Source organism: Pseudoliparis swirei, chromosome 6, assembly GCF_029220125.1.
Source record: "Pseudoliparis swirei isolate HS2019 ecotype Mariana Trench chromosome 6, NWPU_hadal_v1, whole genome shotgun sequence".
NCBI lineage: Eukaryota > Metazoa > Chordata > Actinopteri > Perciformes > Liparidae > Pseudoliparis > Pseudoliparis swirei.
The window spans coordinates 22,396,542-22,457,489 of NC_079393.1; the positions used below are offsets into that span (position 1 = coordinate 22,396,542).

Genomic DNA, 60,948 nt, shown 5'->3' on the forward strand with positions numbered 1-60,948 from the left:
GAAAAGAGGTGAAAGAAGTCAGGTTGACAAGGGAGGGGGATGAGGAGGTGTTTAAAATCCCTCAGCTGAAGAGAAAAACAAGGAGTGAGGAAAACTCACAGGCCATAAAAAGTGTCATTAAGTATAGGAAGCCGACGAGCAACAGAGGATGAGTCCTGTATGGAGGAAGACTTTACTGACGCGCAGTTTGCTGATAGACGTAAGAGAACCAATGGATTCAGTGTGGGGAAAATAACGTTTTTAACAGAAAACGAAAGGTGAACGGGGAGTCGCGTTAGGAGACTACCTTTCTGACGAAGAGAAGCTCTCCAACGTGTTAACGGAGGAGGAATATAGGAGGAATAATGAAAATCATTTTTAAAGATAAACAACGAAATTGACAATAATGGGATGGGATGACGAACATTAAGATCTCACGGGTCTTTTTCCAAGTCAAAGATGACGTTTTGTTTGTTGGGTTTAATTTATTTTATTTTATTCATAATTTAAGCAGGAGTACCACCAATAGGGGGGATGGGGATCCTGTTCTCTAAAAGGTTTCCCCCGGAGACTCTGGAAGTGGAGCAGGTGGTGGAGGGCAAGCTGCTGAAGGAGCCAGGTTGGACATCCAAGACGGCAAATCACCAGGTCTGACCAGCATGCCGTGCTCCTCTGGAACCACCACCCAGAGGAGACGGGTGTAGGCAGCCAGTCCTGCACTGGGAGACGCGTCTGCAGTGGCTTCTCTGCTCGGGCTGGAATCCATCCGCCAGAGCACAAGGTTCCTGTGTAGATGGGCGGGGAAACTGACGGAGGACGAGGGCGAGATGCTGCAGGAGTACGAAAAAGCAGAGCAAGCTTCCGACAATCCTTTTCCGGATCTAGGATATTTTCCAAAGCTGAATGGGGTCTCAGGACCACTGTTCAGGGAAACAGAGCGCAGACTCTTGGACCTCCACAGGTTGATCGACACCAAATGTGTAAAAGGACTCAACAAAAAAAACTGGACCAGAGAGCGGACAATATGTGGAGACAAAAGCCTTTATGTCTTATTTTTGTGTTTTTCTTTGTTTGTTGATTTGTTTAAGCTTTACATTGTTTTAAGTGAAATAAAGGTTTTCGAAAAAATCTCTCTCTCTCTTCATTTCTAATTATGTCTTCTTCTTCTTCACTCCTCTCCTCCCTTTACTTTTCAATGTGCAATTAACTGTGAATTACAAAGCACACCGATGCACCCTTCCTTCCTCCCTCCCCACTGACTGATTTCTACAATGAAACCCAAGACCGGAGCATTATTCACCACGCTGTACCTTTTAAAATCAAAGGGCGAAGCTTGTTGAAAGTGCATCCCCTCTGCAGATACTCCCATTAGAAATCAATACTTGGTAATCATGAGTTTAAGTATTCTTGTTAGCAGGCTATGATGATACAGCTGCTGACCATATGTTGAACTATACGTTGAAACTGTATTATTGACCCATCGGCTCATCCCATCACACCACTATGCTTTAACAGTCGGTGTGTACACTTTCAGGTCTTTGGCTGCCTAAACTCAGCAATAACAATCATTAAATCCTCTCAGACGAAGATAAGCCAACTCCGAAAAACATTTGTTTCCCTCTAACTAGCTACCGTTAAGCATACTTGTTTTCTTGGTCTGTGTTCTGGGGATTTGGTCTTTTTATTGAACTGCTACAATGCAGGGTTTGTATTTAGTTCTTGATATTTATTAATACTTTTCTGAAATCCAGGCCACACTTGTTGTAGTCTCTGCTGCCAGCAGACTTTAAGAGGATAGGAATAGATACATAGATCACATGTAACAAGCACTAGTTATTTAATTTGACACAGAAAAGTAATTATTCGTAAAATGACGTCAAAGACAGAGCAGCGACTCTTGTTTTGCATGTCCAGTGGACGTGATACTAATAGGAAGTGGTTGCTCCAGAAGCAGTTGATAACATCTCTGGTTAAGCCAGTATACGTCAACATGGGCTCTGTTCCAGGCAATTTGAGTCTTTGTTGAATTGTTGGATCCTCCAGACTGTTGAAGCATCGTGACGGACAGAGAGGAGTGGGACCACAGGTTTCATCAGGTCATCCCAGATATAAGGTTGAAATGTAATTATTCAGTTCTCCTGTCTTCCCCTGTTTCAATATGAATCACTTACTTTGAGCGGATTCAAGTAGAGTCCGGTCATGTAGGGGAGACAGACCAATGAAAACGTTCTGAATTCCAACAGCCTATCAGATAAAAAGGCTGTGGTCCGGCTGAGACACAGCAAAGCACGCTTTGTTTGTCAAAATATTCAATCTTTCATAAAGTCTCATTAAAAGTGTTCACATATTGAGAGGTATCCTAACATTTGGTCCGGACGTCCAGGGTTCCTCGACACACACGGTTCCCTGAAGGATCCCCTGACGCTTCGTTTGGCGCAACAATTTGTCGACATTTGTGGTGTGTCTGTCTCTTGACAACTACTTGATGGATAGCTGTGAAATGTTTAACACATTCTGAGCAACATTTATTGTTTTGCCAACTCAAGCATGTTAACGAACTAAACTGAGACGGTGAACATGGTAAACATGTTACCTGCTAAACATCAGCATTCTAGCATTAATAGATCTATTCTATTTAGTGGGTGAGAACAAAAGATTAAAGACATTAATCAACACAATTACTTTACTGAATTCACAAAATGCCAGAAGGAATCAAAGAATCCATTTGAATAAGACAGTTTTCTGGATATAGAGTGGTCAGAAAAATACAAACACCTGTATTGTGTAATGCTAAGCAATGCTTTACTTTCTTAAAATTTTTAGTTTCTGTCCAACTATAATTTCAGCTGCTTGTGTGTGGACTCAATCTTGAGACTGTACCTGTGGAGATGTTGTACATGTGGACAACATTACGCTAAAATTAGTTTATTTCTAATACATTGTATGCCTAATGTACATACTGGAGGGGGGAAGCTAAGCAAACCCTGACATCCAATATGATGCAATCCAACACAACGTTACAAATGCAGCTAAAGGCGGCACAAAAAATCACAAGTATGTATTACTGCACATGTCTACGACTGCACATACTGTTTGCACTTGAGTGTGATACAAACACAGAAATAACGCACATTCAGACATAGACTGCCAGCTGCAAACTCAGTCACCATCAGCTGACATTAAGTCAGCTGATGTGGTCACTGCAACAAGACGCCTTTGTCTCGCAGCGATCTGAACTCATTTTAAATCTGCCAAATAGGCCTAACACAAAAAAACACATCAACTTAATAAACAAACAGCATACAAACACAAACACAGACACTACAACCTGCTAACCGGACACACAAAACCCCATGAACCCGACACTCCGCTAACGACTCTCATACTCATTATTCATACATGTCTGTTATATTCATTGAATGTGTTGTAACCCTGTAATACTGTTCATTCTGTAAACACGACATCTATTACTTCTGTCCATCCGGGGAGAGGGATCCTGCCCTGTTGCAGCATATACAGAAAAAAACATTCAATTGCACATACGTGTACACACAAAAACACACACACACACATTTCTCCCACAAAAGAGCTTTGTTTTTTGTGCGAAGCCCTGATTAGCACGCGGACCACACACACACAGTCACATTGAACTGACCGGATTCAACTATGCAGACCAGGAAAGAGAGCAGACGTGGCTGAGAGCAGCGGCTTCCAAACCTTTTAGGCCACACACACACACACACACCTCTCTCCACCCTACCAGGTTAGGGCACCAGCAATCCCCCACGCCTTCAAAAAACAAACAAACCGCAAAGTAGCCCATTTATAGCCGCATTAAAGGCATTAAGTTTAATCATGCACAGATTTTCAGAAGAACACGTGTGATAACCATTCCTGCTTCAGCTTTAAGGCTAAAACAAGTATGCTACTTGTGATGGAGTCCTATTTCTCTTCTTTCACATGACATTACATCACATGTCATTTAGCTGACGCTTTTATCCAAAGTGACTTACAATAAGTGGATTCAACCATGAGTACGAACTCAGAACAACAAGAATCAAGAAAGTAACATTTCTTCAAGAAAACCAAACTACAAAAATGCTTCTTACCGAACAAAGAAGAAGAAAAAAATACATTTGACACATTTAGAAAATCTGCAGGTAAGAAAGTAAAGTGTATCAAACCATCTAGTTAGCAGCTAGCAACACGTTCAACTAACGTCAAGGTCAAGAAACGGTATGGTCCACTTTTGGGGTGTCTAATGACAAGATTCATCTCGGCATGACTGTGGGAAATGTGTTGTAATATCACAAGGATATACAAATTTAGATTAAGAAGAGAAGAGTTTCCTTTAGTTTGGATCTAGTATACGTGTCTAATGCTGCGTTCGCACTGCGAACGCATCAGAAAAAAGGAGAAAACAACACGGTCGGCGTCCTCAAACTTTCGTTGTCGATAAAAGGCACTGGGCATCCGCTTCAGATAGACCAGAAGAGGGTGAAACCAAAGCATATGATTGGATGGCAGTTCACCAGCTTGACTCTAATGTGCAGCACCGCGCGGCAACAAGTGTCGTCCATCAGCTCGTAGCTTATGTCACCGGCTTCCATCACAAATGGCTTGTAGAACGTTGCTGTGCCGCTTGTGGCGTGAACCGGCATAAGTGTGTCTGATGTGATTAAACCGGGCTGCCTATTTATAAAATACAAACGTTATTCAAACGCTTAATACACAAAGACTTATCAAAGACTGACACGCGCTGGCGCACACACACAAGAGCTATCATAATAATGTTGCGTCACTGTTATCTCACAACTCACTGAGGCAGCCAATCAATTCATTCCGGCATGAACACGCCCACGGCGATATTTAACCAATGGAGGGTGACTATCTGGCTGACGGACTGTTTCAGATGACCAGTTACAGACTATCTCCTCACGCAACACCGAGTTGGTGCCCCCCCCCCCCCTCTCTTTTTTTCTCTCCTTGTGTCTAACCATCCCAGAAAAGGAGGGTAATAATTATCGAGGATAACAGAGTCCAGAAGAGGAGCACCCTTTGCACCCTAACAACCATGTCCTCGACACCCTTGTCACTTCCTCTAGCTTAAATAAGTGAGAATATGTCCTTTCACTTGACAATCTCTCTTCTTTAGCACAAAATGGCTTCACTTCCCTCACGTCCCCAACCTCATTCACACATCCTCCCTTCACACATTTTTCTTTTCACACTTCAACATCACTTTACCCTTTTGAAAAAAAGGTTATAATGTTCTTTCCCAGTTGCCTCTGCCTGGTGTCCCTGTAATTCTCGTCACTTTTTTTTTCTTCACCTCATCTACTTTATTCAAAATTCCCATATTCTTCGGTTCAGTCCATTCAATGTCCCTTTACAAACTGCTTCTCTCTTGTGCTGGGCCTTTTCCTTAATTTAAACTCCCTGTTCGTGTTCCTCCATCTATAACCCCCCTTTCCCTTTGCCTCTCTGCACAAAACCCCACCACCTTTTTTCCCCTCCATCATCCTCCCCTTCCCCTTTTATTCTCCTCTTCCGAGGCTTAAACCTAATTATCTCCTATTCTAGAGAAACCACTCTCTCTCTCTCTCACACCCACATACACACACACACACACACACACGTGGGAAACAGCCTGTGGGAAGTGGTGCAGCCGTGAGGGAGGGAGAGCGTTTGTTCTCCCTTCGGCCAGTCGCCTCAGATCATGTCAGCACGGCCCAACACACACACACACACACATGTACATTGTGAGCGAAGCCCGAGATAAAGAAAAGGAGTAAGACCAAGTGTGTAAACCGACTGAATGATTGGCTAAAAAAATGTTTTTAAATAGTCTGGCACAGTGCCGTAGCCTTGTTATATGAAGAAAGAAGGAGTTCCTGTCTTTGAAAAACAGATGTGCCTTGAGAGCCGACGAGGATGATTTGTGTTGTTCAATCAAACTTTGTCGTGTGAGCAACAGAGGCCACCTCTATCACTGCTATTGAGCCCCTGTGAACATAACAGGTATGATGAAAGCAGTTTACAGTGTCTATACTTCTACATGGGTTGTAAACTGTTAATGATTGAACAAATTATTTACCTGGAGATTTAATCAGGTAAAACAAGATGTTCTTCTGTCTATCAGGCGGCCTGGAGATGTCAGGAAGATTCACCGTGCTCTCTGCAGGCAGATGGCTCAATACGTGCGGTAGTTTAAACTCATATTCAGAGCAAATACGACTGATTAGGAATATTAGTTGATGTGATTTTAAGTTGTACAAATTTAAAACAAAATTAAAGCAACTCTATAGCATCTTTCATGAGACGTGTTCTGTTTGGTAATTACCAATGTCTGTCACACATAATCGCCCAAGTTTGTAACAGACACACATATTATAAATGTGATTTCTCCAAGCCCAAGTAATCAGGATCAAGTTTCCTTGTTGGTGTATGGTTGTTGTTTTTTTAAATTACAGCTGCTACTTTTAAACCCATATCCTTACAGAACAAGCCCTAAAGCCTTTCAGGGAAACTTACACAGAATAAAACATTTTTAAAACGAAAGGGGAGGGTTCTGTACTCGGAGCTCCAATCTTTCTTCCCCATCACCCACAAGTTGTACAGGGGCTTTGACAAGCAGTGGCCTCTCTGGTTCTGCTTAATAATAGGAAAATACTACAAAATGACATTGTGTTTCTCACACACAGTGAGCACTGCTCGAGAGGTCAGTTTGCCGGCTAGGCAACGAGAGAACCTTTGCACACATAGGCACCATAAACAGATGGTGTCACACACACACACACCTATGTACAAGCTAGAGATACGTTGTTCACACAAGTCCCTTGGGTTGCTGGCCTAAATAGGACACTCACTGACTGGCGATCATATACACAAACAAACACAGTATTCCAGTCAGTCACACGATTTTAAAACAATCGTTTTCCTTTAAATTCTTATTTTCTGCAAACATACGTTGTCTTCTTCGCCTCATCACTCCTTTCCCCTCCTTGTCTTACAAAGTTAGTTTTACAATAGACTGGGCCGTTGCCTCACACCTTGATAACTAATGTGCCCAAACATAATGATAATACACTATCAGTTCTCTTTCACACACACTTATAATAAAAGTTCCTGTGCTCACCTCAGAGATGTTATCAGTGCTTAGTCATGAGTTATTGTCTCTCAGAGATTGCATCATCTGAGAAAGCAATAATAGGTGCTTCAAAGGAGAATTTTGTAAAACATACTGTATTTTTTGTAAAGTGTAATGCGTGGTAAATTTCATCCAAAACACATTTCAAAAATACTTTCTATAAGTCGACTTAAAGAATAGACTCAAAAAGACTGGTAGTCTTTAAAAGGTGGACACAGCTGTGGTATTTTTTCCACTGTTTTGTGCATGTGGTAATAAACTTATTTTCACTTGTTCCATTGAAGATCTTTACAGTTATAAAAAAAATCACATTAATGGATGAAGACGATACAGCTTTCATTTTACAGCTTCGCAAAATCCATTTTCTGATATAACAGTATCACACACACACACACACACACACACACACACACACACACACACACACACACACACACACACACACACACACACACACACACACACACACACACACACACACACACACACACACACACACACACACACACACACACACACACACACACACTTACTTGAGCAGAGCCCAGATGTTCAAAGAAAAAACATGCAATGAAGGCTTTCTGTTTCTCTGATGCGGTTCCGGAAAGAGCAGAGCGTCTCTGAACATGAACGTGGAGGCTTCCCTCACAGGGCGCTGCCCACCACTTATAAAGTAGCTTCTCGCTGTAATATCAGAGCCCCTTTCCATGGAAATCAGGGTTTCGAGGAAAATGAGGGGATAAGCATGGCTGCCAAGTGTTATTTTATTTAGATTTTCATTTTGGGGAGAGGGCACCTGTCCACCTTAAGCAGGTCCGAGCCAGAGTTAGTTAGTAGCTTAACCTCCTTCACTTTGATTGGCAGGTGACAAGACCCAAGTCACGTTTTCGTGTCTTGCTTGAGGAGTTAGGATAAGAGCCTAAACTGTACACACGGCTCCAATGTTACGGTCATTTTAAAGGGCTTTCAATAAGTTGCATAGATTTTAGTTTAAAAACATCTGAAACATGCATAATTCCATGATGCTCAGCCCGGCAGGTGAGGGTTAGTTACTCTAATTCCAACACACATTCTAGTATGGGAGAAATTTGGAAGACGGAAACAACAGAAAAAACACGGAATATGGTACGACTGTTACATGTTATGTTTTAATAATGTTATACACCTGTATGATGTGCATTTATTGTAATAACAGGTGTACAGCAACAATAACCTCATGATTCGCCTCCTATTTTCTTTTTATATGCCTTTATTCAACCAGGTTTGCCCCATTGAGATCAAAAGACCTCTTTCACAACAACAAAAACTGGCAAAGAATAGCATCCTGTAATATCGGCAACAATTACATAATAGGCGTCCGCCAATATGGACTAAAGCAGCCGCCCATTAATATGCGTTTACGTCAAACCAAGTGACATAAATGTGTGATTTCCAGCAGTCACACAAAACCAATGATTTCAGTTGCTCCAAAAGGTTTGGACCTCCTACGTATTCAATCTGGAGCCTCTGAATCATGTCCTCATGTGAGATGTCTCAGTACGATCATTATCAGCTAAGACGGACTCGGCTGTCTGTAAAATTACGCAGTACAGGATATTGAAGCGAATCCATATGTCACGACAGGATTACAAATGAAATGACGGAGAGGGGCGTAATAAAAAGAACGACAGTAAATCCTGTTGATATACTATAGGATTACTGCAGTGATATATTAAACAGAAAAGTACAGCTCTAATGAAGTCACTTAGCTCCGTGCTAAGTGCCACAGGTATACATTGAGACCCGACAGGGGTTGAACCGGTGCACAGCGGTGGTATTTTATGAGCGCTGCATGGGACTGACCCCTCAGTCGGCCGTGACAGAAACTGACACAGCCAACGGCGTTGTATGCTCCAGCAGCCAGTGGCAACTGATGGTGTCATAACACAGAAGCCTATTCATATCTTGGGTTAGAAATATTAATGCTGCAAATAGTTTTTTTAAATCCAAATCAATTGATTTAGCAGTTAATGATCTATAAAGTGTTAAGTCATGCTAATATTTACTAAAGCCTGAGCTGACATCGAGAAAAACATCATGTGAGAATTTTTTTTAATTTTTAAAAAACCAATTATTCATTATCCGAACCGCTTATTCTATTTGGGGCGCTGGAGCCGATCCCAGCTGACATTGGGCGAAGGCCACCATAGACAGGTGACCAGTTTATCCCAGGGCCCATATAGAGATACACAACCATTCATACTCACATTCACACCTACGGGCAATTTAACCTGAGCTGCATGTCTTTGGGCTGTGGGAGGAAGCCGGAGAACCCGGAGGGAACCCACACTGACACAGGGAGAACATGCAAACTATAAGATATACAGTTGCCAATTATATGAAATAGAGAAACATAAAAAAGCCTCACATTTTAGAAGCTGATTATTTTTGGCATTTTAGCAAGAATAAAAAATGACTTAATGCACAAGTGTGTATGATATAACGACATCAAACAGTGAGGTTGGAGACAAAACAAATAAATGCCTCTCACTCCGTTTCAAAGCGTTGCGGAAAACGACGGCCTTCAGATAAACAGAGCCAGTGTTTGGTTTGTCCGTTCTGGGCTACTGTAGAAACACGGCGGTGCAACATCGGGGACGACGTCGAGGAGGACCAGCTCCCTAAGTAGATTTGAAGGGCTCGTTCTAAACTAATATATACGCAAAACTATTTTTAATTATTTAGAAAATAAATTGTTGTGATTGTTTCATTCCCACTCTGCCAATAGATCCCCCGAAATTATAGACTGTTTCTCTTGATGAATAATTGAATCTATAAATAGCTGCAAATAAGGATTTAAATCAATCAATTGATTGATCGATGTTTTCAGCACTATGAATATACTACACAGTAATGTTATTCGCAGAACTATGACTTGGTCATTCAAACTAACTGTTAGTTCTCTCTCGCAGTAGTCACTCAATTGGGAATATTATCCTAAATTTAGGCCAGGTGAACAATATCGTCGACATATTCTAGCCTCCAATACTGAATAAATATTACTAATAACAATAATACGCAAACAAATAGAGTGCAAGTACAACTGAAAAGTGAGAATACATCAAAAAGTGACAACTTAAATTTGCCACACCTCAAATCTGAACCTTAAAGCAACCAAATGCTACTTCTGATATCAGGGTGAAGATGAGTTTATAGACAGTGGCATGAGAGAGTGTATCTGCATGAACGTGTGTTAGAACAGGCCGTGAACACAGCTCCCCTCTGCATACAAGCAGTCCAGTAAATCACTGCACCTTTCACACAATCTTCCCACCCACACAGAGCAACAATCATGTGCGTGACCCAAAGAGTGAAGCTCGGGCAGATGTTTGACCGAGCTTCAGTGAGAGGCACTGTGTGTGTGCGTGTGTATGTGTTTGTGTGTGTGTGTGTGTGTGTGTGTGAGCGAGAGAGAGACAGAAAGAAAGAGTGAGAGAGGGACACCAGTCGACTCTATCGCCATTAGACCGTGCTTATTAGAGACTTACTTCATCTGTTTGACGATGGTGCTTTTCCCTGACTCTCCAGCCCCTGAGGGATAAGATACAAGAAGACAATGTTAACAGGGTGTGTGTGTGTGTGTGTGAGAGAGAGAGAGCAAAAGAAAGAAGAAAAGAAAGGAAGAATATGTCTCTTAAAACAAACCTAAGTGAATAAAGACAGCAGCTTGGTGGAGATAATTAAAAAAAGATGGAGAAAGTGGCTGCACCCTTTCTTCCCGAACATCCTATTTTTAAATTCCCACCCATTTTGTTTCAATTTAGTCAGTCAAATAGATGACACAGAATAAAGCTTACAGCTTTTACCCACATATTGACTGCATGGTTCTGCAGAGAGACATTTCCCCACCTAGCATATCTTTGATGATAAACCCCTAGTGTAGCAGGTGGCTTCAAAGTGATGTAATGAGAGGGTTATTAGAGTGTGCTTGGAAATGGAAGAAAATCAATGCCATTTGTTTGATTTTTGTTCATATCGTTGTTTTTTATGACGGACGTTATGTTTTTTTTAAATAATTATATTCTGTATTCTCCATTTCCACCATTCTGGTCATCCTTTCCCAAACGCCCACCCCCTCGCACCACACCTTTCCGCCCTCCCTTACCGAGCAGCAGCAGCTTCACGTCTTTGGCCATGGTGACTCCGTCCTCCTTGAGGTTCTTCTCGATGGCTTTGCTCCGATCCAGAGCCGCCCTCTCCTCTGCGCTCAGAGTACATCCCATGGTTAGAGAACACAGCTTGATAGCTTAACCGATACCGGGACCCACGGAAAAAGAAGAAGAAGGAAAAGACAAAACAATAAAAAGGTGTATTCAATGACACTTGTGCGTGGAAACCAAAAAAGCTGGTTGCCAATCTCTTCTTCTTTTTTTTCTGTCTTTCCTCCTTTTCCTTTGATCCCTCTTCCTCTGGCTCTCTGGGCTGCTCCCTTTCTCGCGCTCTCAAGTGCCGTTAACGCATTAAATTAGGGATCCTGTCGGTTTGATCCACAGACGCAACTCGACGCAAACCACCGCAGTCGGTCCGTTTCTCAAGAAGTGGCCTCGGTGGTGTTCCGCCCGTCCGTCCTTCGTCTCCCTTCTCGCGTGTTTCCGTTGGTAAATCACGGTAACGGTTCTCTTCCTCTCGGCTCGTCGACAGTTGGCTGTGTGTTACTTGGCGGCGGGGAGCAGCGCTCGCATCGTCTGGTTCCAGCACCGGGTTCACGGCGGATCTTCCTCCGTGTTGGGCTCCTCCGAGGCGGCAGCGGGGACTCGCTCTGTGACTCTCTACTGCCTCCCGGTAGCTCCGGTAGGGGCTCGGTCGACCGTTAGTTCATTCGTTCGGTTGCAGGTTGCTGACGTCAGAAGAGTAAAAGCAGAAGTGTGTGGGGGGGAGAGAGAGAGAGAGAGAATCCTCCCAGTGGCTCTGCCTGGCGGTGCACTGTATTGTCCAATATTAGGTTTTAAAGAAAATATACAAATAGAGTTTATGTAATTGTTAACTCACCTAACCAATGAAGTCCAGGCGAAACTCCGACCACGTGTTTTTTTCTGGGCTTCGGCTCATGTTTAGTCAAGCCACGAGTACTGACCTAATGTCACGTATATCGACTGTAGCCTACACTGAGTGGTGTGCGGTCACAGGTGTGTAAATTACTCGGGCAATCAAGAGTTGAATAGAAGGTAATCTTTCATGGGACAGTTCAGCCTCAAATCTAAAATGCATGATGTGTTCTTCACATTTGGTTTTAACCAGCAAGCGGACAGATGTTTGATATTCAGCCAACAGATGTCCACACATGATCTCAGCTGTCATCTCAAAAAAATAATACCAATCATTTTATTTAATGGAATATGTTGAATTCTCTTATATCAAAAATACTTGTTTACACTTATTTTCTTTCTTTTTTACTGAAAACCATATTTTAAATATCTATTTTGATCAAATAATGTGAACATATTGCAAATAAAATGCCTTGGTTGAGCGATGTGCCCCAATTCTTTCATACATTTCACGTCAAAGAAATGCTTTTTATTGTTTTTGTGCAGCTTTAAGCTACAATTAGTTTAATATTTTGGGTTTCTGTTGGGTTGAGTGTCAGGCCTCACCTCTGCCCCACATATGGAACCCAGAACAGCTGTTTCCTGTAAACACACTCACACAAGCTTGAGCGTATACGCTGCCCTGCCTGGAGGACCTGCAAGAAGTGGCAGTGAGCCAAAGGGAACAAGTGACTGGTGCAGGAAGTCGAGCATCAAGCGTTTGCTAACGAGTACGGTCGCCACATCCTGGCGGGTTTTAACGGAAGTCTATTTAGAAACGCAGGCAGATTGTCAATGGGAACATTTTCACACAAACATGTTTAGATCCTGGGCCATTGTGTGCATCCAAGCACATTGGAGGAAACACTCGTTACCTGTGTGTGAAGTTCATACAACATGTGAATGGCAGAGGTATGGATGTTATTGTCTTACTGAAACCACCTTCATCATCATCATCATCATCCACCCAGACTGCAATGAACCCCCAATCCTCCGTCATAATGTTACTGTTAGGTTTATTCAAACTGCATGAAAACAGAACTTTTCAGAATAGTTTGTCTTTACTTAACAAGCATACTTGTCCTGTTCAATGTGGGGCCCTCGTTAACAATGGACACAATAACAGGAACTGGACATTGACCCCTCAATATTCTCATGTATTTATTATTGTTATTGATTGTTATTTGTTTCCTTTATTCACCTGGCATGTGTGTGTCTGCAATGTTATTGATTGTTATTTGTTTCCTTTATTCACCTGGCATGTGTGTGTCTGCAATGAAGGCTTGAATTGAGTGAGAGGTTAAAGCTGGTTACGATGAGTAAAGCTCATGCAGGCAGTTGGGTCAGCTCAAGGGGAAGAGAGAGATTGAAAATGCTACACTAGTCTTATTAGTAATAGACTAAAACAGCCTATAGTATACAGTTGCGATGCTGATCTTAAAGTATTTCTGGGCTTTCAGTAAAAAAACTTTCTTAAAGCCATGTACGCCTGGATGTTCTATGTGTCCAAGTGTTCAACATCAATCATATTTCATTCATGAACCACCATTGTGGAGACCTGTATTGTTCATAAGCACTATTGTTAATTCACAAGTCTGATGTTTAATACTCGACTGATTTTGAGGAATTTGGTGGTTAAATGGTCACATCTGCATTATAACATACTCCTGATGTTTAGCAGTTATAACTAAGTATAAGCATGCTAACAATTAATACTACTCATTGAACTGATTGTGACTCTTAAACAAAAGGATCAACGTAATCACAATTGATCATCCGGGGGGGAATATGTGTGACAAATTATATAGAGAAGTATGAAGAGGCAGATTTAGAGGACCACTACATCCTTATGAATGTATCCACACAGGGCTTTGAATATTTCAAGTAAATTTCATAGAAATCGATGAAATATCTTTCAAAAATATCTCCATTTAAACCACAAGTGTCAACCCCATGGTGGTGGTCAGTCAGTAGGTTTTATCCATGAATGTCGATACAAATTGTACGACAATCCAATTCTGTGCTATTGTTTTTGCGCAGCATGCAACATAAATTCACTGATATGAGAGAGACTTAGATGCAGCTGAAGGGCACCTTCTGTTTCTCTTGCCTTCCTTTGTCACATCTGGTCAGTCCGTGAACAAACACAGACTGTGGTTACTGTTACACAAGCAGAGCACACACACACACACACACACACACACACACACACACACACACACACACACACACACACAAACCATCAACAGCTATGTGATGCAAGTCTGAGGAGAGAGTGTGAGCTGATTGAGGACACACAATGTAAGAAACTGAAACCGTGTTCTGCAACACATTAAATGAGAAAACTGCTGGCAGCAGTCAGTATTTAAAATATACTCAAACCTGTTTAGCCCTTCTTTGGGAAAGGGAATTTAAAAATAGCACAGCATGGTGTGCAGCACAACCACTCTGAATTACCTACGTCCATAGAGTGTCACTGACGATTATACCTGCAAAAGTAGGGAATGGATTAAACAGTGTGTTTATAATTTACAATCATCAGCTGTGGTTGCTTACATCTGTCGAGCTACGCTGTGACACAAAGGACAACACAGCCTCTTTATTTCCACGTGGACCATTATTCTTGCCCTCGGACTTTTAGCGTGATATCTGTATGCTATGTGTTCACCAAGTTCATCCTGAAAACAAGATTATTTAACTCAACAAGCTCACTAGCCATCGTCTTCAGACTGTGGATTCCTTTTGTTTACCTCAGTCTGAAATCAAGGACCAATCATCACAAATAATCTGAAGAGTGGTTAGACTCCGCCCCCCATTAGCATTGTGAACTTCGTGTGTACCATGCAAGACAGAAACAGTAAGGTAAGCAGGGCTGGGGAAACCCTCATTTAAGTGTGTACTTTTACTGCGATTACCGGGAGTACGACATAACAGCCCCTCTGAACAAAGCAAACAGCCACGGCTTGTTTCTAATAAAAAGTGCATAGATGCTCATTCAACACCGTCATCTTCTTTTCTATAAGATGCTGGGTCAAAAATCAGAGAGTGGGATCGAGGCTAACTGGATGTGTCAGGATATAATTTGCACTCTTCTGTCTGCAGTTTTCAAAGAAACGTGGTTGGAGCTGAATAAGGTCAGAGTGATATGAGGGAGGGAAAAAAAGACAGGCTTGGTGTGGAGCAGTGCGGCAGCAGAAGGAGACATCCTAATGCTCTTAATGATGACATCTCAAACACCGAGAGCACTGCTCAGTAAATAAACAGCACTCAAAGGGCAGAAGAGAAGTGAGAGACTTGTACTGAAAGATTCCCCACAACATGAAGCAAAGGTTATTTTGACACAACAAAGCAGAGGGAACTGCTTTGAGATTTTAGCGCCAAATACTTTAAGATCTTCAGCACTCAATGTATTTGCAGAACATGTGATACAGGCCAAGAAGGTCTGTATCAAATTTCCTGCCAATCGTTGTCAAGTGCTGGACCGACCGACAGCTTCCAACTCGATCAGCGGATGGTGGCGATCACACTTTTCCCCTCAGCCAATCAGACGTTGCCACAACCTCATGTTCTCAGATGAAGTTCCTGATCTTCCTGATCAACATAGGCATCAGTGACCATCATCCCCAACGTTGGTAGCAATTTGGCTTTGAAGTGACCAGGTGCTGAGCATGAACCCCACACACATTTCCATTTTAGAGTCTCAGTTATTTTAGTTGGAAACAATCAAACGAAGCACCAGAGCACTGACTGATGTGGGGCCACTGCGCTGTGTGGGCCTTCAAAAACAACACGCCTACTCCTGCTTCCTAAGAGCAGTTTGGAAAGTTTGGGGCGATTAGAGATGTTTGTGTGCCCACCACACAACCTCTATTTCTGTGTGCTGGCTTTGTTTGGGGTTGCATAAGAAGCATATTGATTTTTCAATATTTATTCATTCTGCAGCTGTTTTGTTGTTGTTGTTTTTAAATTTATATAATTAATCCTTGCCTTTTTTTGTTTTTTGGGTGTGTGGGTTTGAAAATTATTGTTTATTTCGTCTCCAGTGCATCTTGTCAAAACGAACCCACCTGGGTTATGCCATTTTGAGAAAAAGAAACATGTTTCTCTCTTACAGTAGTTGCAAATAGATTTTAATTGCAGCATCATGATTTCACAAGAGCGTGGAAAGCAACGCGTATGACTAAACCTTCTGAGTCGTAAATATTTGGAGAGAATATAAACACAGCTTGGACCACTACAGAAAGGATTGTCACATTTTGTGTGTAGAAATCACACTATTACCCAAAACCAACAACATGGGGTCTGTTTGTCTGGTCCACAATAATACAAGACAATGATCTCAATCTGCTGTGCAGTGTTGTAGTCAAGAGTAAGACCACCCAAACCGAGACCAGACCATGACCAAGACCAGACCAGAGCGAGTTCTAAACTGCATGACACCCTTACAATAAATCTGAAACATTCAAGTTACAGCCACCATGAAAACACTAACAGCAAACAAATGACGGTTGCTCATCAGTCACCTCTATGACTGTATGTCATGTCATCACCCAGGCCGTCCAGTAGTTTCCCTGTTTCCTCAGTTTCCCTCTCCTTTTGTCTCCTGTGTGTCAGTCTGGTCTGCCGGCAAGGAGGCATGGCCATCTCCTCCTCCCTCTCCTCCTCCCTCTCCTGGGCTGGAGCAGCTGGCACCAATCTTCTACCAAGATTGTGCAGTATATCAACCCTGGTCTTCCTGCCATACATCACCAGATCGTTTCGTCGCCACAGTGGCATTCAGGCTATTGTCATGCTGGTTAGCTGTTGACTCTGTACCTGCTCACCTTGTACCCTCTTGTCCTAGTTTTGGATCACCTACCCGCCTACCTGCCTGCTCACTCTCCGACATCATGCCCACTCTCCACGCTCCCTCGAAGACTTCCAGTGGCAATCCCAGCCAGGTTTGAGGCTGAGCAACCCTGCCCTGTCCACCAGTGTTTGTGATTTTAATATTATTAATAAATCCTTTTTTGTTACAAGCTTTCACCGTGATAAGTGTCTGCTACTTCTGGGTCCACATTTTGTTTACCTGAACATATCAATGTATACTTTACTTCATAAATGGGAATGTTTGTTTACTGTATTCACCAATTCACCCCCAGTGGTACACTTGTTTGTAGCAGCAAGCAAAGTTACAATATATACAATAAAATACCTGAGCAGGGCATTTTAAATTGACGATAATATAATAAACCCCAAACAATATATGACCTTGGAAAAAGTGTCCTTATAGGGATATTGTGGTATTTTTTTCAACTTGTCTTTCACCCATCGATTACCCATAATCACCTCTCCTGTTCAGCGATGTGGGGGCGCTGGAGCCAATCCCGGCTGACATTAGGCGAAGGCATATAGTCGCCAGACTATCGCAGGGCTGGCATCTATAGACAGACACACTCACACATATAGGCAATTCAGAGTCCTGCATGGACTGTGGGGGGAAGCCGGTAAACCCGGAGGGAACCCTACCTTGGTCTTAATCTCGTACTGGTACTCGTTCTGACAAAGGCTTATGTGGCTTACACTTTGCCACCTCTATTGTAGAGATTTGGGAAACCAGTTAAACTCAGAACATCAGAGCAAGCAGCTGAAGCTTTGAACCAGCAATTGATGATAACAGCAGTAATAGTGCAGACTAGTATTGTTACGAGATGTGCCGACGCTTCGAAGCGTGTGTCGAGTAATGGAGGGGGCGTTTCCTCGAAGCGCGTATCGACTTTAGAGTAGAGACTGTGTCTGTCTGTCCCACGGCCACTTCAATTAAATAAATCAAAAGTAAGCAGAAGAGGAGTGATGCTACACAATAACCTTATACAGAAGTTAGCCACCATTATTTCAGCAGTGCAACAAAATGGGTCTATAATGTAATGTCTCCTAAATATTCTGATCTCTGTCATCTAAGCTGTATGTTACTAAATGATTTATCAGATAATCACATTGATTTATGTTGCTAACTGAAACACTAGCTGAGCCATGAAGAATATGTCTGCCTGAATAGGTCGACTCCTCAAGTCATAATGGCCTCCACATTCCTCGAGGCACCGGTCGAGGGGGTGGAGTAAGCAACCATCTTTGAATCGAGCCTGGTAATTAATCCTCAACCAAAATGCCTACACTACAACACATTTTGAAAGCCTTGTTCTTAGTCTTTCACATCCAACCTGGAAAAACACTACAGCCAATATTCGATTTGTGATTCTGTACCGCCACCAGGTCCATATTCAGAGTTTATATCACAATTCTCAGAATTTATATCAAGTTTGGTTCTTAAAACCGATAAAAGTTATTATTGTTGGAGAGATTTTAATATCCATGTGGATGTTGATAATGATTGCCTAGGTGCTGCGATTCATCTCGTGTTGGACTCGATTGGCTTCTGTCAGAAGTACAGAAACCACTTACAGCTTTATTACACGGCTTGATCTTGTTCTTACTTATAAGGCGTTGACGCATTGGCGTTGACATTGAGCATTTGAGCGTCTTCCCACAGAATCCTCTTCTGTCAGACCACACAACCTCATAACTTTTGAATTTATACTGCGGAGTGTACTCCGTTAGTTAAAGTTTCTACACCAGATGTCTAACTGACAGTGCTGTAGCTAAATTGCCCAAAGGCGATTCGCTTCTGTATGTTGATTCGATACTACACGTCTCAATATAACAGAGGACTCCTGGTCTAACTTTAGTCCAGGTCCCAGATTGATCATCTTGTTGACAGTGCCACAGGCTCATGAGAATGACACTGGACTCGATAGCCCCTCTGAAGAAGAAGACAGTGAGAAGAAGAGGAGGTTTGCTCCTGAAAATAACCCTCAGACCATGAAGCTAAAGCGAAAGCGTCCGCGAAAGCTTGAGCATATGGCGTATGGCGTTCAACTAATCTCCGAGAAATCCCGCTTAGTTTGGCGAGAGATAGTCTTAAAACATATAAGAAGGCCCTCCGTAATGCCAGAGCAGCCCTGTTGTACTCATCAGTAATGAGAAAAATAAAACAACCCGGTTTCTCTTCAGCACAGCCAGGCTGACAGAGAGTCACAACTCTGGAGCCGAGCAGCATTCCTATAAAGTACTTGAGTGGTAATGACTTTATGAACTTTAATGAAAGATTTTTTAACACTATTAGGGACAAGATTATTCTCTTGCCCATAACCAGTGTAATCTGTGTCTCCAAGTGGAACCTGGCCTTGGAAACACGCTGTATGCCCTGGGTGTATATTGGAGGAGGCTTTCTCTCCATCAACGTGACAATTGATCTTCAACGGTATCTTCCTTGAGTTTCACCGCCGAACCTGTCTACTGTCTCTTGGACCCCCATCCAGCGAGGCTAACTTAAAAAGGCGTGTTGCACTTTAACTGTTCTGTTGACTCTCTATTAGATAGATATCAATGTGTCTCTGCTAACAGAGCCACATTGCCACCACACTCCTTCAAAAGGTGGCTGTTATTAAACCTCTCCCTGAAGAAGCCCACTCTGGATCCAGAGGTGTTGGCTAACTACAGACGATCTCTAACCTCCCTTCCTCTCCAAGATCCTTGAGAGGTAAGTGAGTACCAAATCAGTTATGCGAACTTCACATCATAATAGTTTATTTGAGAAATTTCAATCAAGTTTAGAAAACACCACAGCACCGAGGCAGCACTGGTGAAAATTACAAATTACCTCTTAATGGCGGCAGCAGATAAGGACTCCTCTCTGTCCTGAACATTAGAACCTTAGTGCTGCATTCGACACCATTGATACACTTGTGACATCCCTGTTACAGAGACTGGAGCAGTGGATTGGCATTTTCAGGCCTGTGACACACTAATTTGGTTTAAATCCTATTTATCAGGTCGATCTCAGTTTGTATTTATAGCTTGATGACGCCTCGATAACCACTAACGTTAATCACGAGGTTCACAAGGTTCGATGCTTGGACCAATTTGTATTTGCCTTATACATGCTTCCTTTGGGCAATATTGTCAGAAACACTCCATAAACTTTCATTGTTATGCAGATGATACTCAACTATATCTGCTCGATAAAACCAGAGGAGAGCAACCAACTCTGTAAAAATTCAAGCATGTCTTAAAGACATAAAAACATGGATGACCTGCAACTTCTTGATGTTAAGCTCAGACAAAACCGGAAACAGTACAATATTTTAATGGCCTAGAGCACCTCAGAGATCAATTATCTGGTGATGTGGATTCTGTAGGCTGAAACCCAGCATTGCCCTAGCATCCAACACCACTGTAAGAATCTTAGCGTTATCTTTGATCGGGACTTGTCCTTTAACTCCCACGTAAAAGCAAATCTCAAGGACTGCATTCTTTCATCTCGTATGTTCAAAATCAGAGAGCACATCTTGTCTCAAAAGATGCAGAAAAAAATTGGTTCTTTGGTTCGTTACTTGAGACTGGATTACTGCAACTCATATTATCAGGCTGCTCTAATAAATCTCTTAGGTCCCTCCAGTTGATCCAGAGATGCTGGCTAGCTGTGTTCTCCACTAAAACTAGAAAAGAGATCATCACTCCTGCACTAAGCTGCTCTGCAGCTCCCAGTAAATTAAAATTTCAAGTTACAGCCACCATGAAAACACTCTAACAGCAAACAAATGGTTGCTCATCAGTCACCTCTATGACTGTATGTCATGTCATCACCCAGGCCGTCCAGTAGTTTCCTGTTTCCTCAGTTTCCCTCTCCTTTGTCTCCTGTGTGTCAGTCTGGTCCTTGCCGCAAGGAGGCATGGCCATCTCCTCCTCCCTCCTCCTCCCTCTCCTGGGTGGAGCAGCTGGCACCAATCTTCTACCAAGATTGTGCAGCATATCAACCCTGGTCTTCCTGCCATACATCACCAGATCGTTTCGATCGCCACAGTGGCATTCAGGCTATTGTCATGCTGGTTAGCTGTTGACTCTGTACCTGCTCACCCTTGGTATGCCCTCTTGTCCTAGTTTTGGATCACCCACCCGCCCATACCCGCCTGCTCACTCCGACATCATGCCCTTGCTCTCCACGCCTCACCGAAGACTTCCAGTGGCAATCCCAGCCAGGTTTGAGGCTGAGCAACCCTGCCTGTCCACCAGTGTTTGTGATTTTAATATTATTAATAAATCCTTTTGTTACAAGCTTTCACCGTGATAAGTGTCTGCTACTTCTGGGTCCACATTTTGTTTACCTGAACATATCAATGTATACTTTACTTCATAAATGTGGGAATGTTTGTTTACTGTATTCATCCAATTCACCCCAGTGGTGTTACACTTGTTTGTAGCAAGGGCAAAGTTACAATATATACAATAAAATACCTGAGCAGGGCATTTTAAATTGACGATAATATAATAAACCCCAAACAATATATGACCTTGGAAAAAGTGTCCTTATAGGGATATTGTGGTATTTTTTTCAACTTGTCTTTCACCCATCGATTACCCATAATCACCTCTCCTGTTCAGCGATGTGGGGGCGCTGGAGCCAATCCCGCTGACGATTAGGCGAGAAGCATATAGTCGCCAGACTCATTCCAGGCTGGCATCTATAGACAGACACACTCACACATATAGGCAATTCAGAGTCCTGCATGGACTGTGGGGGGAAGCCGGTAAACCCGGAGGGAACCCTACCTTGGTCTTAATCTCGTACTGGTACTCGTTCTGACAAAGGCTTATGTGGCTTACACTTTGCCACCTCTATTGTAGAGATTTGGGAAACCAGTAAAACTCAGAACATCAGAGCAAGCAGCTGAAGCTTTGAACCAGCAATTGATGATAACAGCAGTAATAGTGCAGACTAGTATTGTTACGAGATGTGCCGACGCTTCGAAGCGTGTGTCGAGTCATGGAGGGGGCGTTTCCTCGAAGCGCGTATCGAGGCTTGCTTCATTTAGGGGAGGAGCCAAAAATGATGACGTCCGAAGCCTCGCTGCCCGGCTGTACCACGTGACTGCTTCGGGAAGTGGTTCAGATATTGCCGGGAGGTTTGACAGCAATATAAACCCCTCAGGCTCCATTCAACATGTGGGTTGTTGGTTGAGAGTTTGGAGAGTTTAGAGAGAGATAGTTTGGAGAGTTAGGAGAGTGAGGAGAGAAGGATAGGTGATAAGATGGAACTGTTGAGAAACTGTTATTTCTGAATAAAAATGAATAAAATGTCCATTGTCCTGTACATCACTGTCCAAGTTACACAAGCATATTCAGTCCCCTCTTCCTAGTTACACACACGTTCACTGTCCTCTGCCTGCTTAAGCCCATGCCATTTTCCTAAAGTGACATAATAACATTATTACACAACCTGCCGTATCATATGATACTACCATTTTGGGAACATTTACACACACAGAATACATTAAAAAAATATTTTATTATGCACATATGTGATAATTTATGTACAGAAATTATTTGGTCATACATTTTTGGAATTCATAGTCACTCCCAACAGCCATAACAGACACACACATTCAATGCATCACATTATGTGGTTCAGATACAGCTGCCTGTGATTATACACTTGGCCAGTAGGGGGTTTCGTGAGCACATGAAGCTTCGAGAAATAAACCCTTTCTCGAACCAATTGGCTGAAGTGGTTCGATGCCTCATGAGGCTTCATCTCACCATCACTAGTGCAGACCTTTGTCCACACAGACCAACAACCAAGTAGTGAGAAGAATGAGAAAGAGTGTCACAACTTCTCCACCTTAATAGCTATATTCATCCTGCCTGCTTGCTTAATTAACTCTCCTGTCATTCCAGATCCTGTCATCCTCACCTGATTGTCTCTCATTCCCTTCACCTGGTCCTCACTATTTAGCTCTCTCACTTCCACTGCCTCTGCCAGATTGTCTTGTCTGTTTTTGCTGAGCTCTCCTGCGTATTCTAATATTGATTCGGATCTGCCTGTTCTGACCCTGTTTGCCTGGTTACCTGACCTAAGAATTTTTCCTGGCCCCTTTTTGGATTTGTTGCCTTATTGACAGACCACCAGGTTTTGACCCTGCCTGAAAAGACGAGTAAAGATCCTCTTATTGCCTTTCCTGTTTTCGAGTTGTGCTTTTGGGTTCAAGTACCTGTAATCCTTACAGAGAGCTTGAGAGAGACGTGTATATCAACATTGCCATGCTGGAGACTCAGTTTAATAAAAATTACTTCAGATGAATAAGTAGTTGGTTTACCAAACAGCGAGCTTGTTTAGCAGGCGCTTGGCCTGTAATGAGTTCCCTATGCAGTTAGCAAACATATCTAATCCAGGGGGCTAATTTCTGTGTTGTGGTAGTAATTTAAAGGATTTATGTAATGCGTGTAATGCTTTTTGAGACTCGCACCCCTTACCTCAATGTTAGTTTTTTATCCATAGTCTCTACAACTGTAGTAATAAGTGCAATATTATCACAGTCCAAATATATTAATTGTTTAGCCAGAAATCAAATCAAGAGGGAGACTTTTAACACAGTGAAGACACTCCAGCAAGAAAGATACCTAATCACATTTTCTTGCAAGTGTTGGACGAAAGCCCAGATGTAAACATTTACCACCCAAAGCTTCTTAAGATAAATCCGTCCGCACATTTTATAGCAGTAGGCTATTAGCCAAATTTGTCATCACGCCTGGATCAAAGTAAGGATTAAAAACTATATTAGTATGTATTCTGCAAATAGAAATGTACAGTTATTATATGGAGCCGACTGTGGTTTTAATTCCAGAAATTCAATCTGGATCTTGACGGCCTTCTTGCGGCAACTAGTATAACAGAAGGCGACTGTACATGCTCAAGGGGAAATGACAATGTATACGCACACACTACATTACTTTCATATATCAATGCTCTCCATTGTATAAATTGAGCCAGCAGCTATTTTCTCCAAATATGATGACTGGTAATATCTGCACAGCGGAGCAGAACCCAGCATGCACTTCAACCTTTGTTTGGGACATGCCTGTCATCTGCAGACCCCTCACCACCAACCTATAGACATGATCCAGACTGCCAAATATAAACATACGCAAGCTGCAGTCATATACAGAGACAGCTAAAGGAACTCACAATAACACATGAGCTACACACATAGAGTGTAATCCCTCCTAATCCACACAAACAGTCAATGGGTGATGCGTGTGTGTGTGTGTGTTGGTAAAGTAAGTGTTATTGTGAGCACCATCTTGATTTTTTGTTTCCGCTTCAGGAGGGGAGCTTCACTGAGAGCATTGCTTTCTTTTTGCAGGAACCCTCTGATCACAGTTAAGTTCATGTAACGTGCCCAGTCGACCACAGTCAAAGCCCCTGAGCAGCTTCACTGGAGCAGTTTGGGTTGGGTGCCTTGCCCAAGGGTGGTAACAATGGAAGGCACTGCTTTTTAACTTTCAAACCCCAAATTTATTCTGCCGGTCCAGGGTTATGAACCAATGAGTTTCCGGTCACAGGCTTGCTTCTCGCGCAAGCTTTCTGCATGGAAGTCTACTTAACCCTTGTGTTGCCTTAGGGTCATTTTGACCCGAATCAATATTACACCCTCCCCCCGCTTTAGGATTAATTTGACCCCATTCAATGTTTAATGTCGGTGTTCTTTCGGTAGTCAACAAACAAACATAAAGTACCTCACACTTAAACTTGGAAAACAATATTAATTCTAATAATTTTCTGGAGGTTTTAATTGCTGGCGTCAAATTGAACCCAAAGGGTAAAATATGTTAGTAAATATAAAGGTAACAGGAGGGTGAAACATTGAATCGGGTCAAAATGACCCAAAGGCGGGGGGAGGGTGTAATATTGATTCGGGTCAAAATGACCCTAAGGCAACACAAGGGTTAAGCAGAAAATAGTCATCATTCACACTAAAATTCAAGCAAATGCATTTTAAACTGATTTTGGAGTAAGAGCATATTCATGTAATAGTAATAATAATAATTCAGACTTCTATAGCACTTTTCTAAATACCCAAAGATGCTTTACAGGGAACAAGAGACAAACGGAACAAAACAAAAAGAAAGCAGACAAGACGAACAAACAGGAACAATAACATAAAGAATGGAAAACAAACTGGGGAAGCTGTATGAGTCGTATCGGGGTCAGGGGATAAGCAGGTGAAAGCGAATTGGAAGAGGTGTGTTTTGATGGCTTGCTTAAATAATGGTAGGGTGGGAGCCTGACGGATGTGGATGGGGAGAGCGTTCCAGAGGGGGGGTGCAGCTGCCGAGAAGGCCCAGTCACCCCAGGTCCGGCGCTTTGTCCTGATGATCTTCAGAGTGTTTGTGCCGGCGGACCTGAGGCAACGGGTTGGAGCGTGGAGGGGGAGGAGATCTGAAAGATAGGGAGGGGCCAGGTTGTTGAGGGCTTTGTAGGTGATCAGTAGAAGCTTGAAGTCTATCCTGTACTTGACCGGGAGCCAGTGGAGGTGGTGTAGGACCGGGGTGATGTGTTCATAGCGTCGGGTGGAGGTGAGCAGACGGGCGGCAGAGTTCTGGACACATTGAAGTTTATTGATGATCTTGTTGGGGGAGCCGTAGAGGATGCTGTTGCAGTAATCAAGTCTTGATGTTATGAGGGCGTGGATGAGGATTTCAATGGTGGCAGGGGACAGGGAGGGCCGGAGTCGTGCGATGTTCCTGAGATGAAAGAAGGCTGTTTTGGTGACGTGGTTGGCATGGGGGAGGAAAGAGAGGGTGGGGTCAAGAATGATGCCGAGGTTGCGGACCTGGGTGGAGGGGGTGACGATGGAGCCATCGATATTGCGAGAAGAGAGATGTAAGAGAGGAAAGGTTCTTAAAATGTATTCAAACACCTCAATGACACATGACCTGGTGGATTTTGGTCATGTATGTTACATCACTACGTCTACATCTGAATTCAGCTCAAATTAGCCACAGAAAAAAATGCTCACAGTGAGTAAGTAAAAATATATTATTTTCTAAAACCTTTACATTTTGTCACTTTAACAATAATTATGTTACATATTGAGTGTACATTAAGTCAGTTATAGACAGCTTTGATTTGTACCAAAGTGCTTTGTGTCAGTCTCTTAAAATAAACTAATAGTTTCAATGCATCGTTCTTTTACGTTCAAATACAATTTTTAAAATGGAAACGTGAGCCAAAGCAAAGCTAGGATGTGAGGATGAGCGATGGGCTTCAAGGTAGCTGGTTAATGTTGAGTTGTGTAAGGAAAACCAAGTCAACATTGACTTGCACACTGGACACAAACTCCTGGGTGAAAGTCTCGTTTGTTTGACCCTCCCCTTCCACCTGCACTCAGCTTGCTATTTAAAGTATGTCAGTTCCTCTGACCATCTAATAATGATGGTATTACACTAGAGTTAGCTAGCATCCCATATATATGCTAAAGGTTTCATCGGTGTGTCGTCATCAGACGGCTCGGGGCCACTGACGGAGCTTTGACACTCGGGGTGCTAGAAGTGAGAGCTGGTTGGACATGTGGTAAAATAAGTGTGTAGTTCAGTAAATAGAATCATTTCTTGGCTCGTTATATTTCTCATGTGTATATGGGAAGGATTCAAGTGTTCATACAATTTGGGGTACAGTGTTGTTCATCACCTGCTACATTTTGAGGCAGCATGAGCAGTGTCTGTGACGGGAGAGTCAGAGGGGAAGTCTCTGTGTCTAAAGATGGAGGCAGAAAACGTTGTGTAGCGATTGTATACCTCGTTAGGCTTTTCAAATTTTTATTTGTAACTATATTAACTGTGTCAGTTTAGTTAGTTAGCCGCTAATGCAAAATTCCCATCTGCCATTGTAGCAGCGCGGCGGTGGCCTTGGTAATGAGCCCTCATGTAAGGGAGGCCCCATCCCCTCACATGCAGTCACCTCGCTGCCAAGTTCTATTCAGTTTATTGTATATTGCCCAATATCACACTTTACAAATTTGTCTCTAAGGGCTTTACAATCTGTACACATACGACATCTCTGACCTTTGACCTCACATCGGATCAGGAAATAAGGGAAGAACCTTTCAGGAGAGCAACAGAGGAGGATCCCTCTTCAGGATGGACAGAAGCAAGAGATGTCATGTGACCAGATGAACAGTTACCGAGTTAAACACATTCAATGAATATGACAGAAGGGGAAGCATTTGGTGTAATTACATTACATACACTGTTTTGAAGCCTCGGTATCACCATTATCATCACCGCCGATAAAACATGTTCAGACTGAGCCGACCAGACTGGTTGCAGTTGACGTGCATGCATTAAAGCATCCCTGCTTCAAATCTATTTGACTCTAAATGGACCATCATTTCCTAAATTAACATCATGCTGTATTGAAGAAGACTTGAAACTCGCGAATAAGACCAAAACCTCATGTTTACAGTGTTTCCTGGGGTAATAAATCAGATAAGAGTTCGGATCATTTTCTTATAGACTTCTAATCAAACTTCTTCTTGCAACCAAAGGAGTCGCCACCTGACATCCAGGAGAGAGTTTCCGTATTTGCTTCACTATTCAGATTCAGAGGGTGACAGTTTTCGTCTTCTGGCTTATTTCATATATGAAAACAATTACCTGCTAAAACTCAACATAATTACATTTACCTTACATTGGAAGGATAGTGCAGTGAACAGATTCAGTTGTGGCCTTAAATATCTCATATTTTGTTCATAAATCATCACTGATTCAGTGTCCCAGTCTTGTTTGACGTCAGTAACTCAATTGCACTGGCAGCTAGCTTGCATCCTCAAAACCCAGTTATAAAAAGACAGTCTTGCATGAAAAATGCAGAAGAGTTTCAACCCTGATGCCCCAGTAACATCGTCAGTGCTACCACTACCACAAGACCTGATTCTCCTTTTCCCAAGAACATCCATAGTTCATATCTTTTGTTGCTTTCCCTGTAGACATTTTGCTCCATTTGAAAGAAAAACAGTTTGCTGTCAGAATGGAGAGAAAGAAAACCCTCAATGAATGAGACAACACTCTCCAAGACTGAGTTATGATAGGTCTTGCTCATTTCAGCAACATCTCTTTCAATCTTATTACATCTCTTCTTGTCTCCTTCTCGTATCCGTACTTTCTCCTTCTTTACACATCCCCAAAGATACAAGGTGGTCCATAGCGACACGTATCTTTTTGTATTTAGATCCAGTCCTTAATGTTCTTTTAAAAATGATTAAATATGCATGTATGTTTCCTCTTTTTCCTTTTTTTGGTGCTGCTGGTAGTTATGAATTAAAGACGATTTGTTCCGTTGTAGTCTGGCCCTGCATCTGCTGCTTAAGTGATCTCTGAGGACCCCTGGCTGGTATTTGGGGAAGAAAGAGAAAGACAAAGAAGGAAGGAGCATGTGTGACATGACAATTGGGGGAACTTCTCTACATTCAGTACATGTGCAGAAAAGGCCTGAACCTAAGGAATCTGTATCTGTGGATTCCTGAGTTTATATGTGTGTGGCATGTGTGTGACATGTGAGTGTGAGCGTGTGTGTGTGTGTGTGTGAGAGTGTGTGTGGTGCTGTCAGGGTTTTTTCAGGGAGTGATGCTCCATGGAGCGTGATGAGAGGAGAGGTACTCGGGGACAACACAAGCCATTCCAAATAGCACACAGTCTGAATAATGCAACAGCATGGAGGAGGCATGGAGGGGGGAGGAGGGGGAGTTGAAGAAGAAGAAGATGAAGAGGAGAGGGTGTAAGAGAGATTGTGCAGTGAATGGGGAGAAGAAGAGATGGAGGTAACACTTGCAACACCAATGTACACTAAAATACATAGAGGATAACACAAAACCTTCACAGGACTCATTCCCACGGTGGTCCTTGTTGGATTGGCGTTGCTCTTTTTTATGTTCTTATCAGTTTACACGACACAACATGTAAAGGAACAACGTGGATGATGTAAGGTTCCAGGCAGTATTAGCACAATAGTGTTAATTACAAGAAGAAAAAAACTATTTCAAGTGTGAGAAATTGTAAAAGCACAAATAAATATTGTATTTATAATAATGTATCAACATAAATCTAAAGGAGGATTTGATTAGAATGTGGTGGTCATAAGTCGACGGTCAAAAACTATTTGTTTTTGCCATAAATGAAAAATGTATATGCTGATTAGGATACATTCACACATGGAGACATATCGTTCTCGTTTATCAATACAAGGAAGAAAATACATTTTGGTGTCTGGTTTTACTGGCTGCTGCTGGTCGGCTGCAGAGTGCCGGTGTATTGACCTAGATCAAGAAACAAAGTAAAGAAACCCACGCCGTAGCTACATATCACGGGCAAACAGTGTGTTGTTTGAGGTATGGAGGAGTATGGACCACACCAGCATCTCACTGGACCCAGGGGACAATTACAGGGATACATTTACGTTCTGTTTAAACTACTGAGCTGCAGCGGCGCGTCGCTATCTACCCTAGTAGGCAATTGTCCAAACAAACCACACATCAGTAACTGTGTATTTACAGCTCGTTGGCTCCCCACAAGTAGTCAAACAAATCAATGCATGCTGCTTTAACACTGGCCATTTAGATCTTAGCATGAATTGTAGCATCGTAAGTTATATTCGAGAGCTTTATCCCTCAAGGTAACATTTAACTTCAAAAGGAAAGATGGGGAAGAGGAATTGAAAATCTGTCATGTCATGTACTTCTGGGACATACATTGTTTTCTTTTAGTTTTATTTTCATTCTGTCTCTTTTTTGTTGTTTATCCTATGTTTCACACTTCTTGTATAACTACAATGAGCATTATCTAAAAATCTGCACATGCAATGTCAATTGTCTGAAAGACATCTGTAAATGTCTAATTGATGCCTACTTTCAATTTTAAAAAGTGTCATGAGAATCCCCTAAGTCACAGGTTAACTATTCACCACAGTGTATGTGCATGGACAAGTCTGTGGACATACGCAGTACTGACTCTCACATCATACATTATCTGCGAAATATGAATGCTATAAATGTGGTTTATACGACATGAACACAAACCTTAGAGCTATCTTGCCAGCCACGTACATATGTGGCATGATGCTGCTGCTGAACAAGCTGCAACCAACTAGTTCAGTTTGACATATTTAGGCTGAACAAAACAACACATGTTTATCTGTGTGAATCCTCCATTGAGAATAACCTAATCATTAGGTCGTAATGGATTGATTTTAGGATTAATAATAGACTTTGAAGAGAAGTAAATACAACAGTGAATGGAGGCTGACCTTGTGAAAGGTGGATTTAATAAAAACAAACAGCAACCCAACACTCATTGCAAATTCATTGTAAAAAATGAATAATAATAACGTGATCTTTTTGAGCCTTGTTGTGGGATTGCAGTTATATTTGTTTCATATCTGCCTGGAACGTCTATATCAGACTTTCTCTGATATTTTTGCTGTGAGAACATTTTAGACAGTGACTTTACACTCTTTGGTTGATGGCTGGTTGAAAGGGCTGACAAATAAAACATCTTGAAGTCTTGAAGTCTTGAAGTCTTGAAATCTAATTTTGAGGATTCACAAATGGAATATGTGCTACATCAGAGGCCTAACTGGAGAGGAGTGCAGCTCAACCACGAAACAAGGGACAAAGAGAGCCTGAGAGACACAGACATTGTGAGAAGCGATAATGATATATACAGTATTGTAACTATATATACTTCCTCTTGGTGTGTGTATGCTGTTACACACACACACACACACACACACACACACACACACACACACACACCAAGCCCTTGACATGTACTAGATTACATAATCCAAAGTATAAGCAGCTATATTTATTATAAGAAGCAGAATAAATATCATCCTCAAAACACATCAAACACCATTTTTTGTATTTTAAGGTTGGTGTGTTCCAAACCATACTGCCACTTTTATTTCACTTTTTCTGGAAAGGATTAGTCGTTCTAAAAACACACCAGAAAGTGTCTGCATATGCTATATTTAATGCTGTATGACAAAATGTATTCTGTTCTCTTACTTTCACCGCCTCATGTCAGCAAGGAGATGCACGTCTGTTGACACACAAAGAGACAATGTCCAACTAAACAACAATCAAAGTCAAGTGGCAACTTGTGTTTGATACCATTACGTCTTACGTTTCAGTCTATTGCAATAATAACACTTTAATATGTATTTTTAAATATTAACTTGTTCCAGTTGCACATGCACAATCTGTCATGATCCGGAGTTTCTGTCTTGTTTTGTGTCTTATTTTGAAGTCCTTGTGTCATCCGTTTCCCTGCACTTCCTGTCCCTGTGATCGTCTTCCTTTGTCCTGATTGTTTCCTCCTGGGTGATTGCTAGCCCCGTCCTCATTGTGTACACCTGTGTCTCGTTACCTGTTGTCCAATCACCTGCACCTGCCTGTGTATTTAAACCCTGTTTGTCTCATTTCCCAGTGTGGCGTTGTACTGTTTAGTTTGTGTTTGTCGTACTGTTTGTGTGTATAGCCTGTAATCAAAGATTTAAATCTTTCTTTGGAAGACGTGTTGGTATGTGGGTCCTCTCTCTCGCAACGACATCCCTTACACAATCAAGTCTTCTTAGCTCACACGTTTCCTTAAATTGTTTCGAAATGTTATTTTTTTTGATGTGACATCACTGTTGGGTGTGGTTACAGGTGCAGCAGAGCACACTTCTGACCATATCACTTTTAGAGCATGTTTAGATATATAAAGCTTGATAGACCTTCTGCACCCCGTTAAAGTTAAGTTGAATATTTGCTATTTGTGGGTAAGGGTCTTGCACAAAGACATGCAGTAAATCGACAGCTGTTCATTCGACAGATCGAAAGAAAGTAAACAATGTCTCTTGATTCGCCTTATTTCACTTTTATTTGTTTACAAAACTTAAATACTTCATAAAGATGGAATACATGTTCCGTTTCTTTGACTCTGTAACAATACACTTTAGTCTTTGCAAAAATCCATAAAAAAAAAATCACATTTTCAGCAGGTTGTGGCCCACTTTAATTAAAGGAAGGCATCGGCACTAAAATTGCCCGTTTGTCTTTATGGACAGCAAGCGAACTTTATTGAAACAAGAAAGTCAGTTTTTTTTGTTTATTGTATATGTATTAATCTTATCATCTATCTGCAATCCTGACAAGCACACATGTCATTTGAACACACATCCATTCATTTCCAGTGCAAATGTTAAAAATTGAAAACAGAATAAATTAAGAACACACAAGCAACTGAATGTGTGTATTCATCACTCCTCGGGGAAAAGAAATCATTAACACTCATATTGAGGAACAAGCATAAATGCTATGTCTAAAATGTACTGTATACTATCAAATATCATACAACTGGGATTTAGTGCAATTACACTTGTTCTACACCACAGATTGTTTGTGCGCCCTGAGAAGGAGAGGCTCTGCCACAAAGAAATGTGAACCTGCAGGGAGCAGCTTGCATTAGCTTTTTAATTTGACAAATCCAACGTAACGTCTCGGTAAATTGAACTAAATAGGAACACAGCCACGAGATCGTCTTCCGTAGCGCATATTCATAACTTAATGCAGACATAAAAAACCTAAAGTGTTGTCATGTCTAAGTCAGAGGAATTAATTTTCTAACATTTAGCAATTGGAGTCATAATTATAAGTGGTGGTAGTAATACACAGTTTCAAAGGTACATGATGGAGAAAATGCGATGCCCTTCTCAAAAGGCTAATGCGAATCGCTACCCTGAGTTTTAGCCTTTCTAGCATCGGCCTGTAGCTTTGACGATGACGTTGCGGGTCAGTTTGTTCAAATCTTTTTGCTCTGCTTTAAATTCACAAAGGGGACAATGTGTCCAGCTATTATGTGCATTTGGAAAGCAGGATTTAAAGTTGCAATAAGGTGTTACAGTGTAGCTCCTGTAGCATTGCCTCCCCAAAACTGAAACTACAGGTTGACGCTTTAGTTTGACATTATCCTTCTGCAGCACATCTTACCAGGGTGTGTTGCAGTCCGCCACTCACAGCTGCTGTTTCCTACATTCCTATGGTCATCCATGTATTGCAATGTTGTGAGTTCTCACAGTTCTGTTCAGTATTGCACGATTCAACTCATCACCAGGATTTTTCCAATATTTCAAATAAATTAACCTCTAAACTGTTGCCTGCAACCAGTGTAGTGAACAAATATTTTACATTGAATGTTTATTGATTATCTTAAATAATCCTGAGAATTATTATGCAGTCCTAAAGCAGGTATTCATGGTTCTATAACAGATTAAAATCTCAAATAACCAACCCACCATATAATGAAACACAGTCAATCATAATCATAAATCTCTTTAGAGATTGGCTCCTAGACAGGTGAGCGTTCTTCTTTCTACAAAGTATGAAAAGTAGCTGTCATGATTTTTCTATCAGTGGTTTTATGTTCCATGCACACTCAAGTATCGACTAAAAGTGTGGCCTTTGTTTTCAAATAAAAACTGGAGTAACATTCAGAGACATCTTGTCTCGGGGACTAAAATGTGCCTTCAAGTTTTCAAGAACCCTGTTATTGAGGCCACTATCTCTCTCAGACAGGCATGTGTAGAGCGACAAAGTGTTGGTCATCTACAAACACAAAATAAATGACCTGTTGTCATGACTATATATAACTAGTGATACAGATTGTGCAAAAATGCAGTGGTGTTCATGGTTTTGTCAAATGAGAAGTCTATCTTTTAATATTTCTTTTAAACTTCACATTTAAATGGACAGAAGAGAAGTAACCAAGTCTCGAGCTACATGTCAGGCCTATGCAAAGATACATTAGATTAAACCTCCTATCTTAATATGCTTTAAAACAACTAAAGGTTTCTTAACGTTTTAGATACAAGAGTGGCAAGAAGAACCTTTGCTATCACAGAAGGCTTTTAAATCACCTCAGATCCATCGCAACATATTTATCATGAAATAATTGAGGATCTCTTAAATGGTCAACACCCTTACACAGACTGAAATAAACAGAACGTGTATTATACAGTGTGCTTCATTGCACTCCAAAAGGTTTTTCGAAGCGACTTCTTCGCCAAAGTTTTCTCTTGGATACAAATTTTAAAAAGGATAAGTTCATAAAAATATTCATTTGTACATCGGTATAAGATTCTTTATACAGTAGAGGAAGAAAAAGTCACTTCCACAAGCAGGAACTCCCTCTCACACAAAGACTAAAGTGCCTAGAGCCAATAATGCCCTGTCTGTATCCAGTTGGCTTAATATTAGAGTCTCGCTATATTCGTGTCAGACCACACTTGTCTGTTTGGGTAACTTTAGTAAACTCTGACCAGCGTCTCCTCTCATGCAAGAAGCGGTCATGCTCATACAGCTGCTGGCTGATAGGTTTGAGGCTTTTTCATTGCTGCATCTTGTAGGTCTGCGAATGGAAAGAAAAAAAGAAAAGAAAGATAGAAGGAAGCAAAGAAAGCCACGTGTACGCAGCAGCCGTGTGTTCAAACCCATGCAGAGTGGAATAATGAGGAGAACATCAGCTTCTGTGCCTGAGGAGGGAAAGAAGATGACACATTTAGTCTGTGGGCACGCATCGCACCTTCACAGTTCAACATAAAGGAATGAGGAACAACTAAAGTTCAATGACTAATCTGCAGCTTTTTGATAGTTATTGGTTGCTGTATTCATTCCTCCTCGCCATACTGATAGGAAAAGTGACCCCTTCACCCTGTAAAAACTATAACCTACATTCCTTGCAAAAACAAGTGACCCATGCAATTTACAAGAATGTACAGTACTTAAAATGTATTCTTGTTATTAGCTTAGTAAAAGAATAGAATTATGTGTGATTTACCCTGTTTAACTTTATACTTGTTTATTACTTTCGGGGAGAACCTTGTATACGCCCTTTGGGTTTCTTTTCTTACCTGCACTAATTTCTGTGTCTTTTAATAATGTTACATTTGTACTGTTTTTCTTTTATTGTGCGAATAAATAAATAAATAATAATCCGAGGGAGTTGTAATCATAGACAGTCTCATGGCTATAACTATAAAAAATGAGCAAAGCGGTGGCCCGTCGGTGGAGGTGAAGCGGTACCTGTTGATGCAGGAGACGGGGAGCGACACCGACACTCAAAGAGAACATACCCTCAGTTATGCCCGTCTTTAAGCCTTTGTATAAATGAAACTACACCCTCCGTACAGTTATCATTCATATGGATATTAGCTGCAGAAACCGTTTTTTGTAAGAAGTTTATTTCTGCTTTAAAGTGGGACGTTCTAATATGGGTTTCCATGGGAATTGGCTGGCTTTTGGAGTCGGCCTCAAATGGCTGTTTGAAGAACCGCCAATTTTGACACTTCCTCTTTGGCTTCCCTTTTCAGCACCAGAGGTTGCTATTTGGTTGTAAAATAAAACATTTTTTACTGGAAACTCTCTTGGCATACGAGTATGGTATTGAAATGGACTTGGATGAAATGTATAAATACACAATGCCACAAATGACACAAGATTTCTGTACTGAATTTTTTTTTGCAATTTGAATAACAAATACTGATGAACATAGCGAGCTTTTAGTGCCGTGATAAATACAAAATATAAAGTTTTTATAGAGACCGAAACTTGCTGTTAACACATTGAGGGGGTCTCAAGCATCAATCAAGTGGACATGAAACCCAGAGAATAAATTAGCACATTTAGAATATCCTCCAGGTGAAAAACTGTGCGGTTAACTCACAAATTAAGACACAGGATCATTACCTTCCATTTGAGAAAAGACAGTCCACAGCACACATGGATTACTGCTCCTCACAGCCAGAAGCTTGAAAAGCCTCCACTTCCTGGTTCTGGAACATGTACTGTGAAGAAGAAAAACACACATGTAATACCTTTAACCCCTAATCCTTATTGTCATACCTAATGAGAGAACATTATCTGTGCAATAAGGGCTTTACAACATACTCGGTCCCAGGACCTCACATAGGGGCAGGAAAAGCTCCAAAGGGGGAACCAACAGAGGAGGATCCCTCTGCCAGGATGGACCAAAGTACAATAGATGTCATGGGTACATCAAAGTAATTAGAGCGAGAGAGAGAGAGAGAAAGAGAGAGAGAGATATATTTCTTGTTGACCAGTGGCTGGAGTCTCCTGGTTGGGATAGACCGAGATGACGTAATTAATAGAGCGCCAGCCAGACCTCGAGCGGAAAAAGACAAAAGGAAAGAGGACATTCTCGAGAGGAGTTCAAGAGAGTCCAGCGATTGGGTTTTGCAACACAGTGTTAGATGTCGCAACAGCACGATCAGTGCTCTCAACTTCATTTAGGGAACTGTCGCTGCTGTTTGACACTCAGGACCACTGAAGAGGAACAACATCCATATTTATCAGGCAAACAAGTCTCCAATTATTTTTAAACAGTTAATAATTCATTTATTATTTCATGGCGCCAATTCCCCACCAAACTATTCTCTATAGCTGTCAACTTCAGTCTTTAAAGGGCAGATGCAAAGCAGTTTTAGAGAGGTGCTCCATACTATATTAGGCTGTTTTGTACTTTCAAGGTGAGCCGCATGAAAGATTATTTAAATCCCACAATGGTCACAATCGGCAAAGAAAGGGTTCATTATTCAGACGTTCTAGGATTGCAGCAATGTAGTTAAGTAGAGAAGCTGCCATCACATGATTAATAGAAGCAGGCAGTCACTCGGTTGTGCTCTCACATCATGTGACTTACTGATTTGAGGTTGGACTCCATCTCTGTGAAGTTCCACTCAGTCAGAGGAAGGCTTAAACTGAAGGGCTACAGAGTGAGAGAGAGAAACAGGGATGAGCTGTATGAGCAGAGAGATATCACTTCAGACACAACTGAATGTGTGTGCAGTTAAATAAGTTGTAAGTGTGTTTCTGTCCAGTTCAGATCTACTGACATCCAAAACAGCGCTGGTGCCAGCTTCCACAGTGCTCTGCTGATGGCTCCTGAGCAGCAACTGCTGCAGCTCCTCCAGGCTCATATCCACATTCTCCACTGCATCTGAAACTTCCACCCTAAGCCACACACACACACACACAGACACACACACACACACACAGACATGCAGGGTCACTGTCCATGCAAGCTTCTGTGTGCCCCTTGCACTCTCTCTGTGTGTCTATGCTCACCTGTCCAGGGTCGGTCTCTTACTCCTCCTCTCTACCGCCGAGGCCACAGAGCCCCTCCCCTCCAGAACCGACTGGACCATTGCGACAGGGAGGACAGGTGGCTCTGAAGAGCACACCTCACAGGAGGAGGCCAACACTACGGCTTCTCCTCCCCCTGCACTGCCTCCTTTCCCTCCTCCTCTCACTCCTGGACTCACAGGCTCTTCTTTGATAAGCATCATGCACTTATCCCTGTTGGTGGAGTCAAATGCTGTGACAACCCATTTTGAGGACTATTTCCTACAATTAGTTGTATGACACAATACCCATGATCTCTTGCACTATTACAGAGAACATGGTTGGGTGATGCTGCAAAAGAGCTGATTGTGCAGGTTACTTTGACAAAGGGAAACAGTGATGCTGTATTGCATGACTCACCTGGTATCATCAGGCTGCATCTGGAGGGCCATACTGGCCTGAGACATGTCAGTTACATCGGATATAATCGGTCCTCCTGTCAGCCCACTACTAGAGCAAGAGGCAATATCACTGGATGGCTGCGGAAGAAAAAGGGGAGGTGACTGTGATGTGGGTAGGATATTTACATATTTTTTGGGGGGCAATTTTTTCCCCCACTGACTGAAATCCAGGGGCATTTAAAAATAAATTGGGGGCACTTTTTTTAAACTTGTGAAATAATATTTAACCTTTGTTCAAAAATTATAAATATACTTATTTAGGCTCACAGTATATAAGCAATTGCCATACAAATGGCAATAATAAGACAATTAGGCCATAGTCTACAGATTCAAAGTGTTTTCTTTGATTTTTTAACAAACAGAAAAAGTAAATCAGACAAACATATTTCATTTCATTTTTATTTATATGTGGTTATTTTGTATTACATTTTTTTAAACAACAATTAACAATTAGAATTTGAACAAAATAATAAATAATTTAAAATTATATTTATAATTTTTTCTTTTACCGACCTAGTACAGGCAATACAGATGGGACAGACACAACAAAGAACGAAAGCAAAATGCTCGTAAATTATCGAAATAATGGGGGCATTTTTTCCCCTCTCCTAGTGATATCAGGGGCAACATTATATTTCTTAGGGGCAGTTTTTCCCTTTGCTCTCCTGTATTTCTGACGCTGCTGTGATGTGGGTTTCACTCTTGGTTTTTATCTCCTCTGGTAAATTATATATTTCTCGAACAAATTAGCTCTTTGGGCCCACTGTGTCGCTCATGAATGTATACATTGTTGGTAATGTGACATTACAGTTGAACTGCCCTAAAAATACGCACCAGAATCAATAAACATTAGTTTTACCATATGCAAATGATATGGCACAAAAACTGGAGTTATAAACCAACGCAAACCGCAGTCACTGCGTCCTGGTTTTGGAGAGCGGCCCTGGTAGCAATAACTTCACTGTTGCTTGGTGATATCACCCATCGTCACACTTACTGCACTTCCACAGAAAACTACAGTACAGCCGAGGAATAAGAGTGAAGAAAAGCCAGCTGGTGAGATTAGTGACTGCTCTTTCCACCTTTTTAGGACAGTATGGACAGTATGTTTCTCTTGTTTATTCTTTATGAGAATAATAATATTATTCTCGTATTATTCTTTACAAGAAGAATAATCACTTAGCTCTAATCCAAGGCTTTAGATATTTACCTACCTTACGTTATCCCTTCAAACCTGTCAATGCACACTGCGCCCTCTAGTGGTGATGTTACATAATAGCTAAACTGGTGACAGCGGGTTCTAGAAGAATAATATCCGAATAATATTCTCGTTGCAATGTGGTGTATATTTTGGTTATTTGGAATGGTGTGTGGTAAATCAACCGATAGATGCATTTAAAATCCCAACATGGCCAAGCACTTCGCCATTAACTTCAAAGTTGATGTTTACTGCCTGAGCCTGCCAGTATACGTGCTGGATGTGGGAGTTCAGCAGCACAGTGGTTCACGTGTACAGGTTCCAGCCAAATGTGTCATTGACAAATGTGGCAGAGCACTAATAATTATACAGGAGATTTATGTTCGCAATTCTAAAAAAATACCAAAATTAAGATAATTTTCCCGAAATTGAAAATAAAAAAACTTAATATTTTCTCACCGACTGGATGTAGAAGGGCTCATGCATGGGCTCCATTGGGTGACTATGGCTGAACTTGGAGGCCGGAGGACTTGGAGAGCCATCGTCCAACATCAGGGGCCTGTAGGGAACATTAGTTATCAATCAGTTACGTGTCTTAACTCATAACAGCGGCGCATGCAAGTGAATGTATAGAAGCTGCTGCAGTGGAAGGTTTTAGTAATTTTATTTAATTAATTTCAGCATCTTATGAAGTTGCTGAATGTGAAATTGTTAGATTTTGCCTCGTGTATATTACGAAACTGCTGTTCATCACTACTAATGCTAAACGTCAACATTTACAGCATTTGTGAGAAACCATTAACTCTTTGTGGTAATAATACGCTGGCTTTAGCGAGAGCCTTTTGCCGTTTACATTATCTGACAGTAGCGATGCGTTAAGAAACCCAGTATTCATGCTTTCCTATAGGAAAGCAGAGTATTCGTAAGAAGAGCTGAAAGTTGGACTAAAATCCCGAAGCTAACTTTCCCTCTGGAACAGGGTTGCCAGGTCTGTGTGACAAAACCAGCCCAATGGCCAATTAAAACCAGCCCAAAAACCAGCCCAATATCAGAACTCAAAATATGTCCGTGCCAAACCATATACACTGCTTTTAAAGTCCATGTCCAGTACCGCTGCTAACCATGTTGGTGTCCTAAGCATAACTCATTCATGATGGGGGGGGGCAGGGGGGGCGCAAGTGACTTTTTTTCGTCAGGCGCGGCATCCGAGCTCTGCGGCGCGCGCGAGACGGAGATCAGAGTCGTGTTAACGCGACACATAGAGACAGAATGACATGCTGCTGTAGAGACGACCAACAACAGACGGATTGGAAGCTCATTCTGCACATGCGTTAAATGCGTTTAAAAAAATTAACTAATTAATCCTGTAATTTAATCATAACGCGTTTTTCACAGCACTAATATATATATATATATAGTTTATCTCAGAAAATTAGAATATTGTGATGAGTTCTTTCTTTTGTGGCGTTAAAAACAGTGAGTCATTCTGGTTCCGTTCGATCAACTGAAATATTTTATATATGGTTCTTTGAAATAAGTTTTCTTGAGAAATCATAGGTTAGGGCACGTATAAGCTAGATAGCTTCAGCCTCGACCTTTTCGGTCAGCCACTTTCTTCTTTTGTTGAATTCTGATTGTTGTATATTTTGCTGATCGAAATAAACTAAACTAAAATAAACTAAACTAAACTAAAATAAACTAAACTAAACTAAGGTTAAAGGGCCCCATTTGTGAATCCCACAGAACCAAACCCACCCCGGGATGGGGTGTAGGAGTAATCACACGAGGTGATTCTCGCCAAACCGTCCCACCCCGTTGGGGAGGTAGGCGATTCATAATCATACTCGCCTATGAATCGCTCCTCCCGTGTAGGCGATTCTGAATCGCCTATCGCCCACCGCTCCTGTGAGATTCACAAATCCCTGCTGCTTTGCTGGAAATCACTTCTACTTACAGACTCTGGTTCGGGGCTCCGTGACGTCACTAGCACCAAAGCGCTTAGATGTCACGTGACAATGTTTCCATGGTGACGGACAAGGTCGCGGAGATCGAAGGCACTGCGCGGATGTGTCGGCGTGTACGTGCTGATCTGGAGTCAGTTTGGTTGGATTTGGGTATAAATAGATTATTTCATTTAAAATATGGATTTTTATTTAAAGATATTCATGTAATTTGCATGCAAAATAGGTCTACCCGAACCAGCGGACAAAAAATTCAACCCGCGGCAACACTTCAAAAGTAGCCCAATTCCGCGGGAAAACCGCGGACCTGGCAACACTGCTCTGGAAGGCCACGTAGTACTGGAGGAAAGGGAGGGGCGAGCAGGGGGGTATTCAGTTGGTTGCAATCTACAACACACCACTAGATGTCATTACATCTTCCACACTGGGCCTTAAAAGCCAAGCATGTTGATGGTACACATGCAATTTTTAAGATAACACAACAGTGAGTTTAAATGTAAATTTTAGCCTCACAGGCTTTAACTTTACTTTGTATTTACATTTACAATGCCAGAATGCTAATCTCCCAAACTAAGATGGTCAACATGGTAAACATGCTATTTTCTAAACATCAAGCAGCATGACCGTCGACCCGTTTGGTTCCGTTAAAATTAAACTCAGGGCGGTCGTCCCAGTCTAAGTTTTAAGTCTTCCTCGAGCACAAATGTTAAAGTAATTTATGGGGGAGAGTGAAGGTGAGATGAGTAAAACAAGAGAGTGGGTTGGACATTCAGACAGATTATGAAAGCTAGAAGGCCTCACATGATGACGACCGTTATGACAAGTGGCAAAATTGCAACTTTTGTCAGCGAGCACACTGACCCAGAAATACACGATTCTAAAGCACCTTTGTGCTCCAGCGTGCCTTTCCTTTCTCATGGCGGCCTTGTTCACACTCAGCGGCAAAGCTGAACCAGCGTTTTACACACACAGGCTGTGGCAGGGTCATGCACTCTGCACTGCCTTTACTGTGTGTGTGTGTGTGTGTGTCTGATTCAGCACTTGTCTCCATTCACTGTGCTCGGTCAGTTAGATTGTTCAGTTTGTCAGCTGACCCAGCCCTTCCCTCCGTTGCACTGTGGCTCTGTTTATCTCACTTTTGTAGATTTATGCACTCTGTGTATGTGTGTGGGGGTGTGTGTGCGTGTGTGCGCATGTGTGTGTGTGTGTGTGGGGGTGTGTGTGCTCACATGTGCATGTACTCACAGCTTTCTCTTTAGGCCCACAGTGCTGGGTGTGTTGGACTGCATCTGGCTGAACAGAAACTGAATCAGCTGGCAATGAGAGAAAAAAAAACTGAGCATGAATCAGCATCCACACACACACACACACACACACACACACACACACACACACACACACACTCCAACACATTATTTCCTGCTTGAAACATAAAGGCAGGACAAGGGAGTTAATCTGCGTCACCTGTAACCCACTCTGTTTCATTGTATTACAAAGTTAATGATCTTGTAATATGAAAGGTTTGACACACACTTGACATTGGGATGTTATACTGTCGTTGTCATTTGTTGAATGACCAAACACAGCTGAAACAAGGAAGAACAGAAATTCCGTAATACATTTTTTGTTAAAAAAAAAGAGTTATTATTTTTCTGTGTAAAATTGTCTTCATGCTTGAAAGTACAAAATATAAACAGTAAAACAATTATCCTGGTGTGCGAATGTAAGCAGGGTCTTTCATATTTCATAGGTTTATCTGATATACTGGAGTTTAAAATGTAAGTTGCTTTTAAATATATACTCAACATTTCCCACATAGACTGACCTTGTTCATGACTTTCTGTTGCTGCGTGTGATTCTGTCTCAGTAAGACCACCTCTCTCCACAGCACCTCATTCTGCCTGCACACAGGAGGGGAGGTGGTGGAGAGAAAAGAAGGAACACAAAACTTAATCGTGCCTTTTTGTATTTGTTGTAAAAGCTGTTTAAGTTCCACCTGGTTAAAAATCAGAAGCGAATTAGCCGAATGTAGTCTGTTCGTAATGCCTCCAAATATGTTCATCCTCACAATTCTGGCCTAGAGTTGTAAAGGATGTTTTTAATCAATATGTCGCCCTCTAACCTGCACTGAAAAGTATCGCCATTAACCCTAACCCAAAAAGATCACTCACATTTTGTAGCAGTGCACTATCACAAAAGTTGTTTGGCTCGTGACAAACATTTTAAAATGTATTATCAAAACTGAAGAAGCAGAACCAGAGATATGGTTGCTGTTATTTTTTTCAAGCAAAACCTGGCGCCTAGGCCTTTGATTTGTTGTTCCCCTTTCACCCTGCATTCTTGAAGATCAAAAAGACCAACATGCAATGTAAATTGTTGTGCTTTGACCCAGACCTTACTTATGGATGTATTGTTTATTGCATATACAAGCAAACACCCGGCGCGTGCACGTGCTACGAGCGCACAGAACAGTATCCGCGGGCGGAAAACTATTCTCTCCAGGGAGCATTTCCGCTGTGACGGGCACATGCTCGACCCCCTAAATAGAACGCATGTCGAAAGCTGTGTGCAATATATGTTTATGTGTATGTGTAAATCAGCATTGTTGTTCTCTGAGAAGGAAAGTGTGAAACATGGTCCGCTACATGCAACCCTCCGCAGTGTTCTAAGTCCCGAGAGTTGCACAGAACGCAGGAGGACAATAATGCATACTTTATTTATGTCAGACACCACCACGCAGGAGGCTCGGCCTACATGGTACCTATTTTACTTCTCTTGCCACTCCAAGGTTCATCCACTCAATGATTAATTCCAACTTAGCAAGAGATCATGTGATCCAAAAGTCTGTAGTGGAATATTTTGGGAGAGCGTTGTCCGCGCCTGGATCCACGGCCATACATGTGCATGTGCACGCGCCTGGTCATCCTTTCTAAGAAGGTCATTATTGGTGTGTGTGTGTGCGTGCGTTGGTCAGGTGAGCAGGTGAACATTCTCTCCTCGCATTGGCAAACAATGCGGAGCACAAAGCAGCTTCAGCTCTCAATAGACACGCGGCAGCTATTCTCAGCAACAATGGCCTCGAGAGAAAAATCAGTGCATCCACGGATGATTAGTTCCAATTTAGCTAGAGAAATAACAGACAAGGTTGACTGCTCTTCTCCTATTTCCCTCTGCAATATGTCTTTTTTAAAATAGGGGGCAAGTGTAAACTATAAAGCACGACTTGTAGTAAAATACTTCATGCTGATTGCGCTGCACATACTACTGTTGAGTGTCACATTGACCTGTGAACTTTCATTTACATACGTTCCTGCTTTCGCCGAACCTGGAACATCTGACGATCTCATGCCGTCATTCTACCTTCCCGGGAGTTCAGCTCGTCATCACCACAGCCGCCTACATTCCACCACAAGCGGACACCGACGTAGCACTATCGGACCACATGATGTGTTATGTCAGCATCAAACAAGTATCCCGGCTGTGGTGGTGGCTGGGGACTTAACAAGGCAAACCTAAAAAAGTCATGTCAACTTTCACCAGCACATTACGTGTGCTACCAGAGGGGAAAGAACGTTGGACCACTGCTATACGCCATTCAAGAGAGGCTACAAGGCTGTCTCTCTCCCTCCGTTAGGGAAATCAGACCATGCCGCCATTTTTCTGCTTCCGGAGTATAAACAAAGGATCGCTTTTGAAGCGGTAGTGACGAGGAACGTAATGCGGTGGTCTGACCAATCAGAGGCTGAGCTACAGGACGCTCTGAGTATTGTCGACTGGGACATGATCCAATCCAGTTCCAGTGACGTCAGCGAGTTTATGGAAGTAGCAATGAGCCTCATAGCAACGCTTAACGGACACCATCGCCCCACGGTAAAAGTTAGGGACTTTCCTAACCAAAAGCCGTGGGTTGATAGATCCATCCGTGAAGCTGTGAACGCCGTCTGCTGCCTATAACTCCGGTCTTGTATCCGGCAACATGGACGAGTACAAGGCAGCGGTCTATGGACTGAGGAGGGCGGTGAAGAAGGCCAGAGGAAGTACCGAGACAGAGTGGAATCACAGATGGAGCAGCGCGACACCAGGCGCCTATGGCAGGGGCTACGGACTATCACAAACTACCAGAGCAGACCCAGCGCAATGGTGAGTGCCGACGCATCCCTAGCGGACGACCTGAACTCATTTTATGCACGGTTTGAGGCTAGCAACAACAGCTAGCTCGCCGCTAACAACAACACCGTTAAGCGTAGCCGAGGTGAGTTCTACCGCTGGGGATGAACACACACTCTGTGACCGAGCACAGTGTGTGGAGGGCTCTGTTGAGGGTGAACACCAGGAAGCTGCAGGTCCAGATGGCATATCTGGGCGAGTACTGAAGACCTGCGCTAACCAGCTAGCTCCAGTGTTCACCACAATATTCAACCTCTCCTGGCTGAGTCCGTGGTCCCCGTCTGCTTCAAGTGATCCACTATAGTCCCTGTGCCCCAGAAAGCATCACCAGCATGTATGAATGACTACCGACCGTGGCCCTCACCTCGGTGGTCATGAAATGCTTTGAGAGGCTGATAAAGGACTACATCTGCGCCTTCCTCCCTTCCTCCATGGACCCGCTGCAGTTTGCTTATCGCCCAAACAGATCCACGGATGATGCTGTCTCCCAGGTACTGCACACCACACTCTCTCATCTGGACAGCCAGAGGGGGCTATGTGAGACTGCTGTTCATTGATTATAGTTCAGCTTTCAACACCATAGTCCCTCCAGACTGGCGGCAAGCTGATTGAGCTGGGACTGAACACCCCCTGTGTGCTTGGATCCTGGACTTCCTGACCGCCAGGCCACAGGTGGTCAGGGTGGGCAGACACACCTCCAAATCCCTCACCCTGAACACAGGATCCCCAGGGTTGCGTCCTCAGCCCCTACTGTACTCCCTGTACACATGACTGTGTGGCCAGGTTCAGCTCCAACACCATCATCAAGTTTGCGGATGACACAGTGGTGGTGGGCCTGATCTCCGACAACGGAGAAGGCCTACCTGGAGGAAGTTGCTGATCTGTCACTCTGGTGCCAGGACAACAGCCTCATCATGAATGTCACCAAAACTAAGGAGCTGATTGTGGACTTTAGGAGGCACAACAACAGAGGACGTACTCACCACTGGGGATTAACGGGACTACTGTGGAGAGGGTGGCGGTATAAATACCTGGGAGTCCACATCACCGAGGATCTGACATGGTCAACGAACACAGACACTCTGGTGAGAAAGGCAAGGCAGCGCCTCTACCACCTCAGGCAGCTGAGGAAATTTAAAGTTTCCCAGAGGATCCTTCAGTCCTTCTACTCTGGAGCTGTAGAGAGCGTCCTGACAGGAAGCATCACAGCCTGGTTTGGCAACTGCTCCGCTCAGGACAGGAAGGCTCTGCAGAGAGTAGTGCGTTCGGCTGAGCGCACTATTGAACTACACTCCCACCCTGCAGGACTTGTACACCAGGAGGTGCAGAACCAGAGCCGGCAGGATCATGAAGGATCCTCACCACCCCAACAACAGACTGTTTCAGCTGCTGCGGTCAGGCAGGCGCCTCCGTAGTCACGCTGCAAGAACAGAGAGACTGAGACGGAGTTTCTTTCCTCAGGCCATCAGGATTGTGAACTCCGACCTCACCAGGACCCCCACATAGACCCACACAACTGCCCCTCTTAGGCACACACACACACACACACACACACACACTTACTGTAAATATTGTGTTGTTTTTTATTTGTAAATAGTGTGTACTTGTTGCCCTTGCACATTCCTGCTGAGCATTGCCACTTTCATTTCACTGCACACCCTGTGTGTGTATGTGACAAATAAAAACATCTTGAATCTTGAATCTTGATCTTGAAGTCCCGAGAGTTGCACAGAACGCAGGAGGACAATAATGCATACTTTATTTATGTCAGACACCACCACGCAGGAGGCTCGGCCTACATGGTACCTATTTTACTTCTCTTGCCACTCCAAGGTTCATCCACTCAATGATTAATTCCAACTTAGCAAGAGATCATGTGATCCAAAAGTCTGTAGTGGAATATTTTGGGAGAGCGTTGTCCGCACCTGGATCCACGGCCATACATGTGCATGTGCACGCGCCTGGTCATCCTTTCTAAGAAGGTCATTATTGGTGTGTGTGTGTGCGTGCGTTGGTCAGGTGAGCAGGTGAACATTCTCTCCTCGCATTGGCAAACAATGCGGAGCACAAAGCAGCTTCAGCTCTCAATAGACACGCGGCAGCTATTCTCAGCAACAATGGCCTCGAGAGAAAAAGTCAGTGCATCCACGGGATGATTAGTTCCAATTTAGCTAGAGAAATAACAGACAAGGTTGACTGCTCTTCTCCTATTTCCCTCTGCAATATGTCTTTTTTAAAATAGGGGGCAAGTGTAAACTATAAAGCACGACTTGTAGTAAAATACTTCATGCTGATTGCGCTGCACATACTACTGTTGAGTGTCACATTGACCTGTGAACTTTCATTTACATACGTTCACACTGGTTTGGTCAACACCTCGTCACCAACCAGTAATCCTGAACATGACCGGGTTCCCTGTGAGTCACTGAATGGGGAGCAGTGTAATTCAATTGAAATAAAATATTAACCTAAATAATCCATGTCTTAAGACTGAAGGTCTCCCTACATGACAAGGCCTCAACAAAGTGGATTAATGCAGGACTTGTGTTAGTCCATTTGGTACAATGTGCTAACTTCAAATCATCAGTTATCTGATCTATACAAAAACATGCAACACAAATTGAACACGATACTTTTTCCTGCTTTACACGACATCTCAATACTCACTGCTTCATATCCTGCATCTGACACTCCATGTTGTCCTGCTGTGTTCTGAGAAGCTGGACTTCGTAGAGCAGCTTACTGAGGTCCTCCTGACGCACTTTGGTCTCCTCACTCTTCACGATGGACACCTGAACGCACAGAGCAGCCCGACATGTGAACTCACTCAGAAACAGCACATCACATATGGCCCCACTAACAAAATAACACTATATTAGTGCATCTATCCTGATTACAATGAAGTACATCATGCATGATTCAAATCAAAAACAAGCAAAGTAATTGTCACTGGGTGTGTAAATGTGTACAGCAGCAGAATTCCAAACTAAAGACATTTAGACTCTCAAAATGTAAAGCCAGTAACAATATTTAGATATATTCTGCCGGGTTTGTATTGAGACATTGTGCTTGTGTGCATTTGTGTGTGTGTGTGTGTGTGTGTGTGTGTGTGTGTGTGTGTGTGTGCGTGTTTGTCCATACCTTTCTCTTGATGTGTTCCAGCATGTGTTCATGTCCTTGGAGGAAATACAGATGTTGGAACTCTGTGTCGTCTCTTTCAGGCTTCACTAGGCCGCTCTGCTCAATGTTCACCACCTTACGGAAACCATCTAGACACACATATTAGAGGGCATACACACACACACACACACACACACAGTATGAGGGCCTTCTGTAATTGAGAGCAGAGAAGACAAGGAGAGACATGTAGGCTACTCACACATGTTGAGCTGTCGAACAAAGCTCGCCATATTATTGTGTTTAAAGTACTTTGGCAGGACTTCCTTGGCAAAGCGTCCCTGGTCAAAGACGTGGAAACTGGTCCCAGACTGAAATATAGAAAGGAAAGCTCGATCAAGACCGACCAGACAGAGCCTGACATTATGTCCCTTCTGATGATAGATTTTAGTTTACAATCATCAAAACAACTTCACTTGTCTGGTTGGTCATTACTATTGAGCAGTGAGACTGAAGTTACACTGTTAGATGCCAAAACCTCAGTATATGATGCACTGTGTTAACCCTTTAAAGTGTAAATGCTGGTTCAGAAAATCAGACTCATAACTCAGAAACAGGATAAGACTCGTAACTTCTATACTTATGGGCTTTAGATATTCAAGTAAATGCTCAACTTCTTAACTGTGTTGCTGTTCATTATTCTCCATGAATTCAGAAACTTATTTTTTTTACACTATTTGGCTTCTACACTTTTAAAGCCCTTTCATTTGTTCATCAACAATAACTGTACAGTGACATACAAATCTCACTGATGCTTTAATGACATGTGAAGAAAATGACAACAAGTTGCTCTCAAGAGCTGCCAGAAACCATTTCACCTGAATTTGTCATTTAGACCGTACATTAATGCGACCTTAGCATAAAGATATTTGTAAGGAGCGCGGGATCTATCAGCATCCAAATATTCAGCTCAGTCAGCCAATCAAACAGACTCTCTCTCTCTCTCTCTCTCTCTCTCACTGTGTGTGATGAGTCATGCTCGCTCTCCCAACGAGGCCTTCTTCTAAGCAACTAGCAGCATTGTGTAAAGTGGTTTAAGTACTTTACATTGTGGGAAAGCGAAATCCATTTGGCAACAGGTGTGAAAGTTTAGACATTTCTAATTCGACATTGCTCTTACCATGTTTGTAGTAATGCTCTCTTACTCATTACTAATAGACTGACGATGCATCAGCTGATGATGCACGCTCTAACTACAGACGTCATGGGACTGAAGAGTATCTGTCTACATTTGTATCTCCCAATTACCGGTAAGTAGAAAGGTGAAGCTGTCCTCTCCCTGTTCATCAGTGAAGCGTACACATCAACGCTGCACACGTGAGAATGAACAGAGAACACCCCGTTCAAACACACAGCCTCTGTTTGGACACGGACAATTTAGAAATGATTAAGCACTTCTATTCCCACATGTTGCTACTCATCTGTGGGTCAAAGGTCAAAAGTGCTAATGATAGCAGAATGTAAAAGTGTGGTACTCATAATGCACTTTTAACACCAAAGAAAGCATCGGATAAAACCTCAATGTATTACAAAGAAAGAATCCTCTCTGAAATGAAGTCAGATAACCTGACACACGTTTTATTGTAATGAGTTTTATGTATGCATTATGATGACTAGCTCCACCATAACAGTACACATGAATGCATCTGCAACAATAATGATACATCATTTTACTTTATGTACATTACTTTATTTACTTTGACAGCGTTGATACTTTTACTGAAATTAAGGATCTAAGTTCTTCCTCCAATACCTTTGTGGACCTCGTCCCTCCACACTATCAACTAAAATGCAATAACAACTTTTATTTACTTACAATAATACACACTAGCAAAACCTGTTATTCATGTGAATTGTTGTCAAAATATGTTGTTGTGTAGCTGGTTCCAGCGAACAACATCTGAACGTTATCTTCCCGGTATAAATGTTATACGGGAAAACATAAAAAATGCCTTGGAGGCTCAATTCAATTGTGTGTGTACTTTCCAAAGATAAATCAGTTTGTCAAGGTCAGGCCTCGTTTTTGTTTACGTTCTGCGTTGTGTACCTTGGAAGTCGGAAGTCGGAGATTTCACTATAAAAGACCAATTAGACTTCCTGATGAAGCTTTTCTTTTTCTCTGAGGCTATTCCTGCGAGTTAGTATGCTCAACAAGCTGTTAGCACGCCGCCAGGTGGGAAACAGGTGTTTTTATACAAGAGCGATGCAGAAACAAGCTCAATATTCATTTATTTAATGTATTTTTTATATCAAGTTTATCATCATCATGTACTATTAGCTATTGCTAGTTGTTAGCCCTGTGAATAACGTGTGTCATTTTCTTAGAAGTTGTAAGACAATGGCATTTCGGTGGCGAGGAACAGCTGAACGGCAGATGATGAACACTCACGCTAAAATGTGTTCACCAGGACATGACATTCCTCACAGAGTAACAGTGTGATGCGTGTCCTGTGGACGGACTCACAGCGCTCCAGCAGATGAGATGATTGGTATCTGGATCCTCCACCAGGGTCCACAGCTTGGTGAGGAAGGCTGGGACGTTACTGGCGTAGCTGCCGTCCACACCCACGGCACCCGGAGACTCCTGCATGCTGACACCTGTCCACTACCGAGATGGCTCACAACAGGAAACCAAACGTATGTGTGGGTAGAAAGTTTGTAAGTGTGTCTGTGTGTGTGTGTGTGTGTGTGTGTGTGCGTGTAGAATCCCAGACTAGTCCATGGTTGGAAAGGTCCACTTCTGATGATCCGTTACTGATAATCCCAAATTTGTCTCAGTCTCTTTGATTCCATCTCATTTGGTCCAACTGTCTCTGTACTTGTTGACACAATCTCACCGTGTCTCTGATTTTAAACTTCTCTTTTTCTGTTCAATATATTGTCATTTAATCCTGCTGCTCTTCCAGTTTATTTTTCTCTTCTGCTCTCCTCTCTCTGTCCTCCCTGCCCCACCAGTCATCTAACTGAATGAATGTCATCACAGAAGCTCCATGTCAGCACACACACACACACACACACACACACCATTCAAGCCCCACCGTATTCCCCCCCAGGCCTCCCGCTGACAACCAATAGACCGCCCACTGGCCCAGTAAAACAATACAGCATCCACACAAAAGCTCCAATAATACACCACTGTCCAACCATCAGAAGGCTACATGGTTAAACTGAATAGTGCAGGGCTCAGTGCACCTGTATGCCAGGTAGAATGGGTCCCTCATCATTTCTGACAACTCACAGTCATCATACATGTCTTGACGTTATGAAGTGGACATACTATATTGTTTCTGCATTACAGCAAATATACCGGCCCACTGCAAATGTTAAATTCTCTCTCGATGTAGGTTAATTTAATCAAACATTTGGTTAGATGGAGGATGAGTGCTATAGCTCATAATAGCACAGTTCAGGAGTACATAGTAAATGTATTCCTCAGATTTAAGTCTAATAATAGACAGATATAGTCCCCACAGTGATTTTGGTGACATGACCTTTCTCTTGTGCAACCTTCACATCAAAATATCCACTTGAACACAAGTTATATGAACACGTAAGGACCAGATTCACATTCTTTGTTGAGAAGGGGACAAAGTTGATTTTATGCTGCACAACTTATTTATTTGATTTACATAATTGTGTGATTTAATATGTACACTGGCAAGAAGGGAACACCGAGTATAATTCTGCCGAAAGTGATAAATAGAACAACACTTCAGAGTTTATGGTTTAATCCGATAAGATATAATAGGACTGCATACGTAATATTCTGTAAACCACACAAAGACTTCAACTAGCAGATTTTTTGCATCGAATAAAGGTCACAGTCATATATTATAGAATTTCTTTGGCCACTTGGAGGCGCTAGAAACAAATTGTACATGGTTTTCAATACAACTCGCTCCTCACAAACATTAAGGTTCAAAGACAGAGATAAAGAGCCGATGGAAGGGCACAGGGGGTGAAACTAGAAGTGAGCTCTTTCAGATAGTCATTTATCTATTGCTCATATGAAATATGGATTAGTGCAGCTTAAACCAAAACTGGTTTTATGCCTATGAGTTAAAATTGTGTACAATGTTTAAAATTGTGATTCTCATCGCCTAAGATTCTGAATCGATACACAACTTCCAAATATCAATTTCTAAACGTTTATTTCTCCACAATTTGTTTTTGATTATTGTTAATATATTTGTTAATATATTATAATTATATCATCTCATGTAAGCAAATGCACCTATCAGCTGTTCGCTTTATATCAGACTGGAGATATACAAAGACTAGGACTTGTCATCTTCTGACATCGTCACTGTTTATACAGTCGAGTCTCACCCCGTGCTGCGCTGCTCGCCAACAGTTAGAACATTTACATAATGCTGCGGATTTACCAAAGCCAGTTTCACAATGTTATTTTATGCACAATATTCTTTTTTTTATTTGTATGTTTCTGAGACATAAAAAACTCCTAATTGTATTAATACAACAGGCATCATTTATTTTATTTATAACTTTTTATTCTTGAAGTTACTGAGAATTAAATAATACAACACATTTGTTTATTTGTGAAGGTTGAGCATAAATGAAAGTTAAATGTTGGCTCTGTGTGTTTACATTATTGCCATCAGTTGATATAAGCTATTTAAATATACATTTTCCATACATTTTATTTTTTGTTGATGCCATAATTATCCCCATCGCCTTTATTAGCATAAGATGGAACGGAGTAGATCCATGTAGGCATAATGAATGAAATATATATTTTTAAACAGTAATATATTTTGAATTGAATCTTGACTCCCCGAAATCTCAAAATCAAATCGGGAGATACCGAAAGAATAATAATAAGTATTAAGGTAACCCTTGTCTTGCATTGACAGTTTTTCTGTCTTGGACATTCATACAAAAAGGTTTGGGTGTCTGGGTTGTCCCAAAAACCATTTTGTAGTCTGGCTCTCCTGCATCCTCAGGCCACACAAACTTGAACCTCCTCAGCAGAGTCACCACGAAGAGGAAGAGCTCCATACGAGCCAGAGTTTCTCCGAGACACATACGAGGACCTGCAGGTCAAAACACGAACACATTTTCGGTCAATCAATCCTACAATATACTGTATATAAATGTGAGAATCATTTCACGCACCAGCAGAGAAAGGCATGAAGGCCTCGGGCTTCACAAACTCCCCCTGCTCATTGAGGAAGTTTTCAGGGTTGAATTCATGGGGGGATTTCCACTGTCCCTCCTCGCATAGCACTGAGGAAAGGTTGGGGATGACAATGGTTCCCTGGAGAACAAGTAACAAAGAATTTAAAAAATACATAACTATGACTTTCACTATATATCTGGGCTACACGGTGGTGTAGTGGCCAGCATCCGATGTCAAAATAATCAACTCTTGTGACAGAGAAATGTGGGGCAGAGGCTCTCAGGCAAAAATCATGCAAAAATATTGAGAAGAACACAAATCAAATATCAAACTCTTCTTTTTGCACTTTATTTTAGCATTCAGGTTTTCTCTGACAGCGAGAGACAGACAGCGCCTGAACCCAGGTCACTGCAGAAAGGACTCAGCCTTAATGCTACACGCTCACAGTTTTAAATTGAGTGATATATTCAACCAGGATGTTATATTTTTAATGGCTACAGTCTACATTATAAATGTTCTTAAAGGCTTTTAAAATGATGTCATACATCCACCTGGGTTTAATATCAACTCCAGAGGCTTTACAGAGCTAAAACTGGAATAGAAAATGTTAGCATCAAGATGTTCAACTATTTCCTCTTGTGAGTGCTCAGAGGGCTACCCTTACAATAAGAAGCATGTTCTATATTTGTTTCTGACACACATTATATTTTCCACTTGCCCTGGGTATGGAGTATCCCATCAACTCTGTGTCTTTAGTGGTGCAGTGGAAAACAGCGAGAGGCACAGTGTCAGCCATTCTCTGGATCTCGTGAATGACGGCCTGCATGACAGAGGCCGCTGTCATCAAACTGCACCTTTGTAACATCTCAGATATACTGAAATATTTCTCGATGTACCTGCACATAGGGCATCTGGTGTCTGTCTTCAAAACTTGCTTCATCATTCCCATCCAGGACGTTGTCTATTTCTTGCTGACAGCGCTCTGAGGAATACAGAGAGATCGGCAGCGTGGACAAAGAGGGAGACAGTTCACAGAAATAAAGAGCAATGCAAGATATTTCTCAGTTTGTGTGCTTCAAGGCAGCCATAGCTGTGTCAAAAGCAGCCAACATTACATGCAGGTGTGTTCTGTGGCCTGTTTGAACAAATAGAGTATGTTTAGAATAGTGTACGCCCCCTGGAACAGATTCAGTTGACCATGTCGTTGTCTCAAGCTGAACCTCTGAAAATGGAATAGTCAACCATTAAACATGACTAACTCACTTGGCTCTGTGAGGCTATATTTAGCTGTTAGCATGATAACATGCTCATAATGCTGATGGTTAGCTGTTTTACTGTTGTTTACATTTTAGCTAACGTTTGCTCAATCATTAGCACTGGGCACAAAGTCCAGTTGGGGCTGTCATTAGTTTTGCAGGTATTTGAACATCTCGACCTGATGATGGTGGTAGATAACCTAAGAAGGGATCACCAGAGTATTTACATTTCATGAATGTTTGGACTACATTGCATGACACTTCATTCAATAGTTGTTGAAATGTTTCACTCAAAACCACAAATGTCTACCTCATGGTGCCACTTGAGGACCAGTCAGGGTGTCTTCAAAATCATGGGGATACATCGTCAGGGAAGCACGAATGTATGAACAAAATTGCATCTCCATCTAGGCAATAATTTTTGAGTGATATCTTTAACTAAAGTGGAGACGGACAGATGATAGACAGGCTTACCTTGTATCTGTGGATAGTTCATGAGGTAGAGGAAGGCAGTGAGTAGGGTGTTAGCAGTCGTGTCAGTCCCAGCAAAGTGAAGATCCAAAATAAATGCACAAAGCTGGTCTTCAGAAAATGAGGAGCCATCATCACCTCTCTATGCAGCCAGACAAGAGAGAGAAGAAGTGATTAATCACTATTCACTCTGTCACCACCACAACCTCCGCTTCAATTCGATTCCGTTTATTTTGTATAGCTCAATATCACACATTATGAATTTGCCTCAGCATGACAGAATTATGTCTGAGATGTCAACAACATGCCAGTTTGCAACTGCATTGAACATTATCATTTTCATGAACAAGAAGGACTCGCACACCTTATCCAGTTCATCTAAATAGATGTCGATGAAATGGCGGGGTTTACCAGGAACTCTGGTCTTTTTGTTCTCAGCCAACATCTTCAAACGTATTTGATGTGCATCCTGAAAAGAAAAAAGAAAGATTTGGTGAAATACAGAGGTTTATCAAGTTTCCAGAAGTATACGTATATATATATATATATATATATAATATTATTATATTATTATTATATTATATATATATTTTTTTTTTATGGTTGACGATTTTTTAAGGGCACTAGTATTTTCATGTGATGCTTTATTTTCTAGCGCAAAGCAGCCCAGAGAGCTGCTTGTATTTGATTTTTCTTTCTTGTGTCATTCATTATTTCTCTTTTACTTTATTTGGCGGGGTCTTTTTTTTTTGCATTGCAAAGTGATTTGTTTCCTGCTTGGCAGGTCATTTTGTTATCCTTTGTTCTTTAGCAGAGAACTTAACATCAATTGAACCCTGAGGTCATTATCGCTGTAATAAAACAAGATGTAATGCTTGTTTGCTAGACTGTGAACGGAAGGCTTCAAGACATACCTTGAACATTTTAAAGGCTTTCTGGAAGGGTAGTGGCAGGTTTCGCACAATGGGAACAGCGTCATAAATCTGTATGAGAGAGAAAGGACAACTTTTTGAGCATTGCCAAGTTATCCTAAGATGTCTGTGTTAGTACAGTTCTGAGTGACAATAGGCCTTTTTTACAGCAGATGTTGTGGATTGTCATTAGGGTGACCAGATACTAACAAACCAAATGTGGGACAATGTGGGACTCATTACAAATGATGAGAGGTAATCTTAAAATGTTGATATGATCATCTCACTCTTCCGGTAAGCTATTGCACCTCTTTTGGTTGCCAGCTTAGCAGAGAGCATGATTTCTTCTTCTCCCCCTCCCGCTCCCTCTTGCTCAGTGTGTCTCATGTATAGTTATCCCTCTGCTTCCCTTAATGATAAAGTGGGTTAGATGCACGGCTCCGCACCATCGAAGCTCAGGCAGCTACGCTAGTTAGCCCGCCCTCTCCCCCGTAGTCGGTGCCGAGCTAGAGTTAGCTGCTAGCTGTTCCCTGGCAGCCCCCGAGCAGCCGGGAGGCTGGGTAACTGTTTGCAGGAGTAGTAAGTCTATACAGAAGCCCGCTGTGCACCAACCACTTCACGTTTCAAACCAGTTTTCTCTGCTCAGCGACACACACGCTGAGGAACACACTCTGGTTATCTGGTTATCATTCAACCGCTGGCTGTCGAGGTGGTGCCCAGCGAACAATGTGGGCTACGTAGATAACTGGAAGACTTTCTGGGGAAAACCTGATCTGATGAGGAGAGACGGCATCCATCCCACTTTGGATGGTGCGTCTCATTTCTGCGAACATGACCAAGTTGATCACCGGACTTAATCCATGACAACCCTGCTAGAAAAACCAGCATAGACCAGCATACTTTCTATGCTGGTCTATGCTGGTTTGTGCTGGTCTATGCTGGTTTATGCTGGTTTTTCTAGCAGGGAACCCAGGGTTCAGATCAGGAACCGGGAGCAGAGTTGTAGTCTCCCAGATAGCAGCCGATTCCGGGGCGGATCCGCCCTCAGGTCGCCAGATCCGCCCTACTGTCGCACTCGGTTTGGTCATGCGCGCCGGATCCGCCCTGCTACCAACTATTCATACACTCTGTCATATACATTGATTGCGTTGTTACTGTGTTTTAATTTGTGTATAATGATGGCATATATTGCACCTGTCCATCTTGGAGAGGGATCCTCCTCTGTTGCTCTCCTGAAGGTTTCTTCCCTTTTTTCCCCGGTGAATGGTTGTTTGGGAGTTTTTCCTGATACGATGTGAGGTTCTTGGACAGGGATGTCTATATGTACAGATTGTAAAGCACTCTGAGGCAAATTTGTAATTTGTGAAAATGGACTATACAAATGAACTAAATTGAATTGAATATGATGTCTATGTAACTTTAACGCTTTATATATAACTCTTAGATGGACTTCAAGACAGTGGACCAGAACAACTTCCGGTGCAAACGAGAAGCGAGGAAATATAAAATGTGAGACTTGGGATGTCCAAGCCTTTGTTCAATAGCCCGGCAGGATACCAGCAACCTAAAATCAAAGCAGCTAAATGGAATTCAGCCATCATTACTTACCTTATTTACACCTGTGCCGTTACTCTTATGAGCCAACAATGTGTGGTTAAAAATACCATATATGATGATAAATTGTTCGGTTGGCTGACGACAATAATAAATGATACATGGTGGTGGTTGAGATCCATCACCAAATCCACTTGTTTGTGTCCTTTCGTGTACATTAGACTTATTGCACATAAGCTCATCCTGACAATGTCAGTAACATAATGTTTCAGAGGCCAATTCCTCCTCTAACACACAATGTTTTAACTGAGTAACTCAAGTAGTGAAACCATTTGTTATTGAGTGCTTTTGATGTCTAACGTGTGACTCACCATACCCCAGCGCCCGTTGATTATTTTAGAAGTCTCTTGGAAAAGTCCAACAAAGAACTTCATGAACTCATCCTCGTAGTCAAACCGCCTCGCAAACAGAATTTGACAGATGATGTTGGAAGCTGCATTGTGGAACAACTTGTTGGGATTCATGGTCTTACCTGGACAAACAAAGTTTTTTCAGCAATTCAAACGTGAAGGTAAATAAATCAATGTCAAGCCATACAACAGACAATCGCTAAGCTGTTTGTGGAGGAAACGGACGTACCGACACTCTGCTCCAACAGCTGTACGATGCCATGTATCTCTCCCAGAATGCTCCGCTCCATCGATTGCCTCCCCAGACCGAGGTTTCGCAGGGTCATCAGACCAAAGCGTCGGTGCTCTTTCCAGCCAGAGTTATAATCTGCTAGAATCACTCCGGGAGCATGAGCTACATGCAAGAAGGAAAAGTGCATTCACTTTCAGTCACATATTTGAAATGAAAGTTTCTGTGAAAGGTTTTTAGCTGTTCTTCTTCAAACATCTTACAGGGTATAATTTAAATGACTTGTACGATACAAAATATCCAATATTTCACATTAAAGCAAATATGTGTATCTTTGTTTTCTTTGTCCCTTCTGCAAATGCATCTTGTAAACTCTTTGAAGGGTTGGAAACCACTGGATTCGACTTCCTAACTACAAAATAATAAGAACAGTAAAGTGCTGCTTACATGTTCAACAGTATTAACAATCTGATAATATCATATACAACACTTCAATTTCAGGAGTAATATTTTTGCTTACTATTTGACATTCTGCTGATCATACTTGCTGATACTTCGTCCATTGTTTCCACCAGGTGGCGACATAATAGGGATTTAAAAACTCATAATGTTTAAAAATGATTAGTTGGTAGTTATTTCTCTTTAAAAAGACCTGTATTTCCATATTCTCTGTCCTAATAGATGAGTGCATGGTGTACACTGGGATTGAAAAACCACTCTGTAGACATGAGCCTGAACTTGCTCTGCACCTTCCACTTGTATGGCATGATTAACCATGAGGTCTTGTGGTCGGCCAGAGAAATCCGCAGCTTTGTTGACCAGGGCTTCTTTCAACGCCTGCAGCCCATTGATGACGACCGCAGGCCTGGGACCAATGAAAAGGCTGAAGACGTTACCATAGCGCTTGGCCAGCTGGGGACACAGTGACTCGCTGGATTATTACTGGGAGTTAGGTGACTGACCTTTATTTAGTACAATCAGCAGTAAATAATTATTCTGAAAAAGTTAATATTCGTAAGAGTGGGAGTGGCAAGGCAATGATACATTATTTTAGAAGCTTTTCATTCAGACAGAGCAAAAATAAAAATGCAAGATATGAAATGTTATCCATTAAGGTGATGAAATCTTACATTATCCATCAGGAGATGTATTCAGTAGATAGAGTAAGCACGTATTTTCTGTTGGTAATGATTTAACTTTACCTTCTCCAGATCTGCGAGAGGGCTCTCCAGATTGAGCTGCAGCACATTTCCAAAGATGGGGAATGGTCGGGGGCCTGGAGGGAAATTTTTGGGCCTTTGGGTTGGAAAGAAGAGCAGGAAGAGTAAAACAGCTGCCAAGAGTAGAACCACTGATGCCAACATGGCGAAGTTTTAATTCCAATCAATTGCAAACTCCTTTTTATTCTTTCTCTGCAACTTTGTTTGCTTTACAAATGCAAACAACCTTTGCACAGTCATGTGGCCTGCATTGTCATTGCACTGATAACTGCAACCAACGAAGAGATACAAGTCAAACCACAGTCATCACTGATGCAGCAGATATTCAAACGTTATTACCAAATATTCCTCAGTCCTATAGGATGTGAGTGAACTGAAGATACTGATAGAAAAGAACCCCTCACTCTCAAACTCAAGTTCAGGTAAATAAACTATACAAATAGGACCTCTATAATAACTTCACGTACAAGCACAGTAAAACAAACGCGCATGGTCAAAGTTCAGGTATTCAGTTTTAGTGGATTTTTTTTTCAGATTTAAAATCATAAGAGAGAAAGAGAGAAACAAAATGACCATGAAGACAAACCAAAAACTACAAAGAGAAAATCCCACAAAAAGAACCAAAATAACAAAATTACTATTTAAAAAAACCCAATCACCGACAGAAAACAACGATAGGTTTTTACAACGCTTGTGGAGCGACATTATACAAACTACCCTTGAGAGGCCAAATTGAGGCCCTGAACTTCAGGCAGAGAGAGATGGATGCCTTCTCCACGATCATATTGTGTAACACTAAATATATTTATTTTATAACACTATTTTGCCATACATATTTACTTTGTACAGTCTATGGTTGAACCAACATAATTGTAATATTTTCTATTGACTTGTAAGAAAGACAAAAAATCAAAAAGAAGACAACACCTATTGCACTTATTGCAAAGCTTTGTGGGTGGCTACAAAATAAAAGTTTAATGTTTTAAAATGAACTAATATTACCATTAGATACACTTGTCCAACTAAGGCACTCCATTTGAACATCCCCTGAGTAAAACTATATAACAGCTCTCTCAGGATGGAGTTTGGACCACAATTCAATTCAATTCAGTTTATTTGTATAGCCCAATTTCACAAATTACAAATTTGTCTCGGAGTGCTTTACAATCTGTACACATAGACATCCCTGCCCCAAAACCTCACATGGGACCAGGAAAAACTCCCAAATAACCCTTCAGGGGGAAAAAAAGGGAAGAAACCTGGAGGAGAGCAACAGAGGAGGATCCTCTCCTAGGATGGACAGATGCAATAGATGTAATGTGTACAGAAGGACAGATTTAGAGTTAAATAATACATATGAATATGACAGTGTAAGGAATAGTTCATAGGCATATTCCACGATGGAGATCCATCGATCCATCAGGTAGGCAGATGGGGGAGGAGGAGGAGGAGTGGGCGGAGTCTCAACAGGACAGTGGCATGAGCAGGAATTTATCACCCAGAACGCATCCATCAGGCAGATAGATTTATGACCCTCATAGACGGTCCG

General features: G+C 42.0%; 3 protein-coding genes across 5 annotated transcripts in view; all 3 read right to left on the bottom strand.

The window, feature by feature from the left end:
- The window catches only part of gnao1a (guanine nucleotide binding protein (G protein), alpha activating activity polypeptide O, a), an 88,233-nt gene extending 76,263 nt beyond the window's left edge, over positions 1 to 11,970 (bottom strand). For all 3 annotated transcript variants that reach the window (XM_056417500.1, XM_056417502.1, XM_056417501.1), the window contains exons 1-2: positions 11,274 to 11,970; positions 10,657 to 10,699 (exon numbers count right to left, since the gene is read on the bottom strand). In XM_056417500.1, coding sequence (XP_056273475.1) covers positions 10,657 to 10,699; positions 11,274 to 11,391 — 161 coding nt within the window. In that variant the 5' untranslated portion in view covers positions 11,392 to 11,970. The remainder of the gene's footprint in view (positions 1 to 10,656; positions 10,700 to 11,273) is intronic.
- A 20,230-nt stretch (positions 11,971 to 32,200) lies between these two features.
- hsf4 (heat shock transcription factor 4) lies at positions 32,201 to 50,798 on the bottom strand. The gene is made up of 13 exons (XM_056417497.1): positions 50,673 to 50,798; positions 48,411 to 48,519; positions 48,173 to 48,300; positions 47,699 to 47,823; positions 42,690 to 42,765; positions 42,110 to 42,177; positions 39,363 to 39,462; positions 37,665 to 37,783; positions 37,248 to 37,478; positions 37,016 to 37,133; positions 36,823 to 36,888; positions 35,850 to 35,947; positions 32,201 to 34,636 (listed from the first exon to the last, which is right to left on the bottom strand). Exons 1-12 carry the CDS (start codon positions 50,796 to 50,798, stop codon positions 35,888 to 35,890), a joined length of 1,326 nt encoding a protein of 441 aa, XP_056273472.1. The 3' UTR covers positions 32,201 to 34,636; positions 35,850 to 35,887.
- A 1,121-nt stretch (positions 50,799 to 51,919) lies between these two features.
- LOC130195780 (cytochrome P450 2D15-like) lies at positions 51,920 to 60,679 on the bottom strand. Its single transcript, XM_056417491.1, has 11 exons — positions 59,382 to 60,679; positions 58,929 to 59,091; positions 58,180 to 58,344; positions 57,912 to 58,072; positions 55,990 to 56,058; positions 55,440 to 55,544; positions 55,079 to 55,217; positions 54,245 to 54,330; positions 54,067 to 54,168; positions 53,345 to 53,486; positions 51,920 to 53,262 (listed from the first exon to the last, which is right to left on the bottom strand). The coding sequence occupies exons 1-11, from the start codon at positions 59,541 to 59,543 to the stop codon at positions 53,054 to 53,056; spliced, it is 1,503 nt and encodes a 500-aa protein (XP_056273466.1). The 5' UTR covers positions 59,544 to 60,679; the 3' UTR covers positions 51,920 to 53,053.
- Between the last annotated feature and the right edge of the window lie 269 nt (positions 60,680 to 60,948).

Bases quoted from the DNA above. Each gene is read 5' to 3' on its own strand.
- hsf4 (XM_056417497.1), bottom strand. From the start codon at position 50,798: ATGCAGGAGTCTCCGGGTGCCGTGGGTGTGGACGGCAGCTACGCCAGT. The intron at 42,766-47,698 runs GTGAGTATTGAG...TCCTGTGTGCAG, and splicing joins CAGATGCAGGATATGAAGCA to GCAGAATGAGGTGCTGTGGA. The intron at 37,479-37,664 runs GTGAGTCATGCA...CTCCACCAACAG, and splicing joins ATGCAGCCTGATGATACCAG to GGATAAGTGCATGATGCTTA.
- LOC130195780 (XM_056417491.1), bottom strand. From the start codon at position 59,543: ATGTTGGCATCAGTGGTTCTACTCTTGGCAGCTGTTTTACTCTTCCTG. The intron at 55,218-55,439 runs GTGTGCGAGTCC...CTGGCTGCATAG, and splicing joins ATTTAGATGAACTGGATAAG to AGAGGTGATGATGGCTCCTC. The intron at 53,487-54,066 runs GCAAGTGGAAAA...CTTGTTCTCCAG, and splicing joins TGGGATACTCCATACCCAGG to GGAACCATTGTCATCCCCAA.